Source organism: Ochlerotatus camptorhynchus, unplaced genomic scaffold, assembly GCF_037179485.1.
Source record: "Ochlerotatus camptorhynchus isolate MF236.1 unplaced genomic scaffold, CSIRO-AGI_Acam_v1.1 ptg000155l, whole genome shotgun sequence".
NCBI classification, from domain to species: domain Eukaryota; kingdom Metazoa; phylum Arthropoda; class Insecta; order Diptera; family Culicidae; genus Ochlerotatus; species Ochlerotatus camptorhynchus.
Genome location: NW_027040645.1, coordinates 690,467 through 762,555, shown reverse-complemented (window position 1 = coordinate 762,555; position 72,089 = coordinate 690,467). Strand labels below are relative to the sequence as shown.

Below are 72,089 nucleotides of genomic sequence, written 5' to 3'. Positions count from 1 at the left end.
ACATTGCTATGTTATAAGATGGATCCAATAAACGGTACATGTCGATTTGTTTCAGTGTAGTAACCCACAATGAAAACACACCAATATTTAATGTAACAACAATTTTTATTGTAATAGAGTTGTTCATTATTGTTCGTGATCGAATCATGTTAACAATAAAATAAATGAAAAATACAATAAAAATCATTGTAACAACATTTTATTATGTACTTTCATTGTACAGCTAGGTAGCAGTTTTGCCGTTTTCGGAAGGGTACAACATTATAACAATCATTTTTATTGTCGACAATAAATAATAATGTTAGAGCATTGTTTCCACTGAAAATTTCACTGTAATTTTTTTTTTTTCGGGTGGGTTTTCGGCGAACAAGCTGTTTGGATATTGATAGTTTAATAACATGCAGAACAATTATCAAACAGAATATTACCATTTGAATTGCTTTGAACATTATTCCATGAGCGGTCTCTTGCATTAAAATTACCAATAATGATGAATTTAGACCTATGTAAGTTTCTGAAGGTCACCCTTGAAAAAAATTTTTTGCTGGCCTACGCATTAGAATGGGAAATAGGCAACTATAATCGTATGTTGTCCAAAATTTGTTTCTACAGAAACTCGCAAAGTTTCAAAAACTTTGGTTTCAAATGAAGTTTATGTTTGATTCGTCTATGAACAATGATGGCAACGTCATCAAAAGGATCATTTCGATAAATGAAATAACCTTATGGTCAGGTTTAACGAACGTTTAAGTAATAACGGCAATATGCACGTTATGAACTCTCAAATAGTTTATTAGCTCGTCTTCTATCTTTAAAAGATCGAACATTCCAATTTAAAATATTTAATTGCTACTGAATTTCAAAGTCATGACGATATTGTTCGCAAATTTTACTCAAGTTTAAATAGCATCAAACATGGAGTTAGTTTTTAGCATATTAGTAATCATGTCAATTAATGATTGCTGCAAAAATTCCATTTTAGGAGCAGTAATGCTTCCAGTCAAAATTTTCAAAATTTACGTTGGCTTGGCTACGTATTTTGATTTATACCCGTTGCAATAGCAGCATAGGTAGCTCCATTTACTCGCTGAACATTGTTAGCTGCGAAGGGAGCAGGTATAGATGAACAATTTGAAGAAGGGATGATATTTGTACCTAAGAGTACAAATGTAGAATTTGTTCCTTGCTTAGCGTTGTTAACAGCAGCGGAATTTGTACGAGGAGTGTTTCGTACCTGTCGCTTAGAACGAGATTGTAGGATCGCTTTGCGAGTCTTACATTCCCAAAAACTGGATTTGTGGTTTTCACCACAATTTGAACATTTAAATTTCTTAGGATCTTCCTTCACAGGACAGCCGTCCTTTGCGTGAGAGGAATCACCGCTCACTACTTACTACGAACATAATCCTGCGCACTCCTCAGCAGATGGGACGGCAGACTACGAGAGCACGCAGCGATCGTCACTCGTCCTCTTCCTCATCGTACCGTCATTGCGAGTGGACGCCTGCAATCGGATTCCTCAATAAAAGGCAGAATTTCAAATTGGCGATCCAGCCAGGTCTGTGATAAAGGGATTCACATTTCTCATACAGTTTCGTCCGAACAAAATGTGAAATTTGGCTTGTGGCTTGCCATGTTTTGCCCTAAAGCAAACCCCACACGTATCAATATATTGAAGGGAAGGGGAATTATTGACATTAATATTGATGATGTGAATACAGAAATATTTTCAATACCGATGTATTGACGTCAATATTGAATGTATTGACAATACGATTATTATCAATAAAAGTAATCGTGTACGGTCCACATAACCGTGGTCGTGGAACTGCAACAAAGTGTAACAATGTGAGTTTTTACCGGTTTCCAGAAAACGCTGAACTTCGCAAAAAAAATATGTTGGACTGCCGTCAGAATTTTCCCTAGTGGATTATATGCGTTCGCAATATTAGATCCATAGGCCAACATAAGAGCCATTTCCCCAATATTGCTGAAAAAACAGAAATATTGCGTACAGTTTTAGTTCACACGAACTAGACAAATAAGCTAGTTTTCAGTTATTAAACAGAGTGATAAAAGTGCGAATATTCTTCTAATCGTCTTGGTGTCTTCAGTGCACTCATTCCTTATAATAAGGAAACAATAAGTGCTCCAGCGATAAGAACGGAATCTTTTAATTTTTTAATTCTTTATTTAAGAGATTTCTAGCCGTAGGCTAGTTCATCTCCGTAAAGGGTGGGAAAGCCTTAGAAAGAGGTCCCCAGCCACATTGCCTGAGTATGATGCTACTTCTACCTTTGATAATCTGAAGCGCCCATACTCCGTTGCGCATCCATGTTTCACTCCCGTGTTGAAGTGCCCAACGTAGAGCAACAACTCGCGTGGTCTTTCTTTCTCCGTAAAATGAAAGACAGTGCAATTCCATTTCTACTGTATGGAAAAAGCTCTTTGATGAATCAGTTATCCTGAGGTTGGAACTGTGCTCGTCCGCACCTAGCAAACCTCGGATAATAAACTCATCAGAACAACTGCCCCGATTCTTTATTCTTCGAAACCTTTTATACATGAATTTGTTACTTAAACTCTACACAATAGTTTTTCTCCAGTATGTACATATAAAGCGAGACAGATAGCTTTTCTCTTGGAAAGTCGGTGTCTGTTTTTTTTTAACAAGAATTAATGCTCCTCGCGGTAGGAACGGCTATGTAGGATGCTTACTCATCAATGTTTACTTTGACCTTTCGCGAAGCACCTGACGACGCGGTAGCAACTGTTTATAAACAACTGACCTTGGAAATGTGTGACATTGTCACTGCTGCTGTTAAGTTGTGTATTTTCTCGTACCGTATGGGGGTCTATTACTGGTTAATTTCTTATTCAGATTGATATTGGAATTTGAGGCTTTTGCAAATCTATTTAGCTAAAAATATAAACAGCTAGTACAATAACACAGTGAACAGCATACGAAAAAGATACAATTTAAGAAAAACAAAATATAAAATCAACAAAAAAAAAACCAATAACAAAACATAGGTCCACTGTAGGCGGTCCTTGGGAGCCCTGTCCAGCGGGGATGTCCTGATGGCTGAAAGAATCGATGGTGCTAAATCCTTCAGTATAGCTTCACCACCTTTAAAAAGCGCTTGAGTTGAGGGCACGTCTGCTAGCGTGTCCCGTACGCTGGCAGGCAGTCCGTGGAGGCAACGAAGGTGCTCGAATTGTGGACATACGCATAACACGTGCTCCACCATCGAAGGGATATGGCAGAATTCACAGGTCTTCCTGAAGGGTCCTCTACTGAAATCCTTTGAGATTAGGGAATGTCCTGTCCGGAGTCTGGAAAAAATCCTCTTATCTCGCATGTTTGCGAGGTCCGTCCACTTTCCGATGTCGCCTTTAATTTTTCTAATAAACGGAAGTCTGGCAATGGACCATTCCGTTGCCCACGCTGTCCGCACTGTGCAAGTGATCTATCTCTTCACGTCCTGCAACGGTACCTTGTGCGAGTACCGAGGACCAGATGGGCCTGACCTGGCCTGAGGCCACCTCAATGTTCCCTGGAATCCCGCAGTGTCCGGGAACCCATGTGTAGGTAGTGTTTGGTGGTGCAACTTTCAGGATACCCTGGATCCAAGGGTGGACCGGGACATCCAGCGAAAGAGCCTGAATAACACTGTGGGAGTCCGACAGGATCAGGATTTGGCAATCCGCGGGAACCGTGACGGCATGAAGAGCTTTGGCCGATAACACCGAACATTGTTTCAGCAGACTTCTACTCGTTGGGGAAATGTCACCAGCGATTCCCATTCCGACTCCAGCTCTCGATCTTGACCCGTCCGTGTAACGATGCATGTAGTTTGGGTACAATCCGGTCAGCTCTGCTACCGATCTCCTAAGAGCTATGGAATTGTCCCCGGCTCTGAACTTCTGTCGATGTTTGGTGCGGGAGATTGCCATATCTTATCTCCGTACCAGTGAATCTTGGCCACTGGGGGGAGCTTTGCGTTGGCGATTGTACGGAGAACTCTGTCCCCCTCGCTGAGGAGGCAGATTCTGCCGTTTCCGGCGGTATTTGCTGAAAAGCGGCTTTGTTGACAATGGCTGCGTAGATGCCGTACCGGAAAGGGAGAGTACCGGCTTCGACACAACTGACATCGGCTGGCGTCCAGGATAGGTGACCGGAGATTATGCACGTGTAGCTATTGTATACCGGAGCGAGTATTTGTATTGCCTTGTCAGTTGCGATGCAGGTCAGCTCGAGTCCATAAAGGGTGATACGGTCAAAATTTGGTCAATATCAACTTGACGTATTTCTTTCAATTTTGCATTTAAAAAACCTGGACACCCCTCATTTTGAAGGTGTGTGTGTGTAGAATGTTGCTCCTATTTTGATTTTGGAATTCACTCTTCAGTTGTCAAAATGCCGTCCAAGCAAGAAGAGCAGCGTATCAAAATTTTGCTCGCGCATCGCGAAAATCCGAGCTACTCGCACGCAAAGTTGGCAAAATCGCTAAAAGTTGCCAAATCAACCGTTACAAATGTAATTAAAGTGTTTGGGGAACCGCTGAGACGACAAAGAGAGTTGCCGGTAGTTTCAAGCGAAACCCTAACCTCTCTCTCCGAGATGCCGCAAATAAGCTGGGTGTATCGTCTACAACCGTGCATCGAGCCAAAAAACGAGCCGGACTATCGACTTACAAGAAGATAGTGACTCCAAATCGCGATGATAAACAAAATACGACGGCCAAAGCGCGATCCCGGAGGCTGTACACGACGATGCTGACGAAGTTTGACTGCGTGGTAATGGACGACGAAACCTACGTCAAAGCCGACTACAAGCAGCTTCCGGGACAGGAGTTTTATACGGCAAAAGGGAGGGGAAAAGGTAGCAGATGTTTTCAAGCACATGAAACTGTCAAAGTTCGCAAAGAAATATCTGGTTTGGCAAGTCATCTGTACCTGTGGCTTGAAAAGCAGCATTTTCATAGCTTCCGGGACTGTCAACCAAGAAATTTACGTGAAAGAGTGTTTGAATAAACGTCTGCTGCCTTTCCTGAAGAAACACGGTTGTTCCGTACTGTTTTGGCCGGATTTGGCATCTTGCCATTACGGTAAAAAGGCCATGGAGTGGTACGCCGCCAACAACGTGCAGGTGGTTCCCAAGGACAAGAACCCTCCCAACACGCCAGAGCTCCGCCCAATTGAGAAATACTGGGCTATTGTGAAGCGGAACCTAAAGAAGACCAAAAAAAACTGCTAAGGGCGAGCAGCAGTTCAAGGCAAACTGGCTTTCTGCGGCGAAGAAGGTGGACAAGGTGGCTGTACAAAATCTGATGGCAGGGGTCAAGCGTAAGGCCCGGCAATTCGGATTTGGAAAAGCGGAAGCCTAACTGAATATTTTTCCTGAATTTTATACTAATTGAACTTGAAAAAGAAATTTAATTTGATTTTTTAAATAAACGATTTCACCGATTTACACGCGTTTTCCCTTGACCAAATTTTGACCGTATCACCCTTTACATCAGCCGACTGTCTACGATGGCCCGGGCAACACAGAAACGTACTTCTCTGTTGTTGGACCGGTGGGGACGGGAGATTGTGCGGATGAGGTTGATCCTGCTGTGACAGCTGGCCTTGATTCTTTGAAGGTGCTGATCAAAACTCAGCGACCGGTCAATGTCAACCCCCAGCACAGCTTTCTTCTATGGGATAGCTCGATTACCGATCTTTATGAAAGGTCCGCAGACCCGATGTTGGTACTGGCAAACGTGGCACCTAGCGCTCTTTCCAGCAGACAGCTGAAAACCTTTCAAAGCGGCCCATCTGGCTACGGCGGAAACCCCTGCTTGGGCTCTAATCCTCGTTCGCCCGGAGTTTGACCTGTGGCTACGATTAGCAGGCAGATTCTTGAGCAGCGGGTAGCCGATCTCGTCTGGGCCGGCTGATTTCCCGTTGCTTCTACTACACGGACAGAAAATTGTTTGCATTGAACCAAAAAAAAACTTTAGTTGTATTTAAACAAACAATTCCGGTTGAAATTATATTGCATTTTGTTGTTTCAATAATACTTATTCACATAAATTCAAAATAGAAATCTTTTGGTTTTAATAATCCTGCAACTATTATAAAAATAACAATATCCTATTATTAAGCCAAAATAGTTAATTTTATTTTAGCATTGATTTGCTGTGTCCATTCCCCGGGCCATGAATGCAAAAATAACTACCAACCATTCCCTCGTTTTCACCCGGACAAAAATGTAAACAATAACAAAACTTGTGAATTTCGGGAAATAAGTGTAAAATTTCCAAAAATCTTGAGACTTGAGTATGCTGCAGTTTGAGCTGAAGTTGCTAAATATAATCAATTTTCTGTTTCTTTCCTTGATTTTTTTTCCGTCGATCTTGTTTTCCGTACTGAGTACCAATGCTCCCGACGTTCTTACCTTCCTGGGGTAGCTCCCACACCTGGACCCTGCATATCGACCCACCGAATGAATGAACCGGGGACCAACGGCTTTACTTCCCTTTCGAAGGAGGATCAGTGAAAAAAAACAAAACATAAAAAAATTGGCCATATTATTTCCGGAGTGATTGGAGATTTGGGCGTAATTGCATTTGTAAACAAACACGTCTATCATCGATTTCTCACGTGGAAGTCGACGGACTTCCTCGAAAGTATAAATGCCTCTCAGTCTTCGGTGGAGCACTAGGGTAAGGTCAACGCCCTCAGTGGCAAGCGCCGTACGGCCACACTGCATATACAGGTACACTGCGCTGCAGTCTCCGACCCCGCAATCGTTTGGCATCTCGGACTGGATCGTTTGGCATCTCGGAAAAATTGGCGACACTGGTTGTGCCGTTCTCGATAAGTACAGAGCACGTTTTCCCTATCTGGATCATCTATGGGAAGCCGTTTGACTCGTCGAAGGGCTTTTCGCCGGGCCTTGAATGCCTTCTTCGTTTCCTCGTTCCACCATCTGAGGGCTTTACGCCCCGGAATACTGCTGGTTTTTGGGATGGTTGCTGACGCAGCTGTGTTTATTGCTTCAGTGAGATTCTCGATGCTGTCAGGGCTACGTTGTTGAAGGAGCGACTGGAAGGTTTTACCGTAACTCTCCCAATCGGCTTCGTCATAGCGCCACCGAGGTCTCCGCGTTGCTGCCAGTATAGCGGTGGTAAAGAGTTGCACCTGAACCGGGTAATGATCGCTACCGTAGAGGTCCGGATTGACGCTCCACTCCACACATTCGTCCAGCGAGGGAACGACTAACAGCAGTTACATCGATCGTCGTTCATTGAAAAAGTTCGGCGATCCGTCATTAAGGATAATCATATACTCCCTTTCGAACTTGTCTACCAGTGTGAAGCCTCTCGAATCGAAGCGGGGGCACCCCCAGCTAGAGTGGTGCGCGTTCAAGTTACCCAAAAATATACACGGTTCAGGTAGGTATCGAAGATGCTGTCGATTTGACCGTTGAGGTTTGCTAATCTCCCACAAGGCAGGTATGCGTATGCTATTGTGATGTTGGCTGGTTCCTCCAAGCAAACTCAAAAAATGGGAAGCTCTGAGTCAAGGTCGATAAACCGAAAAGGGACCTCCTTCAGAAGCCCGATGGCGACGGAGTGTCGGAAATTGTTCCCACGTTTAACTGTCCAGCAGTATCTACCGCCCAACAAACGGTTCATCTGCTCAACTGTTACCTTGTTGGCCTCCTCGAGTGGAGGAAGTAATCGTGCAATTGATCACACTTTTTGAATTTTTCGGAATGTCCTGTTGCAGCTATGCAATCAGCAAAGGGTATAATTGTTAAGTATGCATAAAACTGTCTTATTCCATACGCATTTTACTGCTATAATACATATTTGCTATTAGTTTGAATTTATTTCCCCCCGATGACAATACTTTCCAACTCGTTTGACTCATAGTTTGACAGTTCTCGCTGCTCGATTGGCTCAAAATGGCCACTGCCGCGAATCTCTTTTTATAGGAATACTAGTCTAGAAGACCACCGGAGGTTCGATTGAAAGAATTGCGTGTTATGACATAAAGCATTGTGCAGATTTTTGGTTTGTGGTTCGAAAACGCCACAAGGTGTGTCTGGAAGACCACCGGAGCTTTGACTGGAAACCTCATATATTTGGCATAAAGCATTGATTGAAAGCATTTCATATTAATTGTTCAAATTCTGGTTTATGGCTGAGAACGATGCAAACTGCGTATCGAAGATCACCGGAGAATTGATCCAAACCGTTTCGTAGACTGGCATGACACATTGTGTGTCCGAAAGACCACTGAAGAATGTGCAGTTTGACTTAAAGATGGATGTGTCTCGAAATCCATCGGAAATCGACATACAATAGCGTGTCTAGAAGACCACCGAAATATTGGTGTCAGTGATTTAGTTTGTGCCCTGCTAAGGGGCTGTCCATTAACTACGTACACAATTTTTTCATTCTTACCCCTCCCCCTCCCCTTGCGAAGACAATTGTCCATACAAAAATAAATAATTTTGCATGGGCCGTGGATAATTGAAACCCCCCCCCCCCCAACCTGTCTTCGTTGTTTATGGACAGCCCCTAAAGGAGCGTCTTATAGACCCCGGAATGTTTATGATTTGTGATTTGCAATAATCCAAGGCGCATCTGGAAGACCGTCAGCATGTTGTTCATAAATTGTTTGCGAAAATCCTGGTCAAAGGTGAGTCTGAAAGACCACCGAAACAATGATCGAATTTGAATTATGTGGCGTCTGGAGGACCTCCGGAGATCGAAAGTAATTAATAGTGCATCTGGAAAAGTACCGGAACAATGATCGAAAGTGAATTATAGTATGGAAAATTAATCGAACATGGTTAATGGTGCATTAGGAAGACCACCGGAGCGACGCATTAGAGGTTTGGAAATCAAAACAAAAGTATATGATGCAAATGCTCTCGGGATGGTTGTAACTTGCCAGCATCAATGGACGTTACTGTTTCACCAGGCTCCAATGTAATTAACCACTTTATTCGAGCACTTAAGATGACGTTTACTACCACTCGAACTTTGAAATAAATCATTATTTTTAGATTTGTCTTCTAGAACCTCGAGAAAAGTAGCCAACATTTGTACGTTTCATAAAAAAATAGAAATTATTTGGTCCAGTTTTGTGAAATTGCTGGTAGAAAGTCACGCCAAAACTGCTTGACAAAGGGGTCAATTGTGAGATGGGGTGCTCCGTAAACAAATAAGGTCACAAAAACCTAAAAAACAATCATTGTTTTGACAGATGTTTTATTTAAACACGCTTAAAACAGTTATCCCAATTATGAGTAATGTTTTAATTTCGAACAAACCCAGAATATGGTTAAAATGCATTGCCTAAACCTCAATGAATCGCCAGGAAGATGTATAATTTTAAGAAGCTTATTTACATAAAGTACAGTCAAATTCAGTGGCGAAATAGTAAGCAGGTCTAATGTTTGACGAGGTGGGATTGATTGAGCCTTAAAAAAAGTAAGAGGTTGTATCCAAAACCCGACCGTAGATTTGACATAGGATTACATGCTCGGTATCAATATTCGGCGACTGTTTTAAGGAAACTTCTTTTTCCCATCACGGAAGGTGCGCAGTAGGCTCTGCCCGCAAACGGTCGGTTTTAATTTCGCTGTCACAAATTCCGTATTTTCCGCGTGCTTTTTGGCTTGTACTAAGGCAAAAAGTTATTCGTTTTTATTATTATCATGTGTATATAGATTCATTATGATTAATTTATCAGTGTTTCAATATTGTGAATTATTGTGAAAGTTCCCGGGCTAGAATTTTGTTTGAATAGTTGTGTTGCTGTAGCGTCGTGCTAGTGTGTTCCGGTGCTACGCCTCCACTTCCGGAAGCATTGGCGTTCTGCCCCTGGACAAAAACCAGGAAAGATGAATTTGCAGATCAGACTACGATGCTTCCACGTCGAGGACACAATACATAAGCGGTGAGATCTAACTGATTACAACTAGATATAAAAATATGAAATGCATCCTACTAAATACGTGCCATGTACAAAGCAGGAATTGCTTTGATGATGGAAGTGTACACGCAGTACCAATATACATTTTATATCGGTACTACCTGTATGCGGGGCTTGTTGTAAGTGAAAGTAACCTCGGAATGGACGTGAGTGACCAGACATTCTGAAATGGGTTACTGAATCTCAACAGAGCTATCACCTTTCAACTTCCGGGCTAAAATTGTTTGCAATGAGATCAGTATAATAATGATAGATTATATTGCAAACATTTTTCTTCCATAAAAACACTGCCGGACAGTGGAAGTTGGATTGTATATACATACATACATACATACAACTTCTTTTTCCCATCACGGAAACGCCTCGTTTTCTGATGACACGCACTTTCGTGCACAAAACGCACGGATTTTTTGGTTTATTCAATAGATAATAACAAAGCGACAATTGATTCGAGGAATTTCCATTCACTAGATATTCGCGATCAATCATATACATTCGAGTTTTTTTTTTTGCTATTTTCTAGCGCCCTGGAGAAAACCTTACCTTAATTCGAAGTGTGTTTAATTTACAAGGTCATGTGGTATTCGGTCATTGCGAGAATTTTTATGTACCAGTTCAGTACTGTTACGCATTTGGGTACATTATCAAAGAGCTTTGGGGGTGATGTGACTGGCACTGCAAGGCGAGCGAACGTTCAATGAAAATTAACTCTTAAAAATCAATTATTTATGGTGGTCCTTAATTGGACCGTTTTGTCGTGATGGTTGAGTGATGCTGAACTATTAGGGTGTTCAACACGGATGAGGCTGGCGAGCTGTATGTTGTTTGGAACGTGAGTGACGCGCTTGGCATAGGTGGCCCACGTTGTGTACTGGGGAACACCACCATTCGTGCAAATTTCAATAGACACATTTTTTTTTTTTTTTGTTTATTACTTTATTTGTACAGGCTCATTCGAATAAACTTTACAGAGCCAAGTTATCATTTTCTTTATACATTATAAATGACTTAAATCTAAAATTAAAGGATTGGAACCGATTACTCGCGGTCTTCTCGAGGTTAGTGGATGACAATTGTTTGGATCGGGAGAGGGAAAAGGAGATTTGGAATATGATTTATGATTCAAAAATTTCACTATTTCTAAAACAAATACTTAATCCTATCGACGTTATATCAACTCTGTAATTATACAATTATTACACAAACAAATCTACAAAAAAAAAATGCACACACACATACAAAACACAAACTAAACACAAGGTTAATCAAACTTACAATCTATGGTTAATATTCTTCAAGAAAACATATATGAGTTGCATAAACTCCAGATCGCGTCTAGCCAAAATATCCCGAACTGGAACATTAGGTTGTCTACCTCGAGCCCGAAGGGAATCGTACAACTCGGATCTGACTCCACGGTGCTCAGCACATGACCAAATAATGTGATCTGCGTCCTGGTAACCTTGTCCACATTCACAGAGATTACTGTCCCCCAGCTCAACACGGAACAAGTGAGCGTTTAACGAGTAGTGATTGGACATGAGGCGAGACATCATACGAATGAAGTCTCGACCCACATCCAACCCCTTGAACCAAGGACACTTCGACACCTTAGGGATGATTGAATATAACCATCGTCCCAAACTCCCTTCACTCCATTTATTTTGCCAGCTGGCGAGGGACAGTTGACGATAAATGAAGAAAAATTCATCGTAGGCGATTTGTCGATCGTAAATATCTCCTTCCATAGCGCCCACCTTTGCAAGCGAGTCCGCCTTCTCATTGCCCGGAATCGAGCAATGAGATGGGACCCATGCAAAGGTGATGACAAAAGATCGTAAAGATAAAGCATTTAGAAGCTCTCGTATTTTCATGAGAAAATACGAGGAGTGCTTTACCGGCCTCATGGAGCGAATAGCCTCGACAGAACTGAGACTATCCGTAAAAATAAAATAATGATCTGGTGCAAGTGAGGCGATCGTTTCTAGCGTACAATGTATTGCCGCCAGCTCAGCAACATATACGGAACAAGGAGCTTGAAGCATTCGAGAGGCGCTATGAAATTCGTTATAAATACCAAAACCAGCGGACGCCTCTATTAGTGATCCATCTGTGAAGAACGATCTTGCGGAATCAACTTGGCCAAACTTTGCAGCGTAAATTGACGGAGCAATCATGGAACGATGATGCTCTGGGATTCCGCGAATCTCTTGCGTCATTGATAAATCAAAATGAACAGAACTGTCGAAGTCGGAGAAGCAAACACGATAGGGATTATGCTGCGAAGGGCTGACATCCTGTGTTATGTACACGTAGTACAATGACATAAAACGAGTTTGAGGGTTTAGCTCAAGAAGCTTCTCAAAGTTTGCAATCACCAGTGGGTTCATAATTTCACAACGGGTGAGGAGCCTGAGGGATAATTCCGAAAACCGATCAGAGAGTGGCAACATGCCCGCTAACACTTCGAGACTCATCGTATGAGTCGAGTGCATGCATCCTAACGCGATACGAAGACAGCGATACTGGATCCGTTCCAATTTGATGATGTGCGTTTTAGCCGCCGACTGGAAACAAAAACTACCGTACTCTAAAACCGATAAAATCGTTGTCCGGTACAACGTTAGAAGACCTTGCGGATGGGCTCCCCACCACGTTCCGGTAATTGTTCGGAGAAAATTGATCCTTTGTTGGCATTTCCGCTTCAGATACTCAATGTGGGATCTCCAGGTGCATTTTGAATCGAACCAGACCCCAAGATATTTGAAGGACATAGAATGAGTGATCGGTTTACCCAAAAGTTGAAGCTTTGGTTGTGCTGGGCTATGCTTCCTAGAAAAAACGACCAACTCAGTTTTCTCCGTGGAGAATTCGATACCTAGCTGGATAGCCCAAGTAGACAAATTGTCTAAGGTATCCTGTAAGGGTCCTTGCAGGTCGGCCTCTCTGGGCCCTGTCATAGACACTACTCCGTCATCTGCAAGTTGTCTCAACGTGCAGTTGTCACTTAGACAATTGTCAATTTCTCTGACGTAGAAATTATACAGAAGGGGGCTTAAACATGAGCCCTGGGGGAGACCCATGTAGCTAAATCGTGAAGCTGTAGAGTTTCCATGAGAAAAGCTCATATGTTTCTCTGACAGCAAATTGTACAAAAAGTTATTAATTAATGGAGAAAGGCCACAAGCGTGGAGTTTGTCTGAAAGGACTTCAACCGATACTGAATCAAAAGCCCCCTTAATATCCAAGAAGACAGAAGCCATTTGCTCTTTATTAGCAAAAGCCAACTGAATTTCAGTGGAAAGCAACGCGAGACAGTCGTTCGTTCCCTTGCCCCTACGGAAACCAAATTGAGTATCTGAGAGTAGGTGGTTCAACTCAACCCATTTGTCCAGGCGAAAAAGGATCATTTTTTCCAACAATTTTCGAATACACGATAACATCGCAATGGGACGATACGAATTGTGATCTGACGCGGGTTTTCCAGGCTTTTTAATAGCTATAACTCTCACCCGCCTCCAATCATCCGGAACAATATTAAGCTCCAGGAACTGACCAAACAAGTTCAACATGCGCCTCTTAGCGACGTCTGGGAGGTTCTTCAACAAGTTGAACTTGATTCTATCAGCCCCCGGAGCCGAATTGCCACACGAAAGGAGCGCGAGTGAGAGCTCCAGCATTGAAAAAGGCTGGCTGATCTCGTCTACCGAATTCGTCGTTTCGCGAGGAATCATCTGTGCCGGCACAGAATCAGGACATACTTTTCGCGCGAACTTGAGAATCCAACTATCGGAGTACTCCTCGCTCTCGTTGTTTGAAGACCGGTTACGCATTCTTCGCGCCGCGTTCCAAAGCGTATTCATCGACGTTTCGCGCGATAATCCGTCCACGAATTGCCGCCAGTATCCGCGTTTCTTGGCTTTGATGAGGCTCTTGAGTTCGCGTTCAAGAGCCGAGTACGTTTCGAAATGTACGGGTGTTCCACGTTTCCGGAAAAGCTTAAACGCGTCGGACTTTTTACGATAAACCTCAGTGCATTGGTGGTCCCACCAAGGGGAAGGAGGTTTCCTACGGAAAGACGTTCCTGGAACCGGCCGAGTTTGAGCTTGAAGCGCGCTGTCCAAGATCAGATTGGAGAGGAAGTTATATTCCTCCAACGGTGGAAGCCCTTCTACCGACGTTAGGGCATCTTCTATCACATTCTTGAACTTTGTCCAATCGATATTACGGGTAAGATCGTACGCGACGTTAACGGGTTCCGACGGATTGAACCCACTGGCAACTGAAACTTTGATCGGCAAGTGATCACTACCGTGGGGATCTTGGATCACATTCCACGTGCAATCCAACGATAATGAGTTAGAGCAAAGTGTGAGGTCTAATCTACTTCCATTCGAGGATGGGCCAGCCAAACGTGTTACTTCTCCATTGTTAAGAATTGTCATATTAAAGCTGTCGCAGAGGTCATATATCAAAGTAGAACGGTTGTCATCATACAGTTCCCCCCAGCCTGTACCGTGGGAATTCAAATCTCCCATAATCAACCGTGGATCAGGAAGTACCGAACAGATATCTGAAAGTTGTTTGCGATTAACAACGGCTCTAGGAGGAATATAAACAGAAGCAATACAAAGGCTCTTACCTTTAATAATAGCCTGACATGCAACAACTTCAATACCTGGAAATTGTGGAAGATTCACTCTATAGAAGGAATGGCACTTTTTGATCCCCAAAAGTACCCCTCCTCCACGCGAATCCTCACGATCCAGTCGAATAATGTTAAAATCATAAAAAGGAAGATCGATATCTGAAGAGAGCCAAGTTTCACAAACAGTAAATGCATCACAATCATTATTGTGAATTAAAAACTTAAAAGAATCTAATTTAGGAATGAGACTTCGACAATTCCACTGTAGAACAGTGATCAAATCCCCGACCTCGTTTGGAAAATTATCCATCGAAGGAAATGATTGCTGCAATGAGGGGCCACTTCAATGTCAATTGCTTCAAGAGGGTCTTCACAGTAGGAAGCATTGCCAGAACAATGCTTTTGAGAGGATCAGAAATATTGAGGTACTTGAGAATATCGTCCACAATTTTATCAAATGAGAACAACCCGGATGAAGAAGGGGCTTCTGTTCTTAAAAATGGACCATCAGGGGTTTTTGATGTCCCCGGGAGAGATGGAAAATTCTGGTTATAGTCAGTTCTGCGGAAACCAGGAGGAGTTGAAACTTCCTTTTTTCCATCACTCCTTGATTTGGGCAAGCTGATTTGGGGTTCCTTATCTGCAACTTTCCGCGAACGGATGCGTTTTCGTTTCCGTGCAGAACCTTCCGGAAAACTGAAAGAAACTCCCTCCTCAGCCAAGTCAGAGTCAGACTCGTCATCAGACAAAACAGCAAAGGGATTTTTGTCGTTGGTTGATGGTGTGGCTGTTTTTAGCATTGCTGCAAAAGACTGCCTGGAACGCTCCTTAAGAGAGCGTTCTAGTTTCTCCCCGCATTGTTTGTATGCCGGGCACGATGAGAGACCATGAGGAGTTCCCTTACAGTACACGCATTTTGGTGCAGTGACTGTGCAGGCGCCATCCTCGTGCTTCTCCCCGCATTTGGAACAGCGTGCCTTGCTGCCACAGTGAGAGGCCGTATGTCCCAACTGTTTGCAGTTTTGGCAGTTCATGACCCGAGGAACAAACAAACGCACAGGTAGCCGAAGTTTTCCCAACTCGATGTAGTGAGGAAGGGCTGAACCAGAAAAGGTCACCCGAAACGAGTCTGTGGGGGTAAAGCTCTTTTTACCCTCGCTGAAAGATACTGAGTTCAGCTTCTGGACTTCCAGTATCTCAACCGTGGGAAGCAAGGGGTTCTTGAAACGGCCAACCGCTTGCTTCGCCAGGATCTCGGGGGTCAGACTCGCTTCGGTGACCACACCTTCGATCTCCACATTACGAGCTGGGATGTACACTCTATACTCGAGTGTAAAGAGCTGGGAGGCAGCAATCTCGTTAGCTTGTTTCAGGTTAGAGACGACAACGCGAAGTTTATTGTACCTCACCTTCGAGATTTCGGTCACGGCCGAGAACCGCTTCGTCAGATCATGAGTAATTTGCATTACATTCAAAGGTTTCTTTTTGGGCTGAAAGTAAACAACCCATGGGCCAGTCGAGTCTTCTGGGTAGGCTCGCGATCGGGGGCTTATCTGTCCCTGTCCATTACCAGACTGAGATGACGAACCAGGGATGGCATCATCTGATTTCTGGGATGACAGACGTTTTCGACCCTTCTTGCTATCGCGTGGCAAAGTGGGGTCATCTTCCGACAAAACGTCCATTTCGTCTTCCGACAAAATGTCCATTTTGCCGTACTAGTGGGAGCGAAAAACGCTCTACCACTGCAACGATAATCAAAATTACTCGGACACAATACACGAGAAAAAAAAAATACAAACACAGAAACACAAACTTAAAATTTAACTGATGGGAGAAAGAAAGAAACAAGAACAAAAACTTATCTGATAATCCTATACTACTACCACCGAGCGTTTACACAGCAGCAGCGGAGCGACGCGCAGCTTTGATGATCTTCGATCCGCGTGTGCGGGCGGTCTTCGTTGGTGTGTGCTTGTATGAAGCTCGGCACTCAGCTGAACACACGAGATGGATGAGCGGTTTGAATGTGGAGGCAGATGCTGACACTCGATGAAGATGATCCGTGTGCACAGGTATGCGTGACCACGCACCGATGGTGCGCAAAACGGTTGGCGAATTGGCAATTGCAAAACAATTTTCCTTCCGATGATGCCGAAAACACACTTTCTTCTCAGAAAAAAACTCACTTTTTGATAAATTTATCGGGAATTATGCCAGGAATCACTAAGCGAGAAAAAACTGATTATTTACGTCAGATAATAGCGAGAATAGAGACATTTTGAAAAATGATAAAGTTTTAATTTTAACAGATTCATATGAAATTTTCCTATCGATCGGTGTAATGATAATAAGAATTAAAATCCATCATCTCTGGATCAGACTCAGACCACCTGCATGCCGCAAACGACTTTGGTTTTTGAAATTGCACCTCCAATGTTGCCTTTAAAATACATCTTTAACAAATTTATCGTGGTCCTGAAAAGGACCGTTTTTCGTAATGCTGAGGGTGTTCAACACAGATGACACAGATGAGGCTGGTGAGCTGTATGTTGTTTGGAACGAGGGTGACGCGCTTGGCATAGATGGCCCTCAGCGACTCACGAAGAACTACTGATTCCGATCAGAGCGATGCTTCTTCGTCCTTCTTCGGTGAATGGACGCTCATGTGGGCTGCAGCTCGCTTCTTGCGGTCAGCATTTCGTTGTGTACTGGAGAACAATGTTCAACGCCACGCACCGAAAGCACTGCTGCTGCTTCTGCTGATGATGACCAACCAGATACCACCACATACGGGGATTGAATAAGTACTGTTCAGTGAGACAGGATGAAATTCGATTTAAAATCTGTGTTAGGGAAAGCGCGTTTTGCAGGTAATCGGTGATAATTTTGATCGCCATTGCAACAGTTGGACATTTGTGTAATTTTTAATATTGACCTATCACTATATACGACACACAACAAATTGGCAACTAAAAAAACATGCACACGACCTGTGTCACCATAGTGATAAATAAACCGCATTTGACAAAAAATAAAGTTCTTTGATTTTGTATCGCAAAACCTCAAACATATAAAACCTCAACCCATGAGACCTGAGATATAAATCGATCAAATATCTTCGTATAGTTTCAGTATAGTTCTGAAGATTATGAATTTATTAAAGCCTAATAAACGGTCACATAAAGAATGAAAAACCATACGTTAATGTGAAATTACCAATAAACCTGCTTGCTCATAAGCAATAAGCTATTAAAAATTAGCAATATGCTAGTGGAAAGTAGCAATTGAAAATTAAAAAGTTGCAAAAGATTTTTTTTCACCGGTTAAAAAAATAAAAAGTGAGCAATAACAAAATGAATCGTTGCCAATTATTTTGGCTCTATTTTGTATTGTTCAATTTTAAATGTGTTTAGTACTCATTTATGTATATTGCTCATTTTCAATATTTTTTTGTTCCTCACCAACCTGCCTGCAATTGGTAATTATGACCATTTGAAATGGGAGGCGTAAATTATTTAGGTGTTTATATTTTTGCCATATTGAAATGCATTCTCATTTTTTACCTCAGAATTAAAGACATTTTATTAATTATCTTACACTTATTTATCCAACGAAATACTGTTACAATCAGTTACAATAAATAGTGTAGTTCTCTTAATTGCCTGTCAATAAATTTAATATGTTTAGTGGTAGTTCAAATTGTATCTATGACGATTTTTTATTCATTCATGATGTCACGTTTTATAATCAATTTGGACTTCTTTTTGAAGACGTGGTGGCAACTCTTTGTAAATTGCCTCAGGAACATTATCTAAAATAATGAATATGTAAGATTTAGTATTCTAAGAATATTATTCAGAAATATATGCATAACTCACCATTACATCTGTAAACCAGATCGGACCAAATGATCATTTCTTGAGAGAAACAAAATACACCTAGACGTCCCCCCTTCAGAGTTGAATCATAAATGTTTCCAGAATCAGCAACCATTTTTTCACCATCAAACACTCTCAGGCGAATCAAACCTATTTTAGGACGATGCAAAAGTAACCAACGGTAAGCAGTGCGTTCTTTCCAGCCAACATTTCTAGGGTCTTTCCAAAGCAGTTTCACTTGATCTTTAGTATCTCCTGTATGCCACAAACTATTGCGAAGCATCTGACCAGGACCAGTATTGCTGTCTATCAGCTTCAGTTGTATGCCGGGTTCAGCTGAAGCCCGGAACGGCGTTGCTTGCCAATAGGTCTGTATATTCTTTTTCCACATAACCGCATAGAATTTGTGATTATCTTGGTAGCTAAATATGAATCCAACATAATCATCATCAATTTCCGTATCGATAAAGAATGTTCCTTCAAAATCAACTCCGCCGAATGCATCATATCTACAAAAAAGGAGACATTACAATTAAGTCTGCAAATCGAATAAAATATTATTACCCCACTGCAAGGCCTGGGTCACTGTTCTGAGTTTGTACAATTTCAGCTCCTTTGTTATAAATGACCCAATTTGGATCAATTTGCGAATCACCCTCAGGATCTAACACAACGGTCTGGTATGTTCTAAAATCTGTTGAAAAAATTTTAGAATTATTTGGGCAATTGTCCAAATAATTGGGGATTTTGTCCAGATCAAAATCTTCTTCACAAATATCGCCTACTCCGTCATCTGAAAAATACAAATTTAAGTTAATGTAATGTACAAAGTATTATGTATTTTCAAGCTATTTTTAACATACTGTTAGCATCTGTTTGATCTGGGTTGAATACTATTGGGCAATTGTCTTCGATATTCAGGATTCCATCGTTATCTGCATCTGGATCACATAAATCACCCCTGCCATCTCCATCAGTATCCAATTGGTCAGAGTTAGCTAGCTTCGGGCAGTTATCCCTACTATCCTGAACACCATCCCGGTCTCTATCGATATCGCTGTCACAAGCATCTCCAATTAAATCATTATCAGAGTCCACCTACAAAAAATTTAATTTATCAGCCCACGATCTATTTTCATTAGATTTAATATCTTTTTCGCCATCTTAATACTACGTTCAGACTATATGAGATAGTACGTAATATAAGCTGTCTTGACATCAAAATTTATACGTATAAGTGGTCAGTTTATGTTACGGCTGAACGTAATAAAAGAATCCCCAATACTGGCCCATACACAAATGGAGATTCACCTAAGAACCCATAGGGTAAAGCTAGCTTCGTCAATACCTTTACCTATTATCATTTGGAGGATAAATGAAATCCTTGAACGCTCAATTTTTGCCAAACGATTCTCTGGAACATATGTATGTAATACATCATCATGCAAAAAATAAGCACTCAGAGACTTCATTTACCAACATACAAACCACCAGGGTAAATGGTAATTTGAGTATGTATAGGTTGTTCTATAATCAGGTTATTTTTTTTTAAACAATTACCTGGTTAACATTAGCAACTGCTGGACAATTGTCACATACATCTCCAATTCCATCTATATCACTATCAAGCTGATTAGCGTTGGCTTTCTTTGGACAGTTATCTCGCTCATTCAAAATTCCATCGTTATCTATATCAGGGTCACAAGCATCGCCAATTCCATCTCCGTCTACGTCGTGCTGGTCGATATTCGCTACGGTGGGACAGTTGTCACAAGCATCTCCTTGTTTATCTCCTCCTTCCTTGTCAGAATCTAGCTGATCAGGGTTGTGTACCAGTGGACAGTTATCCTATTGATAAAACATGATTCATTTAACAACTTTACAAAATAGTATACTGAGCCTTTTGCAACCCAAGCTCGCCTTCCAATGGATTTCACGAGAAGGTATTGACACAAATGATTGGTATGGTTGCAGGCTAGGGTAGTAACCGAGGCTGCACCTGAAAGTTTGTTTCGCGATTCACTTAAATGTATAGTTTTTTTTTCATGAAACCGATCTTTACTTGACTGGAAAATGTTCAAGAACCAGCGCACAGTGGTCCAGAATGCAGATTTAGGTGGAAGGATATGTTTTGAGCCTCAAATTAAAACATTACACTAAAAGTTTCTTCTACAAAGTTGTCCCTTATAGTTAGGCTCTCATTTTTATGACAATGAATTCTAGGGTGGTTCTTATTATCATTAAAGTCAAAAATAAAACGTTTTGTTTGTAGAAATTAATATATACATGTTTCGGCAAAGTAATAGCTGAGCTAATTTCAAGCAACTTTGTTAAAAAAAATTTATTGACCGATTTAGAGCTATTTTCTTGAATTAAGTTAGGGTGTCTCTAAAAAAAAGCAGTTGTTTTGCTCTAGTTTTCTTATTTCAAATTTCTCAGCAAAGGTGTATTCAAATAACTATTAGGTCTGTAGAAGGCGCAAATTTTTGCTGAACAAAGCTATTGACGAGAGTTATTGACGTTTTTCTACTAAAAATATGCCCTTTTCAAATGTTAATACACTCAGGTCTTTTTATACACGGGGGATATGTACCGTGTAAAATAAACCGTGTTGAAAAAACCTAAGGGATTTTGATTTTTCACATGCTTAAATGTTTTTTAAAAAAATCGGATTTTGATGCCATTTGTATTTATGCTATGGTCCATAAAGCCGTATTTTAAAAATTTCTGTATTTACACCAAAAATTGTGACAAGCTCTGTTCAGCGAATATTTGCGCCTTCTACAGATCTAATCATTTGAATACACCTTTGCTGAGAAAATTGAAATAAGAAAACTAGAGCAAAACAACTGCTTTTTTTTTAAAGACACCCTAACTCAATTCAAGAAAATAGCTCTAAATCGGTCAATTTAAGAGATATAAAAAAGTTTGTCTAACAAAGTTGCTTGAGAGCTCCACCCTAGAATTCATTGTCATAAAAATGAGAGCCTAACTATAAGGGACAACTTTGTAGAAGAAACTTTTAGTGTTAATTTTCAATTTAAGACTCAAAACATATCCTTGCACCTAAATCTGCATTCTTGACCACTGTGCAGCGTGACGAAGAAATTAGAACATTTAACGTAAATTGTGTTTTAAAAAACCTTGGTGAACCACGTGGTTCCGTGAGCCGGTGTTGTTCACCACAATTTTGATGAATGTTTCGTGTAAGTAGGACTAACACAGACAAACAGACGCGTCTAGACGTAACTCTTTTCACAAATATCGTCACGAAACTCACTAACTACATCTCAAGTGCTGTTTGCGTGAAAAAATAAAACTTGTTAGCCAAGTCTCAAACAATGGTGCAATATAGAGATTGCTAAAGTATGATTGAGTCAGTGATTTGTTTTCATCGGTAAAAATTACCGCTATGAAGTTTTTGTTCGCGATGAAAACATTTTGCGTATACGTATACGTGATGTAGTGTGCGTACGATAAACGTCAGCAATCTCTTTAATAGAAGACGTCAAAGTAATGCGATGCCAGCGCTGTGCTGGGCAAAACTAATAATATTTATATTGATCGTTATATGCGTTTACGACGATTAAGGAGAAGAAGTTACATATGGTTATCCGTGGTTCGAATTTCTTCGTTCTTGAACATTTATTCACATAATGCTTTAAAGAAAATATTAATTTCAGTGAACCGTGACAAATTTATGGTAGGCCATAATTAACCACTTCATTCGAGCACTTAAAATGACGTTTACTATCACTCGAACTTCGAAATAAAACATTATTTTGGGATTTTTTCTTCTAGAACCTCGAGAAAATTAGCCAACATTTGTGCGTTTCATAAAAAAACTGGAAATTAGTTGGTCCAGTTTTGTGAAATCGCTGGTAGAAAGTCACGCCAAAACTGCTTGACAAAGTGGTCAATTGGAACACATCATAATAGAAACGTAAAACCATGACCCATTATATTACTTAAGGCAAAGACATTTGCGAAAAATTGTGTCAGATATAAATTGTATCAAATTAAGAGCTAAATAAATTTTGTTGAAATCACTAACGTGGCCATCTCATAAAAGTTACAATCGAATTCTTGTCATGGATGTATTGTTAACTCGATGATTGCATAATTTTATTAAAAAGGTTGACGTGTCGTCTCATTTTACAATCTGACCTTTCTTTTGTCTAGAACCTAAGCATTTTTACTAAAAAAAATGCACCTATTATTATATTTTTGTTCGAAATTTAAATTAAAGAAAGCCTCAATATTCTAGGTTCCTACATCTAAAATTTATTGATTTGTTTTTACAAAAAAAAATGCGATCGATAAGCTGATTTTATTAAGATTAATCCCAACCTTTGTATCAATCCATGCTATATGAATGGAATCCTATTGAAATTAATAATCTTAAAAAGAGTAAATAAATTGAGTTGTACAGGGATAAAATATCATACCGGACTATTCAGAACACCATCGTTGTCCGCATCTGGATCACAAGCATCCCCTATCCCGTCTTTATCAGCATCCTCTTGTCCGGAATTTGGAACGTAAACGCAGTTATCCTGGCGGCATCTGCTATCTGCACATCCCAAATCAAAGTCCGCCCATCCATCTAGATCTCTATCTGGACCACAGTGAAAACCATCGCCAGCCCATCCAACTTTACATTTGCATCTTGAAAAAAAAAAGAACAAAGTTTGAGTTATTAAACTATTTGATCATAGTATTGCATTTTGTGCACATTATAAGTGCGACGAAAAGTGCGGAAACGCTCATAAGAGTGCGCTTAATGGTTTTGGTGTCTTAAACGCACTTATTCCTTTGCTCATAACGAAAAAGTGCGCAGAAGACACCAATTGCCCTTTTATTAGAGATTCCGAATTTTTAACGAGTCCATTTAGAAACGTAAAATATAATACATCTGATCTAAACCTCAGCTTATACTCCTATTTCATTTTCTATTTTCCTTTTTTTACTAAAGACTCATGTAAATTAAATGTATTCTGGAAAAGAGATAGCGCAACCCTTTAGATCACATTATATGTGGCGGAACGATCAATATGTGTATAAGACAAGAATTTTTAATAGAGGAAATAGTCATTGGCGTTACCACGGGGGAGCTAGGGGGCTGCAGCCCCCCCTTAAAATTGTTACTACAGCTACTTTTTGTACGCTAATTGCCTAATTGAAAAAAAAGAAAAATAAATCTATCCGAGTAGCATAATAAACGACTGAGTTTAACATTATATGTAAACATACGACCATGAACAATAAATCCATTATATGTGACGTTAAAAATTTGTTTTTGACAGTTTTTGTACTGTATCTGAAAAATGGGGTGACTTCCTTTTTCAGATACAGTACAACAACTGTCAATATCATTTCAGATTTGAAAAGTGTGATAAATTTCCCAGAGAAATTGATCAAAAGTTTCTATTTGAGTAGCTCACGTTCACTCGTGATTAATTATTAAATTTATCACACTTTCCAAATCTTCAAAAGGATTTTTTTTTTCAGTTACTGTACAAAATCTGAAAAAAATTCAAACAAAAACATACATCCTGGTAGAGTGTGGGCATGCTATTCTAAAAAAAAAAAACAAATCGCACTGTGCAACACGGCTTTCTTGTGGTCTCCTGAGTTTAAGTGTAAAATAAACTTATACCCTAACACGTCACGTTTTATAATAACTAACCTCTTTATGAATTATGGTATGCTTGCAGGATTTCGTTCCTACACTGCCAAACCGAAGAATGTGACGTTACAGAGTTTGTTGTTTGAAATGACTGAGGACACATATTTCTAGAATAATTAAAATTGCTATCTTGAGGTTTCACCCCTCGATTTGATAATTTTTCACATTGGATACCTTCTCAAAAGTCTAAAATCACTTAATTCAATTGAAAAATACCGTAGTTAGCCGAAGTATGTATCTACGATCTATATAACTTAAAACATATAGACGATTGAATCCTCCGAGGCCTCCTGAGGGAATCCACAGGCTCTTAAAAAACTATTTAATTTGTTAACACTCCGAATACGGTGGGTAAAAAACTTTACGCCGACTACGAAGCCTCCGAAAAACGTGTAACGGCAAGTTTGCAATGCCACAACTTAGCCATTTCTTAATGAATTTCAAAAATTGTGGTACCTTTAGAATTCCTAGGGTTTCTAGATGATTTTGATTGCAAAAAACTTGAAAATAGAGTCGTCTACTTTTTTAAAAAGCGAAAAGAGTTGTTACACGTTTTTTTGAAATGTGTGTTTGTAGGGTTTTGCAAGTGGCGCAAGATCTGTAATTTAGATTAATGGGCACCAATGTTCACAATTAGCCAGAATACAGTCATGGTTCCTATATATGGATCCTGGAGACAACGGAACGGTCCTCGAAAAATTCGGAACATCCGTAAAAATGGTCAATCCATGATCCTGATCCTAGACCTCTGCGGTTTTTTTGAAAACATTAGGAACTGTGATACAAAAAAATATTTGGGGTCGTGACATAAACATGCACCTGGATGGCCATGGGACCGTCCTCCGGAAGATCCGGAACATCCGTAAAAGTGGACCATCGATGAAACTGATCCTAGAGCTCCGTGTTTTTAAACATTAGGATCTGTGATATAAGAATGAATTTGTGTCATGGACCCAGATGGGCATAGGACCGTCCTCCGGAAGATCCGGAACATCCGTAAAAGTAGTAAATCCACTCTTCTGATCCTAGAGCTCCGCGTTTTTTTTTTTATAAACATTAGGAACTGTGATGATAGAAAGAATTTGGGCTTGTGACATAAACATGAACCTGGATGTCCATAGGACCGTCCTCCGGAAGATCCGGAACATCCGTAAAAGTGACAAATCCATGAAACTGATCCTAGAGCTACGCGTTTTTTTAACGTTAGGATCTGTGATATAAGAATGAATTTGGGCCATGGACCTTGATGGCCATGGGACCGTCCTCCGGAAGATCCGGAACATCCGTAAAAGTGGTCAATCCACTCTCCTGATTCTAGAGCTCCGCGTTTTTTTTTAAACATTAGGAACTGTGATGATAGAAATAATTTGGGGTTGTGACATAAACATGAACCTGGATGTCCATAGGACCATCCTCCGGAAGGTCCGGAACATCCTCCGGAAGATCCGGAACATCCGTGAAAGTGGTCAATCAATGAAAATGATTCTAGAGCTCCGCAGTTTTTGAAAAAACACTAAGAACTGAGATGATAGAATGAATTTGGGGTCGTGACATAAACATGGATCTTGATGGGTATGGGACCATCCTCCGAAAGATCCGGAACATCCGTGAAAGTGGAAAATTAACGAAACTGATCCTAGAGCTCCGTGGTTTTCTTGAAAATGTTAGGAACTGCGATATTAGAATGAATTTGGGATCGTGACATAAACATGGACCCAGATGGCCATCGGACCGTCGTCCGCAAGATCCGAAAATTCCGTAAAAGTGGTTATTGTATGAAACTGACCCTAGAGCTCCACAGTTTTTTCGAAATCACATGGAACTGTCATATATAAATTAATTTGCAGTCGTGACATAAACATGTACCTAGAAGGCCAAGGGACCGTCCTCCGCAAGATCTAGAACATCTTTAAAAATGGTCAATCCTTGAAACTGATCCTAGAGTTCTACGGTTTTTTCGAAAGCATGTGGAACTGCGATATAAGAAAGAATTCGGAGTCATGACATAAACACGTACCGGAGACGAACCAGCCCAGGGCTGAAAGTCTCCTTAATAAAGATAAAAACACGGACCTGGATGGCCATAGGATAAATTTACGGATGTTCCGGATCTTTTGGAGGACCATGGCCATCTGGATCCATGTTTATGTCACGACCCTAAATTCTATCTTAAATCGCAGTTCCAAGAGTTTTCGAAAAAAACCCACGGTTTTTTCAGTTTCATCGATGATCCACTTTTACGGATGATCAGGATCTTCTGGAGGACGTTCCAATGGCCATCCAGGTTCATGTTGATGTCTCGACCCTAAATTCTTTCATATATCACAGTTAGAAGTGTTTTCGACAAAACTACGGAGCTCTAGAAACAGTATCATGGATGGACCATTTTTACGGATCTTCCGGAGGACTGTCTCATGGTCATTCGGTTCCATGTTTATGTTAAGACTTCAAATTCATTCTAATATCACAGTTCCACGGTTTTTCGTTCTTGGATCAATTTTATGGCTTGCAATCGGGCTAAGGCCTTGTTGTCCTCTGCTGTCCGAAGAAGTCGTATCCACTCTACTCGATCCATGGCCAGACTTCACCAGCCTCGTAGTCTGCGTAGGGTTCCCAGGTCGCCTTCTACTTGGTCAATCCACCTTGCGCGCCTATTCTTCTTGTTCCTGTTGGGGCGCTTTCGAGAACCATTTTCACTGCGTCGTCGTGCGACATTCTTACGACATGCCCAGCCTACCGTAGTCGCTCAATTTTTGCAATGTGAACGATGGATGGTTCTTCCAACAGCTGGTGCAATTCTTGGTTCATTCGCTTCCTTCACGTTCCGTCATCCAAGGGCACGTTTGTGCTCCACGAGCATAGTCACGGTCTCTTGGCTGTAGACGACCACCGGTCTAATCAGCTTCATTTAGATAGTCAACTTCGTGGCGAATTTTATTCGACCGGAGTGTCCTCCGGAGTCCAAAGTAGGCACGATTCCCTGCCATAATGTGTCTTTGAAATTCTCTGCTGGTATCATTTTCGACGATCACCAGTGAGCCCAAATACACGAACTCATCGACCACCTCGATTTCGTCACCGTCAATCTGAACTCGGGGTGGGAGGCTAACATTGTCTTCCCTAGAACCTCTTCCTTTCATGTATTTTGTGTTTAATGCGTTGATGGCAAGTCCAATCCACCTAGCTTCAGCCTTCAGTCTGATGTACGTTTCCGCCTTCGTCTCAAAGTTCCGTGCCATGATGTCGATGTCATCGGCGAAGCCAAGAAGCTGGATGGACTTCCTGAAAATCGTGCCACTCGTGTTTATCCCTGCTTTTCTGATCACACATTCTAACGCAATGTTGTATAGCAGACACGAAAGTCCATCACCTTGCCGTAACCCCCTTCGAGATTCAAAGGGACTCGAGAGTGTCCCCGATACTCGTACAACGCACATCACTCGATCTATCGTCGCCTTGACCAATCGCGTCAGTTTGTCTGGAAATCCGTACTCGTGCATAATCTGCCATAGCTGATCTCGATCGATTGTGTCGTATGCGGATTTGAAATCGATGAACAAATTATGTGTAAGCAAGTTGTATTTGTGGCATTTCTGTAGAACCTGCCGAATCGCGAATATGAACCCATGAATCCCTGCTGGTATTGCCCAAGAAATCTCTTGCAAATGGTTACAGGCGGCAGCGTATAATTTGGGAGACTACCTTGTAAGCGGCGCTCAGCAGTGTGATCGCGCGGTAGTTGCAGTAATCCAACTTGTCGCCCTTTTTGTAGATTGGGCATACAACACTTTGCTTCACTCCTCCGGTAATATCCCCTCCTCCCAAATCTTGGCAATTACCCAATGCAGCGCTCTAGCCAGTGCTTCACCACCGTATTTTAATAGCTCTCTTGGTTGTTGATCTACACCAGTTGCTTTGTTGTTCTTCAGTCGACCGATCTCCTCGTAAACTTCTTGGAGATCAGTAGCCTGTCGTCTTCTGCACGTGTTCCAAGGTCTGTTGCCGTGCCACCTTCGTTTTCTGCTGCATCACCGTTGAGGTGCTCGTCATAGTAAAGCTTCCACCTCTCAATTTTATGGAGTGACCATTTTACGGATGTTGTTGATCTTCCGGACGACGGTCCCATGGCTATCTATCATGTTTAAGTCACGATCACAAATTCATTCTTATATCACAGTTCCTAATGTTTTTGGAAAAAAGCTGCGGAGCTCTAGGATCAGATTCATTGATTAATCTCTTTTACGCATGTTTTGGACTTACCAGAGGATGGCCCCATGGCCATTTGGGTCCATGTTTCTGTCATGACCCCAAAATATTTCTTATATCGCAGTTCCACATGCTTTCGAAAAAACCGTAGAACTCTAGGATCAGTTTCGAGGATTGACCATTTTTAAAGATGTTCTAGATCTTGCGGAGGACGGTCTCATGGCCTTCTGGGTACATGTTTATGTCACGACTGCAAATTAATTTATATATGACAGCTCCAAGTGTTTTCGAAAAAAAAAACTGTGCAGCTGTAGGATCAGTTCCATACATTGACCACTTTTACAGATTTTTCGGATCTTGCGGAGGACGTTCCGATGGCCATCTGGGTCCATGTTTATGTCACGATCCCAAAGTCATTCAAATATCACAGTTCCTAACGTTTTCAAGAAAACCTCGGAATTTTAGGATCAGTTTCGTTAATTTTCCACTTTCACGGATGTTCCGGATCTTCCGCTGGACGGTCCGATGGTCATCTTGGTCCATGACCCAAATTCATTCTTATATCACAGATCCTAATGTTAAAAAAAAAACGCGTAGCTCTAGGATCAGTTTCATGGATTGATCACTTTTACGGATGTTCCGGATCATCCGGAGGACGGTCCTATGGACATCCAGGTTCATTCATGTAAGCCCAAATTCTTTCGATCATCACAGTTCCTAATTTTTATAAAAAAAAAACGTGGAGCTCTAGGATCAGGATCGTGGATTTACTACTTTTACGGATGTTCCGGATCTTCCGGAGGACGGTCCCATGGCCTTCTGGGTCCATGACCCAAATTCATTCTTATATCACAGATCCTAATGTTAAAAAAAAACACGGAGCTCTAGGATCAGGATCATGGATTGACCATTTTTACGGATGTTCCGGATTTTTCGAGGACCGTTCCGTTGTCTCCAGGATCCATATATAGGAACCATGACTGTATTCTGGCTAATTGTGAACATTGGTGCCCATTAATCTAAATTACAGATCTTGCGCCACTTGCAAAACCCTACAAACACACATTTCAAAAAAACGTGTAACAACTCTTTTCGCTTTTTAAAAAAGTAGACGACTCTATTTTCAAGTTTTTTGCAATCAAAATCATCTAGAAACCCAATGAATTCTAGAAGTACCACAATTTTTGAAATTCATTAAGAAATGGCTAAGTTGTGGCATTGCAAACTTGCCGTTACACGTTTTTCGGAGGCATCGTATTCGGAGTGTTAATAAACAGCCATTGCTTAAAGATACATTGTTTATACTAAATGGCCAATGTCTTAATCTGCTGCTAGTTGTCAGATACTCACTTGTACGTATTGCTACCAGCATGTCGGCATACGGCGTTTTTGTCACAAACAGTTCCATCTAGACACATTCCTTCGACAGCAAAACAACCATACGTGGAGTTGCGCACGAAACCTCTGTTGCACTGACATTCAAATGATCCTTCAGTGTTAATGCAAATTGAATTAGGTCCACAACGCGCCGAACCGTCGGCGCATTCGTCGATGTCATTACACCGTTGCCTCTGCAAAGCGTATTCAAACGTTGCGGCGTGTAATCCACCACTATGTAGTCCTGTAAAACCTGGTGGACAAGGCTCGCATCGGAATCCCGGGACTAAATTAGTACAGCGCACCCTCACGTCACATGGTTCGATGAGATCACACTACGGACATAACAAGTTTCCAAAAAACATAATACAATATTGTTAGAGACATACGATGCGACTCAAGAGCACCCTATAAACACACTTGTTGGAGGGTAGATGCAGTAACTTATTGGAAAGTCAATACTTATTTGCAATAACTCGTTGTGTATGAAGTGTGCTTCTGGGGTGATGGTTAAGGTGCTTCATTTTGAAAAAAAGTGATGAATTTTTGATAGGCCACCCTCCAGTTCGTATCATTGCCGCAAACTATGAACCTGTGTTAAAATCCGTAAAGATTGATGAAGATTTAGAGGACGCGCTAATGATTTGAATTTTGTATGGGAATTACTATGGAAGAATTAAAAAAAAAATCACTTAGGGTAGAGAACTGCTTCGGCCTAATCACCCATTTTGGGCCTATCGAGCAGAAAATTTCAAATAAATCCATGATTTCAGAGTTAACAAGTCAATTATGCGTTTGGTACGATACTTTAGTTAATAAGCTACCGAACGAAGTCAATGCGAACGCGTGATATGAAGGTTTGCACCCATTATTCCCGAAAACAAAAGAAGCGCTCCGACCGAATCAATTTGTATCTTCATCCGATGGGCCGAAGTGAATTCAATTGCGTTTCAAATGCGTTTCATTGCGTTAGGACGAGTTTAGAATCCGTAGATTTTTGACAATATCTCAACGATTGGTTTCTTTTTATCAAATCTTACGGTACGTACGGAGAGGTAAATAAATTTGGAAGCCATCAGTAATAATGACATTTCATTTGGTTCTAAACTGCGGAAGATTAAGAAAGACTAAGTGCGGGTTGTGCTTAATAGGCCGGAAATGGGGTAGTTAAACCTATATCACTCTAACTTTGCTTTTACATGTTCAAATGTTGAAAAAATAATATATTGTTGCTAGGGGCCATTCCATAATTACGTAAGGAATTAGGGGGGAGAGGTTTTCAAATTTCTTAGGATTTCTTATGATGGAGGGAGGGGGGTACATAAAAATCTTACCCAAGAAAAATATTGTTAGTGCAGCTCTCCAAATAACTATTTTAGTTTTTGGCAGCTCCCACACCTGGACCTTACCTATCGACCCATCAACTCATGAACCGGGAACCAACGGCTTTACTTCCCTTCCGAAGGAAGACGTGATCAGAGATGTTATGTCTCAGAACAGCCCGACTGCTGGGGTGAGAGGTAATCACTACACCGCCGGCGCCGCTGATAGTTGACTTTAGAATGTGGGTATAGCAAAATTTACTTTTAATTAAAATAAAACAATAAAAGTGTTAAACAGGGGAAATGGCTCTAATGTTGGCCTACGGATATAAGATTGGGCCCATCGCTAAAAATCTGCTATTTATCCATTTTATCTAGATGAACGATACTAATAGATATTTTTGATCGCAATTGACAATTTAGTCGATTGCTGAATTTATGTATGGGCCCAAATTAGGGGCATTAAGGCAGACAGTACATCCATTTCCTCTATATCAATTATATTATTTAGGCAGAACGTCGATGTTCGTTTCTAAGAAAAAAAACAAAATATATTAATTTTCTCGCCGCAAGAAGCAATATTTCAAGACAAATCGAAGATACCTATGTAAAATTTGAATATGTGAGACAACCGAATTTCCTAAAGGATTAGGTGATGCTGAAATTCATCCAGAACGCGTGTCGGCGAAGAAGGAATTGACTGTCGATGACGAGTAATAATCAATTTATTTTTGATTGGTTTTAACTTGATACTATTAAGTTTTAACCTGTTGTTCTGTGGAGTTCTTTTAGTTTTGTTTGCCTCTTCAAATGGTTTTTTAAATAAAAAAAAGTGTTGTTTTCATCATTAAAAAAGACGATTCTTTCGAAATATCGATTTAAGAAAAAAAAAGTTCATACGGGGCTATTAACTACGTAGACAGTTTTTTTTTGGAATTCTTGACCCCCTGCGTAGTCAATTGTCCATTCAAAATGTTTAAATTTTGTATGGGCCATGGAATTGTCAAACCTCTCCCCCCTCCCAAAACTGTCTTGAACAGCCCCTAAGATCTTACAGGAGGGAAGGGGGTATCAAAAAACCTTACTATGTCTTACAAGGGGGGAGGGAGGTCTGAATAATGGAAATCATGCTTACGTAATTATTGAATGGCCCCTTATGGTAATGCCCAAAAAATATTTTGCTGTTACGATCACATTATTTCAAGAAAGATAGAAATGCGAAAAAAAATACGAAATGGGGACAATTTACAGATGCATATGTGCATGACAAATACGCCAATTTACAACAACAGGATTGTTGATCATTGTCATTACAACCAAATAGGGTTAACTACCCCATTTCTGGCCTATTAAGCACAACCCGCATTTAGTTCTTCTTAATATAGTGTAGTTTACTGCCGTTATAAGCATAGCTAGCCCATGTTCTATGCAATCCTTATGCACCGTGCGTATAACGGCAGTTTAGCACCACACGGAATTTTATTATTATCGATGGTTTCCAAATTTATTTAGTTCTGATAAGGCTTCACGAAATATTCGTTTATTTTTGAAAATGAAAAACTGCTTCTCGCGGCTCAACTTGGCATAATTTTTTTGGGCCTATTAGCCATTGAAACGCCATTGGGATTCACTTTGGCCTATCGAACGGAAAGAAAAGTTAATTCGCGTGCACCTTTTGTACACTTCAAGTGCGCCTTTTGTTTTCTAGATCTTATTTTGCGTTCTTCAACACATTCACTTGCAGCTATTGAACAGAAATATCGTACCAAACGTTTGTTTGACACGCCGAAATCATAGATATCAAGCTGAACATTGAGTAGATTCTCTTCGTCGACTTTCTCTTTGCATCCCCACGGCCATGTGAAGATATTCCCATGTATTTTTAGCACACAGATCGATAAAAGAAGCTTTTATCTAGCATCTCATTGATGAATTTACGCGAAACTGCACCAGTGCATGCGACACCTAGGTTTGAAATCCAAAACCACAAAAGTGATGATGTTCTAAAAAATATTCTATACGATTTGACAGGTAGCAAAACGTCATTATCTTTTTTAAAACATTATCATCTACTGGTCAACCGTAACGTAATTTCATCAATACGACAAAAACATCAAGAAACAGTTCTACACCGAAAATAGTTTTCATGTAGCTTCCATTGGAAACGCAAATAATTTTCATCCATAAACAAAATTAATGGAATTCATCTGAATTTCATATAAAATTTTCGCGATCACGTTAATTTTATATGATTTTCCATATGAATTTCATCATAATATTCATGTGATTTTGTGGTGGGATTTTTAGCTATGTGATCACATGAAAGCTATGTGAAATTCACATGTTTTTCATCCATTAGATATGTGATAAATTTTTTGAGTGTATGCTCAAGTTATTAACGAAAGAGAAAGTCGACGAAGAGAATCGATCAATGGACCTACACTGAAAAAAGTTTTCACTTAGTTTCTATTAGGAACGCACATAGTATTTTTCCAAAAACAAAAACAATGATTTTTACCTGAATATCACATAGCATTAGAAATTCTATATGAGAAATCATATAGATTTCATTGGACACATAACGTTCATGTGATTTAGTGGTGCAATTTCCAATTATTGGATCAGATGAAATTTATGTGAAATTCACATGGATATTTTCCACTGGTTGTGTGATTTATTTTATGAGTGTAATGCAATGTTCAGTTATATATATCAGATGTTTTCTGCTCGATAGGCCGGGAATGGGTGATTAGGCTGGAGTAGATTTTTCCCCTATTATTTTTTTTTCAACATTTGGACAACTACAACCAAAATTACAGCAATGTAAGTGAAAATAAATAATGTCACATACTAATTCACCGAAATCTCCATACATACTTGAAATCATTTGCGCGACCTCTAATCCTCCATCAATTTTTACCAATTTTTTCACTGGCTCATATTACGGGGTTATAAATCGAACTAAAGGGTGATTTATCAGAAATGAACTCAAATTTTGGAAAAATTAACAGGACCTGCTTTAGAATCAGGTGAACTTGCTGATAAAAATATTATATTTTGAACCACCCTTGTATTAAACTATTACTTAAATCAGAAGCAAATTATACCTCATCTATGTCCTGACACACTGTACCATTTCCTTTAAATCCTACCGGACAGGCTCCGCATTTATAGAACGGGGGATGTTCGGTCATCGTACATTGAACGCCTGAAATTAAAATGTGTACCGTGAAAAGGGAGAAAGTTGATCTTTTAGGGGAAGTAGATCACACGAATGTTTAATTTTCTTATCATGGCGGACATTGCTTGTGATTATGATATGAGAGAACATTCGTGATATTGCAAAAAATATCACTCACCACCGTACTAACATATCACCAAAGTGGAGTTTTTTAGTCTCAACACCAATTAAAATTAAAATTTAATGTAAGTCAATGAGAGCACAACTGCTTATTAAACACGTAGCTAACCTGCAGCACATAGGTGTTCATCACATGGGTTCCTTAAATGACAAGTTCTGCCATCTCCATCATAACGTTCCGGGCAAGAACCGCATTGGGCACCCTCAGTTGTATCATAGCACTGCACACCACTAGAAAATTAAAATAATACATATAATAGTTGTATATCATATCGAAAAAGTGATTAATGATAGCACAAACGAAGTGACAGACGACTAACTGGCGAAGAAATCCATTTAAATAATGTGGTTCACTGTACTAGAATTTTCTTGGAAGCTTGTGCCATCATCCACCAGATGGGTTAGTTTTTTTGTTTTGATTTGAACAAAGTTGATTTTGTGTACAATGATTCTTTGACAGTGTGCAAAGAGTGCGTATCATTTTGTCATTTTTTTATGCATTTCAGTTTTGAGTAGAGTGAAAGAGATAGAACCAACACATTCTAGTACATTTGGTGAAAATGCTAGTTCAATCTAGTAGTAGTGTTGCCATGTGGTACAATCCAGTAATAGTGGTGTTGCCATGTGGTACACTGAAAAATTGCAATAGCAGGTTAGTCACCAAAGTTTTCGAGCCGCTCCGTCTGTCACTTCGTTTGTGATGATAGTATCTATAGAATAATAAGTTGTTTAATTTCGAAAAGTTTGGCTTTTCAGTTTCTAATTAGTTAATTTATTTTCTAATTACACATTCAGAGGGTTTCTCAAAATTGCAAATGATCTTTGGACACATTTATACGATATTTTAGAATTTTTGAAATCCATTGAAACTGTGAATTTCCGATTTATTTATTTGTTTGAAACTAGCGCTCTGACGTTTGGCCGAAAAATAATTGTGAAAATCAGTTTTAAAAGGAAATATGAATTATGCCTTCCATGTATGAGCTAATAATGCATGATAATGAATACATCAGACTTTTCAGAAATTATTATCGCTTGCTTGCGAGGTTCATAAGATGATTATATGATATGATTATCATGTGTTTTTGTATTCGGTTTTATGAGAGGGTTTTTTTTACTATGGCTGAATTGTATCGCTGCCTCTCAAAACTGAAGGCGTATGTTATATTTTGGTGAAAATGTGAATACTCGAACCTAACCCGTACTCGAAATTTAAATTTATATGATATCGTAGTGCTTCGAATGTTGCACATCTGGTTAGTAAAATAAATTGATTTTATTAAATATTACATTCACTCTGCAACATAATAAATACGTGTGGTGAACAGCACAGCTACAAAACATGACCAAGCTGGAGACGGCTGGATTCGATTTACGGAGTCTAAGATTTTTTCAGATTGGTAAATTTCTCGACTTATTTGGGAATATTTTGACACTTGCCATACAATATACAAATGCAAAAAGGTGCTATCATAGAAAGCTCAACATGAATTGTTGTGGAAGTATTAGAAAAATACTAAGCTGGGGGCAGGTGTGAAGTTCCAGTTAAGACTTAATAACTAAAGATGAATAAAAGAAGCTGATATGGTAAATTCTTTTGACGTAGACTACGTCTTACGGGAAAGTACTGGGGGTAAATAGAAAATCTAAAATTGCGACCGTCACGAAAAGGTGTAAGGTTTTGAACCCTTATAGCTTTGTCATTTATAGATGAAATTAAAATCCAAATACACCAGTCGGTAGGAAATAACTATCATAATCTCCTACAGTAAACGCTTTTTCCATTTTCCATAAAAACTTGAAAGATGTACAAATAAAAAGGGATGATTTTATCAATGTTTTCATGAAATAAACGTTTTCCCCAAACCCAGTCGTCATAATTGAGTACCATTTGGTTGCACATCGTGCTGCTTGAATCTGAGAAGTTATATAACAGCGCTGCTTAACCTAATTTAACTTAACCTTAATTCTTTGCTTAACCGTCAATCCCAACATGGGAAAACCGCCGCGTGATGATGCGGTCGCAAGCTCGTCCGGAAAGCGTCCCCGACAGGAAACCACCAACGCTCAGTCAGCATCAAAAAAGTTGCAACCGTTATGCCATTCATGGCAACGGCGACGAGCCGAAAATTGAAGGGATTCCCGCCCGGGCTTAGGGAGAGCACTGAAGGTATCAAGCTGATGGTTCCAGCAAAGAACCACTACAAGGCCGTCTAAGAGCTGTTGAAGCAGAAAAAAGTGAAGTTTCTCCCACGATATCGAGGTGGACAAGCCGTTCAAAGTAGTCCTGCGTGGTTTTTCCGACATGGAAACCGCTGCGCTGTCGGAGGAACTGAAGGAGAATGGTATAAAACCGCACCAAGTATTTAAAATGAATCGGCACGACACCTCCCGTAAGTACCGTGACCAGCTGTAATTGGTCCACCTCGAGCGAAACATTGCACTCAGGCCCTTTTCCACATCGTGGTTAATTGGGAACACTATTAACCTAGCCACCATAACGTTACCCAATGCTCAAACTGCCTCATGTTTGGGCACGGCACCAAAAATTGTCACATGGCTCATCGCTGCAACGATTGTGGCAAGCAACACGCACCCGAAGCATGCCAGAGGATGGATGACGCTGATCCACAATGCGGCAATTGTGGTGCAGCTCATCGGGTTACCAGTAAGTATTGTCCAAAACGTTCTGAATTCATGGTCATCCGCAAAAAGGCCTCCACGCCGAACCAGCCAGGTCGGAAGAAAGTTCCGACTCGCAACAAGCAGAATTTCCCCGCCATTAACCAACGGCGTCCGATTCCGGTTCTTCCACCGCTTCCACTCAACAACCGTTTGACTGCTGCTGCTGCATTGGTTCCACCAACTGCTGAGGTGCCAAACCCTTCGGCTAATCCGCATCGACAATCGTATGCGGCAACGACTGCTTATCCTCCCCCGGGACTATCCTTACGTCGCGATGATGTTCCAGGAACTCATTACCATTATGGCAGAAGCAGTCATCATCAAGCGCTCCTGCAGGACCAGAACTGAGCTGATTCTTGCTGCATCTTGTTTCATCGACAATCATGGACCATGAAGCCTTCAAGATCGCCAACTGGAATGCTTGCTCAGTCAATAGCAAGATCATTGAGTTCGTTAATTTCACCGAGAATTAGCACATATTGCACTTAATGCAGAAGCAAACTTAGATGATTACAAAACTGACGATTTTAATGAAATTATTGAACAGCTAACAGAAATTTTTTCGAAATAAGATACAACGAAAACTGAAAATTTCAGCTCTTGACGGTATTACCTAGATCATGGACAGTTCAAAAAATTATGGACACATATAACACAACCAGGTATATGGCAACACAATCTAAACAACTTTTAAACGATAAAGGTGTACTAATAAGTAATAGTGGAGTTACTTCGAGGTTAGGCTGTGCATTGAGTGATGATATGAAGGAACTGGTTCTGCAGTTTTTTGAAGACGATGAAACCAGCAAAGCAATGCCTGGCCAGCGTGATTGCGTAACAATAAAAAAAGATGGTAAGCGTCAGTCAGTTCAAAAAAGGTTATTGACGACCACATTACGGGAGTCCTACAACCGATTCAAAGAATTAAATAGTGAAGTATAAGTTGGGTTTTCAACCTTTGCGAATCTCAGGCCTAAGAACTGTAATATCCTAACTAGTTCAGGGACACATAATGTGTGTGTATGTACTATTCATAAAACTGTTAATTTGATTATTTACAAATTAAAGAAATTTGATTTGTCCATTGATTTGACGTCGATTACAGATAGTTTGATATGTGAAAGAAAAGCAATAGATTTCTGCCTACGACGATGTGAAAACTGCATGGATTCATCTTTTTTCGAACAAAAGTTATTGGAAGAAATCGTGGAAAAAGGCATTAATGAAATACAATTTGAACAATGGGTCACAACCGACAGATGTGATATAGAAACATTAGTTAAAGAGCCAGATGAATTTGTTCCCTATTGAATTGGAAAATTAGAGAAATTAATACCTCATGATTTTATGAAACAACAGCAGTCTTTGTTTTTGCAGAATACAAAACAAAATTTACAGGAGGACCCCATAAAGTCGGGCCACGCGGAGAGGAAATCAGTGGCCCATTTTTCTACGATTTTTCTTTCACTCGGTTTTTGGGATTCCAAAGTGAAAGCACAGGTGTGTGTTAGTGGCGATTTTTTTTCTTTCTTTTGACAGCGCCGTGTGGCCGCTGAACATATTCAATAATAATAATAATATAATCTCACAATCTCCGTCGTCGTCGTCGTCGTCGTCGCCGTCGCCTTCGTCACGCAGAAAAAGAAGCAATCGAATAGTATATAGGAGTCTAATAGCACACATAACACACGGGTGAGAGATCCGAACATCTAACAAGTGGAGGCGAAAAAGAAGCTCCGTTTTTCCGGATATTATTTTTCTTCGCTTTACGCATTCCAAAATGGCTCCGTCTCCGGAGCTCGGGGGTCAACCAAAGGCCCCCGATAAAGCTGGAGAGGACCAAGCAATCAATCTGACGGCGGAAACGTCCCCGTCGTCCTCGTCAAACAGTAACAGTACTAATTCCCAATCGTCAGGAACGAAACATTCAGCATCTGCGGCGGCTGCTGCTGCAGGACCAGTAGCAACGTCAAATTCGGTCTTCGGCGTTTCCAATAGCTCATCGGGTGGAGCCGCTGCCATAGGCACATCGGCTCCAGCACCTCCTCAGCAGGACAGCAGTAAGTTAAGTGTCCGCCGTAAGCAAGTTCGGTCATAAAATACCAAAAAAAAAAAACGCCCCTTTTTACCGAACCTTCTATGTGAAGTGGATTTATTGAACGGCAACGAAAAAACCGATAAAAATTAAGCCAACAATGTGCCGCAGCAGCAGTATTCGGCTTTCGGTTGGTTGAGTGGTTGTTCTTCTTTGTGCCGGGCAAGAGTTCAATGGTCGTTTTTTTTGCCTGTGTCTTGCTGTCTATCTACGCCACCATGCTAGGTCTTAACTGGCAGCGCAGATTGGTGCACTCACACACACATTCTACGGTTCATACCTCTAACATAGTAGTAGTTACAGTGTCGCATGATTGAAAAACCACTGCCTGCAACTAGTGTTGGAGAGGCTGGCAGGGTTGACTACGGATCAAAACGATCATAACTCTAACACTAAAATGATCCCGAAACTAACGCTCATTCATTGCACTTTTAGTTATAAAGTAGTTCTGTTTTCCTAGTAATTGATCTATGCTTCTTTCTATTGTTTTTATACTTTTTCAATAATCTGCCTACGTTTCTTTTTCTTTGTTTTCTATTTTATCTTTATTCTCTTTTTATTGTTCTGCTCTTCTTTTGTTTTGTTTGTTTAGATATAACTGATACTAATACCTTTTTGTTTCCTCCCTAATGTTTCGTTTCTGATTTGTCTGCTATATCCCACCATCACGACGAGATATGAGCTACCCTACATAGTACACGCCTATATGGGCGCCCAAAATAGTATGCCACAAGTAAGTATATCACCAAAACAACTCAAGATCCAGAAAAAAAAACCGATGGCGCTGCCGAATAATGAGGTAACTTCTACAATGTACTGCAGTTTGTACAATAATAACATATTACTCATATTACTTTAAACAATCGTCACGTTGGTCATAGCTTGTTATGGTTGCCTGAACAATGCGTAAAGAGCAAATCGAAACATTGAACGTCGCGTGATAGTGGAATTTAATCAAGGCTTAAATACTTTTTCGTAGCCTTTTGTTTTTGGATTTCAAAGATCGTCGGTTGCAGTGGCTTGCTTACTGAGCAGAAAAACGCGGTATGGTAAGATCGTTTGTTTATGTTGTATTTTGCTAAACCTTTCGTTGTCGTCGGTGCCGGGTTTGAATAGTTATAACAACTTGAGTAACGGTATGATGTGATATGAGGGGCTCGGTGGCCTTAGAGCAACCTTTTTGCTTACTGAGCAGAACATCCTGAGTCTAATCTCAAGCCCATCCACATCAAGATTCTTCAATCGTTTTATTTGTTAATATTACTACATGGTAATAACAGCAACTCGATGATTAAAAAGAAGCTCGTTTGCCTAGTAGCAAACGTTTTTGCTTACTGAGCAGAAGACCGTGGGTTCAATCCCTTCGCGTTATACGATCGTTAGGACATCATTTCAGCTTATAGTTTACCAAAACGAACCCTGCTGCAAACCCAACCCTCTTACCCAACATCCCTGTGATTCCTCGTGGAAGTGCAGAGGACTCCTCGGCTTCCATCAAAGCGAGTGTCACGTCAACACATTCCTACCCATTCCTTTCTTGACCTACGTTCAGGCGCGGCTGGTGCTGGTATTGCCTAATTCGAGATCACCAGGTTTTACACATTGAGGATGATTGCTAGTCCCAAGCATCGTCTATTGGTGCTCTGTGTAATTACAGCTGGTCTGGCAATAACAGAGTAGCAACCGTGGGCGGTCAATCATGCTCATGCTCATGCTCATGCTCATGCCCATGCTTATACTCAATACAAAACAAAATTTAAAGGAAGGTGAATTTGTATTTGTATTTTCAGTAAAACTACGCATTTGTATTACAAGACGAAGTACAAAGTCATCACTGGAATAATCAGCAAGCAACTATTCATCCAAATTACTACATAACTCCAATTAATCATTGGAGTTATGTAGTAATTTCAGAAGATTTGCGCCATGATTCTGTATCTGCAGACTTATGTATCTCAAAAATGATTGCTTTTCTACGTACAGAACAGCAGTTAACTATTATTAAAACTTATTTCATTTCTGACAAAGCTGCATCCGAGTATAAAAATCGAAAAAAAAATTCTAGTCTTTGCCAATTTAAGAAAAAATATGGAATAGCAGTTGAATGGCATTTCTTCGCAACATCGCATGAAAAAGGTCCATGTGATGCTATAGGAGGAACACTGAACCGTATAGATACCAGAGCTAATCTAGCTAGAGAACGGGAACATCCGATCCGATTGGGCTCAGAAGCGAAACGAAGATCAGCTGACTCAAATTTTCTTTTGTTATGAAACTACTGAAGAATATGAAACTCATAAGCACGAGCTCAACGAACAATACATAAGGGCTATAACCATTCAAGGAACTCAAAAATACCATTCATTTATTCCTATTTCTGAAAGACAAATAGAAGTCAGACACTTTTCAAACAGTAATAATGATAAGAAAATTGTTGATATTACTTAGAATTAAAGTATGAATTTCTATTACAACTATATCAATCTAACAATGTAAAAATAACTAAAATCATTCTCGAAAAATCGCAATTAAAATTCTTTGCATATGGTAACGAGCGAAATATGTGTTTGCAAAAAAATAAATTGTTTTAAGGTGAATTGCTGTACCACTTCGAAACTTTAAGTGCACAAATATCAGCATCTACGACACGTGCAACATTCAAATTGCTACTCTACGTTTGCTGCACTGCAGCATACATGAAGTAGCAATTTCAGGAGAAATGGGATACCGATTTCCGAGATTTGTGTAATTGAAAATTCGAAGTGGAAGTGCATTTATAGCCTACGTGGCGGCCATTTGTGGACTCTTCAAGGAATCACCTTAAAACATACACATTCCGGCTAATTTAGATCATATCGATGAGCCACCAAAATCATTATAATTGTAAAATTTTCTGATCTTTCCGAAAAAAAAAAATTTTGGAATTGGAAAACCGCGAAATACATTTAAAAGTGGCCAAAAACTACCAACATTTTAAAAATATCTACTTTCAAACTCGAATACGGTGTGACTTAGAAGAAAATTACATGAGTGCTTTTTTATTGTAAATATTGTGTACTTTCATTACATAAAGTCGAAAAAGAAATTGAACCAAGTTTTGGTTATTTTTCCAAAAACTTGAGTTTTAAAACAAATCAGAACTTTTTTCTCCATCATTTCTCCATCTTGACCTAGAGTGCAATTGATGGCATTTTTCATCCCCTAAAACATATTAACAAAGAAAAAAAAATACAAAAAACCTTTTTTTGAGAAAAATTCTATATAGGACTTTATTTGAAATTTAAAAAAAAGTTGGGTAATTTTTTTTAGAGTGCATTTTTTTTTAAATAGTCTCATTTATTACCTGAAATATTGCCCAAGACTTGAAACCAATCGGACAGACAGTTTTCAAGTAAAAATTTTCTGAAGATAAGCTTGATATTTTTCCATATGCCCTTTCAAAATAAGGCTGGCAAAATGGCGATATGATGATGCAAAATGGAATTGTTTCCGCAATTTTATAAACCAAATAAAAAATATACAAAAATAAAACGATTTGTGAATTTGTAGGAAATTGCTCACGAGTTAAATTTAAACTGGCCAATTGTGTCACATCCTTGGAAGTAAAATAAGGCACCATCCATATATGACGTAGATTTTTTTTGGACCAATCACCCCCTTCCCCTCGTAGCGTGTTTTGATATACTTTATTCATGGCCGGTCACAACTTCTGAAACCCCTCTCACCCCTTAACTACTACGTTATATATGAAAGTTCCCTAAGCATTGGGCAACACGAAAATCAGTGCCATGTCTCAATAATGTTCCTATTTTAATATTCAGGTAGGGCTTCCTCAGAATGATATAAAAAGCACACAAAAACGGGATTGACATTCATGCGGAATTTCGGTATTGATCGTGAATATCTCGCGATCAGAACATTTTAGCTTGAATTCCCTCCATTTAATTCTCGGTACATCTTTTATCTACCGATTGAATTGAAAAATAAAACTTAATATTGTTTTTGACGTAGACTACGTACTGGGGGTAAATCGAAAATCTAAAATGGCGACCGTCACGAAAAGGTGTAGGGTTTTTTTTTTTTTCCTTTATTTGTTTTCCGTCGAATGTTTTCCGTGCTGAGCACTAATGCTACCGACGCCAGGGAGACAGCTCCCACACTTGGATACTACCTATCGACCCATCAACTCATGAACCGGGGACCAACGGCTTTACTTTCTCCGAAGGAAGGCGTGATCAGAGATGATCTGCCGGTGGCACCGACTGGAATTGACCGCAGGCCTGCTGGGTTGAGAGAAAATCACGCTTACCACTATACCACCGGCGCTGCTAGGGTGTAAGCTTTGAACGCTTATAACTGTGTCATGTATAGATGAAATTAAAAACCAAATACACCAATCGATAGGAAATAACGCTCATAGTCTGCTACAAGAAACGCTTTTAAAAAATTTCATAAAAAAACTGTTGAAAACATATACAAATAAAAAGTGAAATGTTATCACTGTTTTCATGAAATAAACGTTCTCCCCAAACCCAGTCGTCATAATCGAGTACCATTTGGTTTCTTGAATCTGGAAAGGTGATATTCCGTGCCAGAAAGCAACACGTACCAGCATCCAGACCGGTGAGTCATACTCTGAACTTTGACAGCCCAACCAAAGATCTTATCAGGCTCCGTAACACCATTCGTAGGCAGTTCCAGCGTTCTGAATACCAATGCCAATAGGCTAACCAAAATTATACAGGCCAGGATGGTGGAACTCAGAAACAACGATTTTGCCAACAAGATTCGCTCTCTCTCAGATTGTGCAAAACCATTTTGGAAGATGACCAAAATTTTGAAAAATAATTCGAGACAGATCCCTCCACTTTCCTATGTTGACCAGAACTCGGACCCCTTACTCATAACCTCAGTTGAAAAGGTCAATGCTCTTGGCCAACATTTTGTGATTTCAAATAATCTTGGCCAAACCATGGTGAGCCCCCATGAGCCTGACGTACTGGATGCAATGTCTAGAGTCACTGACACCCCCGTAGTAGTGCATGATGATAGTAGAATATCGTCTGATGAAGTGATAGCAGCTATTAGAAGCACTAAAAACATGAAGGCCGCGGGTATGGATGGTGTAGTCAACCTCGAGTTGAATAACTTGAGTATTGACTTCTTCAACCATCTTACCGTTAACTCTATCCGTTCAACAAAAGTTTGGAGCTTGGCTACTTCCCTGCATGCTGGAAGTTTGCCAAAGTGATTCCAATACACAGGCCTGGCAAAGATCCTACCAGTGCCAAAAGCTATCGCCCCCTCAGCCTATTGTCCCTCCATCTCGAAGCTATTCGAAAAGTTGATATTAAGCCGTCTGCTGGTGTTTTCAAATGATAATAACATCTTTCTCAAAGAGCAATTCGGGTTTAGGAGGTCACTCTACCATCCACCAACCTCGCACGGGCTACTAACATCATCAAGCGGAACAAGTCCGTTTCCAATACATCTGCCATGGCATTGTTGGACGTCGAGAAGGCGAAATTTCGATTACTTTTTCGAAAGGTCGCGTAACTGATAGCTCGTCCACACATACTAACATCACTATATCAGGTAGGGGAAAATTTCACGGTAGTGTTAGCATGCGTGGGTGAGCTGCCAGTTGCGCCAAATCGACGATCAAATGCATTTACAAAAGCTCACTCACTACTACGTTATCAGGGAAATCAGGGCCATGTCTCAACAATGTCCCATTGATGTTTAAACATGTATCAATGTATGTATGTAGGAGGTCAACTGTATTTCCTCGGCCATCTTACACAGCTCGATGTATGCTGATATCCAAACATTAAAAGAGCGTCGTGAATTTGCTACGATTTCATTCGTAAACGATTACATTTGTGCTTTCTTTCATACACGTTTTAAATAGTTATTTTCGATATTAATCTGAAGCCACAGCGAAAGACAAACAAGGACAAGTGGAGTATTTTACATTCCATTCACGACTGTTGTTACTGTTTAGGTGCATTGAACAAGTAGATTATTGTAGGTTTTTAATTATTAATAAAAGACAGTTATTAACATAACCCATTTCTGTATTCGCAATATTCACAGTCACAAAATGTTTAAATTAATTTTGTAATTTGCTATGATCAACAATGTTTTTGGTCAGCACTATCATTCATTTTCCGAAGGTAAGTTTATTGAATAAATTATAATTGAATGATCATTGACGTCACCAGTAAACCATAATACTGCACAGGAACAAAAATTCTGAATTTTAACTGTTCCGTAAAATCTCCCTTCGTTTAATTTTGAACTATACTTGGCATAAACAGCAAAATAATGTACAAGCTTGCATACAATATTGCCAATTTATGCGATATTGCGCTTAAATTTACACGAAATAATGCCAAATCTAACGTTCATTTTATGTGTGCAGAAATTTACATGAATTTTTTGAACGGTGAGCAGGATTTTTTTTTACCACAATATCGTTGTTAGCGTTATTGAAAGGAAGCAACATAAAACAAAAATAGCTTCCCTTGGATGAAATAAGGATGTTTTCCAAAAATTATTGAAATCAAATTAAGGTGGATGATATAGTCCATGAACATCGTAGAAATGACCATTTATCGCAAGTTCTACGTCAATATGGTGAAAAACAATGGATTTCAACCTTTTCCGTTCCATTTCCAAATGTACCCATTATTAATGCCTGAAAAAAAAACATTTCCTGCATCATTTCGATTCTGGCGTTTACGTCAAATTACTGTCAAACGGCAGCATTGCCAAAGCAATACATGCAAGTTATAGTATGACCCTCTTAGAAAGCTTGCTGCTTTTTGCAGACATTACAGATGATAGTTTCGCTACATGGTAATTGGTCATGGTAATTTCATGTAATCAAGCAATTGAGAACGTCTCCGTTGTAGTTGATGATGAGGCTATTGATCACGTTCGAGATATTACACATTTTGGCTTCAGTATTGATGACAAACTTAAGTTCAACTCTCACGTTGGCAATGTTATCAACAAGTATGGAATTTTATGCCGATTGAAAAACGCTTTTACAATTACCAGTAAAATACATCTCTCGTCATCTCGATTTTATTGTTTTCCAATGCAACACAAATATCGAGATTACAGCACTTGCAGAAAAAATAATGTGTTTGATTTTGAGATGTAATAGATTTACTTCTACAACTTTGATGCTAGACGCTTTACAATGGTAGTCGGTTCATTTTTAAAGCAGTTAACTATTTGCTGCCTCGATATTTTTATGATTGAATTGAAAGTTGATGTGATTTTCAAAGACAGAAAACTACTTTCCTTGACCAGTGTGCAACAAAATGAATTGTATTTAAAAGAACATTTACTCAATTCGATGCCTAGACACATTAAACAAGGAACTACACTTACGGAATGTAAGAGACATTGCATTTCACACGTTAAAGCTGTCTTTTGAACAGTTATCTAATGAATTTATTTTATTAATTGACAAACTATGTATTTTGACGAAGTTTGTAACGGATTATTTTGAACGGATAGCTGTCATAACGACATTTTAATAATCATTGTAGCCCTGCAACAGCTATTTTGTTCACCACGATGGTGATGATGGATTTTTAATATTTGATTTAATAGTAGTAGTTATGAAATAAGTAATTTTGAGTAGTCTTCAAAGGTGTGAGCCTCAGGAGAGTATTACGGATATATAGGACTGAATTTAAGATGTATATACAAAAAAATGGAAAATTGAAGCTTATTTGGAAGATGCCATAAATTAGTAATATACTCCCTGACTGTATGTTGGGGGTTCGTGAGCATTCTTGACGATTGTGAAAATTACAATAACATCAGATTGCGGGGATGCTAGTGTATTAGAAGTATTTGTTAATTATAAACGAACTCAGCGATCAAATAATGTTTGTCAATATTTGAGGTGGGTAAAAAGGTGAACAACGAAGTGAACTAATAAGTTTTTTTTTCACATTTACACTGAAATCGCTTTTACGTGGATGATACGTCCCGCGTAAAAAAAATCGCGTAAATTCCGGAATCCGCGTAAAAAAAATCGCGTAAATTCCGAAATCCGCGTAAAAAAAACCGCGTAAAAAAAGACCGTGTAAAAAAAACCGCGTAAAAAGCGACTCTAGTGTATAACGATATACCGCGTTAATTCTGAAATCCGCGTAAAAAAAAACCAAAATCCGCGTAAAAAAAAACCGCGTAAATTCCGAAATCCGCTTAAAAAAAAACCGTGTAAATTCCGAAATCCGCGTAAAAAAAAACCGCGTAAAAAAAACCGTGTGAAAAAAAACCGCGTAAAAAGCGACTCCAGTGTATATCGCTGAGAAGCAACTGAGAAGTTTAGACGGAATTTATACCGGAAACAGTAACCAGTTCGTTTTTGTTTACTAATCTGATTAAATGTTATACTTAATTATCTTAAATATAGCCTTAAGGGAAACTCACCGCTCCGAAAAAAAAATAATTGGGTTTTGATTTTTCCAAAAGTATTGAAAAATGGAACCCAAAACTAAAAAAAATTTACATTTTTTCTACTTTTTAAAAGAAAATTCACGTGCAAAAACATTTTTTATAAGTCATTATGGCATAAAGTTGGACTCAAAAAACCACAAAACATCGACTTATGGGTTTTTCTGAGAGTTTTACTGTTTTTCATGATAGAAAAATTATGTTTACATGTAATATTGTAACATGTTATTTTTCTCAATATTTTTAGAAAAATAAAAAGGTACCAAAAATATGTTTTTTTTTTATTTTTGGGCCGGTAAACTTCCCCAAAGAAACTTTTGTATGAGTAAGCGGTGGGACCACCATCATCACCCTAATTATTAAAGTAAAATTAAAATCTTCTTTATTTATTTTTTAATCATCCTCCATGATTACAAAGTTTTATCCATTAGGATTTTTTTTAATATAGCGGCTATTTGGCCAAGCATCTTTATGCTAAACATCTATTCGGCAAAAGGTACATGTATCAAAAATCCGTATGCCAAAAGTCCATATGCCAAACAAAGTTAAAGTAAAGGCCAGAAGAGCATTAAATTGTAATTCGTATGGTCTTACAGGTAGACATAAATCAAATTTCCCATTGGGGCAAAATTCCCCATCTTTGCGCCCATACATAAATTGAGCAATAGACTAAATTTTCAATAGCGACCAAAATATCCATTAGTACCGTCCCAATGACGCGTTCATCTAGATAAAATTGTTAATTTTTAGCGATGGGCCCAATCTTAGATCCATAGGCCAACATTAGAGCCATTTTCCCATAATGGAATCGAATTGACCTTTATTTATTTTGTAAAACAAACTAAGCGAATATTGCTCACAGGATTTTTAAATTTTTCGATGTATGGTTTTATCATGACATAGTTCTGAATGGTAATTTTTATCCTTTTCCTAACTTCTGAATAGTATAAAATGTATGGAAAATTGTAACTTTCTTCATAAAAATACCATACATAAATGAGTCACTTCAATAGCCGGAATCTGTATTAATCTTGTGATTTAACTTTTTAGTACGTTGATGATTTCTCATAAAGTAAATTAATTCAAAATTTTCAGAGAATTTGATTTTCGTAGAAGCGCTGAGATTCATATTTCAATGAAATACTAGATTAGAAATATTTTACAGAATCGTACATACAATGTATGAAATCGCACGATACTATTTTTATATTTAACTGATTTTAATCAGCTAGTTAAGTGTTTCAATTGCAATGCTATGTGAATAATTAATGCTAGCTTTGTTTTAAATGAAATTGAGGTAGCTAGATATCATGCAAACTACTTACCTTTATTAACCGAAGCTCACGAGCCGCCCGTTACTACATGGGATTTTTTGGCACAAGTCTAATCTGGTATAGTTTGTGAGCTTGTGAATTTATTCGTGGTTGTCATGCACAAGCAGTAGATCAGCAGTAGTTTGAGCAAATTTCTTTCTTATCTGAAATCTTTAGCTTTCTTCGTTTTTTCATATATTATTATTATTATTTAGTGGTTTAGTAATTCATTAATGTTACATGAAAATTTTTCTCAACCTTTGTTGATAGCTGATGATGATTTTTATTAGTATGACTGAGGCCAGAAGAATAGGACATGAATATTGATAGTATAATATTTGTGAAAGCAAGGTAATGTTAGTCTAACGAGTAATATAATAAGATATAAAATAAGAAATGCTTTCAATCATTGCAATTTAATTTCACATACAATATTTTAAAACTATGTAATTAAATTAGAATATGGATCCATGGTCATCAGAAACATATAAAACTTCAACAAAAGGGTGGCTGGTAAAAACACCACAGCTTGCTCATGGCGTTATTATTCTCGGTGATCCGCACACTAGACGAGCAGCTCTACAATAGGGTTAACTGACATCTCAGCAAAAGTAATGTTTGATTGCTGAATTTTGGAAACTGTTTCGCTGAATCTAACTAAAAAAACACTTTTCGGGTTTGTTCAGAGTTCAACTTTTTTCATTATGTGATAGAAAACATATAGGGGAAATGAATGTAATGTCGGTCTAAATGCCTCTTATTTGGGCCCATACATACATTCAGCAATCGACTAAATTTTCAATAGCGACCAAAATATAAATTAGTACCGTCCCAATGACGCGTTCATTTAGATAAAATTGATGAATGGCAGATTTTTAGCGATGGGCCCAATCTTAGAGCCATAGGCCAACATTATTGCCATTTCCCCTATTTAGATTTTCTCAGGAATATAAGGTAGAAACTGGATTTTTTACATCATTTTTCAATATTTTTAGAATAATTTAAACGTGTCAGATTGTTCTTTTTTGGGATAGCTTCACGTTCACGTTTTAATAATGCATACTTTATGCCCTAATGCATAACATCGAGCAATTAATTTCCAATTTTGTCAGGGTCAACATTCAATAGGTGCGAGAATAGGATTTAACCCCCATCGAAGACAGATGGCGAGGTGCTGAGGTAGTACGGGATGTGAAGCGTGTCATCCGGGGAAATTCCCTACAGAGTTGGGTTGGGTGAAAAAGAAGATTTCCTCCTTACTACATCTCCTCAATTGGAAGGGGGATATATTTTATGACTGAAATATGGACAAATACTTCCCATTTAAGACGCAGGGGCACCGGATACATTCCTGCCAGGACGAAGACAGTGTAGTAGCTAAAGGTGCATCGTTGGACAACACCAGTCAGGAAATGGAGGACGAGGTAGAGGTGCTTGAGCAAAATATAAACAAAATGGACGCAATGACCACGATGTCCAAGGCAAGTAAGTGAACCGTTGTGTGAGTGAAAACGAGAAAAAGCAGTAAAACTCCGGTTCAAGTAGGTTACACGACATTTTCGAGGGAGACTGGGACTACCCATTGAATGAGTAAATATATTACCTATTTATGAGTATTTGCTACTCAAAAATTAATACTTACTACTTGTTTTTGTAGTTGTAATTACTCATAAATGGGTAAAATTTTACTAATTTAATGGGTAGTCCCAGTTTCCCTCGAAAATGCTTACTTTGTAGTCATTATTGGGTATTTTGCGGTTACCGTGTAATGATGAGGTCAATGAAAAGGCTCTAGAATTATGGACGAAACAAAGTAGGAAGAAGGACGAATAGAGTATGATGCAGGAGAGGTAGTAATGAGCATGTACTAAAACCGTACTAAGAAGAATTCAAAATAATATGTATCCTGATTTTTTTTTATTGATTGCCCTCCGACTCCGTTGAGTTGTTTTTACGACATTTGAAGGAAGATAGAAAAATATAATAATAAAATATCAAAGCAACCTGTTCACTTTCCTACTGACTCTAAACCAAAGCGTAAAATCCCATAGAGCTAGAACGTCAAAATGGAAGACATGTTGGGCTCAACTTGAATTGGCGTTGACGGCAATTCTGTAGCTCTTTACTCCTATGGTAAAATCCGTAAGCAAACGTCAGAATGTGCGTGAAACATAGCGGACTTTGTACTATCCTTTCACTCCACCGAAAAATCCCATAAGAAACTGTCAATCTTTTCTATAAGAGACAATTTTTCGACGATGCCGTCAACGCCAATGTGCGGGGTTTTACCGAGGAAGTGCCCATATCTTATCTGTCCCATGTATTTTGACAGATTCCATCATCGAATTTTTACCTTTTTGATTTTGGTGCAGTTTATCATTTGACACTACTTGAAATGTATTTGTTTTGTTTGTCGATTTTCAGGACATTCTTGATTCCGAATCGTTTTAATGAAAGTCAAAGCAATGCAATCGAGTTCCGACAAAGTTCCGAGTTGTCTGCATTTGGGAGGATAGGAAGAGTAGATGGCAACAAAAAGCAGTGAAGAACTTATCTCACAGCCTAAGTTGACCTATCGCCCACAGTAAGTAGAGGGAGCCATCAGCTTTCCGTCCCTATGAAGGATACAAGGACGCCGGAACTTTCCGAGGCACAACGTTGGGTCGTTTTCTGAAACTCTGTCGACATCTTATGGGAGATCGACTAAGGGGAGAATGCAATTCGTAAACCCAGTATTGCAGCCGAATAATTTATTTAAAAAAATCTTGTTCAATAATGCCACTATTTCCTTGAAGCGGTTCCAAATAATTGTTGTGTGTGATTAATGAAGTCATCGACAAATGTTTGACAACTTCAATGTTGTACTCCCACAAAATTACGTTTTGAGTATTCCCTTGGATTTGACAGGGACGGTAAACTAAGATTAGTTGAATGAAAGATTTATGAAAGATCTTCAATTTCTCACGAATTAGACGCCAGTCTTGCAAACAAACTATACATGTCGGTAAAATTTACATTCTCGTACCTGGATGCTATTGGTAGTTTGCGTTTGTAAGCTTTTATTCGCAAGAAATCGACTACAAAAGGCTTTGTTTACTAAAGCTGGTTCGTTTTTTTGAAATGTTGATTAAGAAATAGAGGGGAAAATCGAACAATTTCGTATTGGTCTTTATTCGTCAAACTTGAGCATTTTGCATATTATGGTAAAAGTATCACCAAATAAATTGCTCTGTTTGTTCAGCAGAGAAAGCACTCATTTTAAATTGTGCCCTGATTCATAACCCGGAGGTCTTAAACTCTTTATTATGGTAATGGAAATAGCCAGAAATAGCAAAAACAGGCAGATGACAGAGTGGGGAAATGAATCACTTCTTCAAGCTAATTCAGTGTGGAGGTACCAATGTCGCTTAATACGCGCGAGTGTTCGACCTTAAACCATTGGTACCAGATAATAATCTAACGTTGCTGCTGGGATAATACGGGAAAGTGAAGTGCGTCATCCGAGTGAAATTCTATGCGGAGTTGTGCGCAACACGTACACAGGTGTGCGAGGTGTATACATAGATGTGAATGAGAGGATTCCCTCCTCACTGCATTTCCTCAATTGGAGTATATTTTATGACGAAAATAAGGATGAATGCTGCCTTTCTCATATGGAGGGGCACCGGATGAATTGCTGCCACCAGGACGAGAAAAAGCAGCAGCAGTACGTGCGCTGATGTAGTGAGCAAAACGTGGTCAAAATGGACGTGACGACCCTGATGATCGAGGTGAGTAAGGGAGATCTTGTTTTCCGTGCTGAGCACCAATGCTACCGACGCCAGGGAGACAGCTCCCACACCTGGACTCCACGTATCGACCCATCAGCTCTTGAACCGGGGACCAACGGCTTTACTTCCCTTCCGAAGAAGGCGTGATCAGAGATGTTATGCCTCAAAACATCCTGGCGGCGCCGACTGGGATTGAACCCAGGCCTGCTGGGGTGAGAGATAATCAAGCTTACCACTACACCACCGGCGCCGCTATATTCACTTCTTTCAGTGTACTAAACTGATAAAATTTTAAAGATTGTTTCTATGTGTCCCACACATGAATTTTTGCAATGTGATCAACAAATGATATCTATGACACATATATAGCCGACACGGACCGATACTTAATATGTGTACACATTAAAGCCATGTGTAACCACACATACTATTCATTTGACTCATAAATTTCATGTATATTCCTGGGTGGATTCTGTTTATGTGTGGTCACATGAAAATCATGTGGAATTTGTCATGGAAATTCGTCAATAAAAAAATGTGTGGAATTCTATATATAATCGAATTAGCGTAATAAGCACACTCAAATTTAGTGAAGTTTACTGGACCATTAATAATTTAAAAATGTAGCTGAATAGTTAATCCGCTAACTTAAGTTTAGCTTCGCTATTTAACGATTAGCGAATTAGTGAAAATGAGCCTACCGCTGATTACAACATAGCTTATATGATGTGATGTCAACTATATCCTGAACATATAATTTGAACTTCAAGCTATTGATCTATACATTTCAACCAAAATCCCATTTTAAATTTAAACTAAATATACCAGCTCGTTTTACAATCATCGCTGTACATTTTGGAAGCTTAAAAATGCACTCCATTTCCCTTAGAGATGAACCAGCCTAAGGCTAAAAGTCTCGTTAATAAAGAGAAAAAAAAAGAACTCAATTTTTTTATGTTTTCTTAAATGCAACGTGTCAACCCATCATTTCAATGACGCATAGTTAGCCTATCAGTGCGAAACGAAAATGAAAAAGAGGCACGCTTAGAACGGTTGTGGATTTTCTCGTCTCACCCCTTTCAATGAATGTTATGTCGATTTTCGAGTTGAAATGCAGCCTAATTTAGGCCGTTCGCAATGCTGTTGTATTTTACAAGGACTGTTTCAATTTGAAACTAGAACAGAAACGCACCTCTCGCAGTGCTGAGTTGCAGTTTCATTTTTCGAGCACTATTTTGCACCAGATTTGCAACTGCTCGACTATTCTGTTTTATTTCTGAGCGAGTTTGGAACACGAATGGAACTCTGTTTCAAATTTCTTTGGATGTGTTAGAGATGTTTCGAGAGCTTCACAAATAAAAACGGAGAATTTCATAGAGAACAGTAAAGTTTATGGAACTTGATGATTACAAACATCTTTTAGAACTGTGCGTTGCGCTGATCGTGTTGCAGTTTTATTTTTGACAGTTTCAAATTATAGAATTGACGAGTAGTTAAAAACAATTTTGTAACTCAGCATTGCGAACGGCCTTAGGCAATCAATTTGCCATCTCATTCGAGCAGTTGAAAATTACGTTTCTTACCACTCGAACTTGAAAGTAAAACAAGTGGTGCAAAATAGTAATTTGTTGGTCCTGTTTTGTGAATAGTGGTAGAAATTCACACTGAAACTGCTTGAAGAAGTGGTTCGTTTCCCCTCTCTGTCATCTGCCCTTTCAATTAGTCTAATATACGTTATGTCCCGTATTCGTAACTTTTTGTAGGTAATTTTGTGGATGGACGATAAATTAAACACATTACTTGTAATCTTGGGCCTCCCTTTGATCAGTCGACAACGTGCAGTTACAAAGCAAAACCATGCTGATGGCTGGGTTCGATTCCCGGTCCGAGCTAGGCATTTTTCAGGTTGGATAATTTTTCGACTTCCCTGGGCATAGAGTATGATTGTACTTGCCACGCAATTACTAATGCAAAAATGACACATGTTTCCACGTGAGAAATGCTTTAAAATAAATTTTCATTTTTCATTATTTACGTCTTGAAACATCGGTTGATGAGCTTCATGAAAGACGAACAGATCAAATTCAAGTGCTCTTTCACACGTCCGCTTCACTGAAGCTTGAAAAATCACGAATGAAGCGACGGGAGAATGAGAGAAAAACGATTGAAAATGTGTTTATAGACGCCGACTGATGTGCTAAAATGCTGCGAAGCTGCTCGACTTCAACAGAAAAAGAAAGCTAGCAGTCTCTTCGTCACATCGATTTTGTCTATTGAAGCTGATATTGTTTCAACCAATTAATGTTTATTTGATTTTGGTTATCTCACCCAAATTAGGCCCGCTGATAAAGTTGAAACATTTCCTCCCATAGATATTTGGACCAGCATACGATTCAGAAACAATTATGCTCTGCGATGCCAGCCTTAGTGCCATTGTTTATTGAAGGAATTAATGTGAATTAATGTGAGGAATTAATTGTTTAATTAATTTACCGTTTTGTTAGTTAGCATCAACACCAGGAAGCATTATGTTTTGTTTGGATTTATATTTATGAGGTTTCAATGTTTTATGTATCAAAAAGTCAGTTCATGGAGATAGTTTTGTGAATATTTGCTTTGAATGTGCGAACTTAGAATATCAATGAAAAGTGTTAGTTTCTCCGAATTATTTTAATGATTCACATTGCAAATCAATTTAATTACACTGTCTTTTTACGGTAAACTCATTCGTGTTTTCAGCTCTGACATCGTGAAGTATGTTCATTATGTTTGTGATGCATTTTGTAATAGTATAAAATAAACGGAGTTTCAAAGTGCAATATTTCCCAAATGGTTCCGGGTACCTTCAATAACATAACTACTTAATCGTGCTAAACATACAACATACTACAAAACTATTACTATTGAACATCATGTGTATATTAGCGACAATCAAAATAACGTAAACTTTTGGTTATCTTTTGGCTACGCTAAATAAACCTCACCTGTAATTTGGATAAATTGGTAGAATGGACGTAGTCAATATATTTTGAAAATGTATCTAAATCCTTGCAGTAATGAGTTCAATTTGAACTTTAAAATTTTTAAAAAGGTCTAGGACTATATCAGTCAGCGAACGTTTAGTGTATTGGTTTTGAAGTTTTATTTGAAGTAGACATTTATCTCAATTTAAAAAAAAATGGAAATTGCTGGTTTCCCGGCAAAGTTCCCAAAATTTACAATTTATGCTTTTCAATTGCAGAAAAAAATATCTTTGTGAGGGTTCACATTTCTGTAAAATCTGTTATGGTTTCTATGTTATTTAGTCATACGGATGATTTACCATTCAAATACAAATTCTTGACATAAGCAAATAAAATTCAACTTGTTAAAGTGGGCGTTGATGGGTTGAAGTTCAGGTCGAAAATAAAACAAAAACAGGCTGTATTTGAAGTTAAAATTTATCCCACTTTAATAAAAAAAACAATGGGTTTTGCTGGTTTCCAGGGTAGGTTCCTTTCATTTCTAATTTATGATCTTCAAAAGCAAAATACAAAATTCGTGCGGAAATTTTGCAAACAACTTTGTTTTTAAATATTTGTTCGAAATAACACTAACCGTGTCAATGTGTAAGTTTGATTATTAAATTTGTATTCGTGATTGAAAGTGTTGCCAAATATTATGAAAATTTCTATTATAAAAATACTAATACTTCGACTACTGATTGATAGAACTGCGAATCTCCTCGTATAAGTTTCATCTAAATATCTAAGGATGTGAATATTGTCTCTATGGTGATCTCGAGAGGAGGTTATATTTCACACTATTGTTGGTTTTGATTTCTATTTTATAATCCCGATCCGAAACACCATTGTTATGTTTGTGCTTTATATTTTCGTCTACGTTACCTTAAGTTAAACTTATTGGGGTTTCAAATATAGTTTAAAACAAAGTTTGAATTAACATAGTTCGTTTTATTAAATCTTTAATTATTGATAATTTAATCATTGATTTGAATTTTTGAAATAAGACCACTCAAATATGTAAAAACTTTTAAGTAGGTCGTGCTGTTGAAACAGTTGATATTCAATACTATAAATTCCATAGAGCTGAAATAAATACTCCATGTTTTAATCTCATTGAGGTTATTGTCAGCCTGTTGTACATTTTTGAGCTAACTTATGTTCGTTGACATTTAATACTTGTGACATTTGATCGTTATGACACAAAAGTGTAAATATACAAGTCAAAAACCTCGATCATTGAATCTCAAATGATCAGTATAACAATGTTAACTACAATATATGGATAGTTACGAGAAACATGGTCTTTCAGCACAAGTAACTCCTGGTTTGCAGTTTATGCCGTCACCAATGTAACCTCGAGGGCAATGTCCACATCTCATTCCGTTCTGTGTATCATAGCAATGTACACCTAGAAATTAAATATGGTAATACGATAAAATATGGTCGATGATATTATGTTACCACTACGGCTTACCTGGAAAGCATGGATTATTGTTCTGACAACTTTCTCGCAATTGCTCTGGTGCCTTTTGGCACCCTGCACAATTTTCAATCAAACTTCTGAGTTGTTGTATCTCGTCCCGTTGTCTTCTTACATCTTCACGCAATTCTCTGACCATCGTAATTAGCTCATTTAGTGATCTTGCGAGATTTTCTGTAAAATAGTCATACGCTTCAATTAATTCATTTTATCATGGATCTAAACTGATACTAACCATCACAATCTCCATGTAAGATCGGGATATCACCTCTAGTATTGGTATTTCTGAGTTCAAATCTTTCCTCGCGATATTTGTCGTTCCCTCGATACCAATTACGAACATCTCGTTTCTTGTTTCTTTCGTAGGATGTTCCGTCCTCAACTGAAATTAAATCATTAATTTGAAATATGGATTGTATTCTATAGTTTATCATTGCTATAGCTTATTTTTCCAATTTCAATATAATGAAGAATAGACGAACCAACCAAAAGTCTCGATAGTAAAAAAAAAATTAGACTACAATGCATTAAGGATTAAAAGCACACGTAGCTACGAATGCCCTACAAAACGCAGATAAAAATATATGTTTAAATGTTAGATACATTCATTAAATGTTGCTAACGCTGATATGTGTAGCTTTGATGATAACTGCTTATAATAAACAAAACGAACCATTTACATAAGACCCTGTGATAAAATCCAGGGATATTTTTTTTTCATTGCCCACACACTAAATACGACAAAATGTGCGTAAAATCTATTTGGTGCCTTGGGTGCACTTATTCCTTAGTTCATAACAGCAAGTTCGCAGAAGGCCTTAAGACGATACAACGTAAAAGATCTCTTTAATTATATTCTGCAGTTTTGAGCAAGGTTGCAAAGACTCATTTCAGCTAAAATAATGTTTTTCGGAATAATAAAACCAAAAGATGGTATGATGGCATGTTTTACTTGTAACTTACAAGAAGAGGTTACAAAGTATGCGTTGGAAACATAAAACCTGTAAATTTTGCTTTCTATGAGTCACAATCAGCGATTTGCTGATCGCTGAGTGAGTGAGTGAGTGAGTGAGTGAGTGAGTTTGGGAAAAATCGCTGATTGTGACTCTCATGAAGTGAAATAAACAGGTTTAATATGTCAAACACATTCTTTGCAACCTCTTCTTGTATCCTACCAATTCAAAATTTGATCATGGCATCTAATTATTTCATAATTTAGAAAAACATTGTTTTAGCTGAAATGAGTCTTTGCAACCTTGGTTTTGAGGAGTTCAGTTAGAAATGCAAAATACAATTCCTATATGCTGTGATTTTTTTCTTCAAATTTTTGGATATATAAACTATGGTTATTGTTGCAGTATATCAACTTTTTTTTTGCTGTCATTATATTTAGTCTCTCCGGTATTCCGGTAATTTGGTCTGAATAAAATTGTTTAGTTGTAGCGTAAACGAAAAATAGTTAATTATTATCTAACAGGTATGTCTGTGGACGCCGTGGCCCCCGTTGTTGCAATTTTTTCCATATTGGGTATTTTTTTGAATGTCATGCATCCACTCAAAAATGTCCATGTCATGTAACATTTTTCATGACACGCAACACTTTCCTTGTTACGCTACATTGTTCACACTATTTTGATTTTTACACTTCAGCTGATCTGTGATCGGTGGTCGTCGCTTCTGCATCTGGTTGTCTTGGTGCGTTACACACTGATGGTGGTAAGCTCCAACTCGGAAAAACTTAGAGCCGTTTTGATTTAATAAACGGGATTTAATCTGATGATAATACTGAGATTGACCATGAGATTGGGCTTTTATTACAATTAATATAGGGTAGCTGTACCAGTTATGGTGTGTTCCAATTATGGCATTTGGGAATTCCATAGGCCATAATTGGAATGCACCATAAAAAGAACGTATAGCTATGGTATGGCACATCTACCCTATCAAACAAATTATTAAAAGAAAATCTATCACATTAAAAAATAATATAAAATGTTATAAAAACCGTTTTAAAAATACTAAAAAATTGAAACAAAACTTAGTACCTATATATGTATTATTGGTTGAAGACGTTAAAGGCAGTTTGTTTTCCTTACCTTGTTCATAAACGGATTTTTTGTTCTTGAGGAGCTTTTCCGCCGAACCAGCTTTCTTAACATGTTTTCGTTTCAGAAGATTTTGACAACTTGTCCTAGAAAGAGCATTTTCAACAGATGAATCCAAATGAAGTGGATACTTGCGTTCTCTGAACTAGAAGAGGTAGATTTACTTTATTTTGTATGTCTTAATAAGGAATCAAGAAGAATCTTACTAATTTAACACTCGGATCGTCAAGGCTTAGGTACAGTTTTGATAAATCAATGTCTAAATCTAACTTAGCTCCTTCCTTACAGTCTATGTAGAGTACCAGTGAATTGTGGCTAAATAGTATAGCCAATGACCGAATAGTGGTTGTTTCATTCATTCCGGGAATCTCAAGGTACTTTGAATACAGCTTCGTATTTGAGTTTACATCAACGGTTACTACAAAAAATAAGGATAAATAGATAAAGCGTAACATTTTTAGTTGCTGTGACTTACCTTTTTTTCCTTTACGATCTAAATAAAAAGAAAATTTATTCTTTGCCGCAGGAAAATCAATCATAAACAGCGCCTCTATCGATAGGCGAAATTTTCTACGTGGTCTACAAAGTAAGATGAATACATTTATTATGCTATCGATTAAAAATCAACACTTTCAGAAATATAAAAAAGGTTATATCCTATGTAAATAGAAAAGTACTTAACCTACTAAATACATTATATAATTTAAACTACTTACCGAATATGCCTCAGTGAAATGATGAAGTCGTTCTTGATGTATTGTTCCAGTTCATTTGAAGCAACTTTGAAATGAATTATTACATTAAATGCTCCCCACAACAACAGTTATTCCAATTATTTATCTCACCTGGATCAAGCGATAATGATAAACCTTCATTTGAGAGCCACGCTATGCAAAATAAAAGCAATATTTTCCTCATTGTTCTCCAAGTACTGAAATTGAATTACAAAACAAAGGCACTATAAAATTGTATCAACAGAGAGTCAAATACATTAATATTACATAAGCTTTATTTCAACTCCCCCTTTGGAGAGGGATGGTGAGGAGTTCGGTAAAGAGAGTGCAATTCTATACTTTCATCTCCTCATCTATCTATAGAAATTACGACAGAAAGTCTGTTATGACTCAAATTTATGTCAAAATTGACGCTCGTTTACATGATTTTTTCTAAGTGTGTAGGAAATACGGCTGGAGTAGATAATGTTAATGCTAGAGTCATTTAAGATTGCTATCGTGCCATTCGACACACTCTGCTGGACCTTATTAATCAACATTGCAATCTGGGCACGTGCCAAAAATTTGGAAAGAATCTCTATAGTTGAAGATGCTAATTTTAAATAACAGACTAAAGTGGTAATTTTAATACGATAGATGAGGAGATGAAAGTATTGTATACCCCTCACCATCCCTATCCAACGGGAGAGTTTGGTAAAGAGAGATGATCAACCCGACTTGTACCTTTCTCAAAGTTGTCCTTGCTCGCTTCTACTCTCTATATACAATTTTTACACTGCCGTACTCTAACGGAACTATCAACTCTATACTTTCATCTCCTCATCTATCGTATGAAAATTACCACTTTAGTCTGTTATTTGAAATTAGCATTTTCAACTATGTAAATCGTTAACTTCACGCAGAAGTAATACAAACAAATAGTTAAAGAATCTTTAGTTGTTCCTATACAACATGTTGCTGGGACGATTAAAGTCGATGAGTTTCGTCCCATCAACATGGTGCATACATTAGAGATAATTTTAGAACTTGTTGTAAGAGGCCAGCTATTAGAATATTTGAATAGTAACTGTTTGTTGATACCGGAACAATCGGGTTACCGGGAAGGTCATTCTTGTGAAACCGTGTTAAACTTAGTGTTAGCTAAATGGAAAGAAAACTTGGAGCGTAAATATATGATTGTTACTGTGTTTTGGATCTAAAACGCGCTTTATAAACAATTGCTATGCCTTTATTGTTAAGAACAATCAAGGGCTTTGAAATTTCGGGTTCTGCACACAGTATCATCTGCAAAAAGATTATTGTTGCAAAATCGTAAAACACGTCTCATGTCATTAATATATATATATAATAAATAACAGGGGCCCTAATACACTTCCCTGGGGCACCCAAGGTTATTCCCAACGGGACTGGAAACAGAATCATTAAAAACAGTTCGTAGAGTTCTGTCAGACAAATAGCTTTCAAAACATTTATATGCAGTACTCGTAATTCCAAAGCGCTTGATTGATCTTAACAATAAAGGGCCTAGAAATTGTTTCAAAAGCACGTTTTAAATCCAAAAAAACAGCAACAAACGTATCCTTACACTCCACTTCGCTAATACCACATTCAAGAATCCCAAAATGCTCTCCACGTAGCTAATGAACAGCTCCTAATGACTTTTTTATATTCTTCTTCTTTTCTTCTTCTTCTAGGCTATTTACGCTTCTGTAGCGAGTGTTTTTTCGGCTTGAGTTCTAGATGCACTCCACAGTTATAAATTGGGAGCTTTCTACGCCAACCAACGCATGAATTTTAATAATGTTTGGCAAGTACAACCCGAGCAGGAACGAATATCTCGATACATTAAATTGGTATGGATGAACCTGACATAAGAAGTGAAATACCAAAAAATAAATGTACCACAATACCATTCCAATACCAAATTATGATAAAGCAATACCAAAGCAATATTCTTTTGGTTTCCAAGTATCAATTTTTGTTATTTGCAAAGTATTTTGCATGCAATTTTTTGGTATTATTCTTTGGTATTTTACCTTTTATGTCATGCTGATCAATACCAAATTTTGGTATCATGTCAGAATTAGGTATTCATTAGTTATTTTCTCCTGCTCGGGTAGGGAAGTCAAGAAAATTTCCAACCTGAAAGATTTCCTCGACAAGACCAGAAATCAAACCCGCTGCTCTTCATGCTTGGTAATACCGTGCCATTAACGCTCATTTACTGCAAAATTATGCTTCATTACATTTAAGAGCATTTATATTTTCTTGAAAAACAAAACTGAGTTAAGTTCATAAAGTTATGGAAAACTAAAGCATAAATATTGCATATAATGCTTAAAGCTAATTTTTTTTATTGAATCTTCGAATAAAACATGTGTTTTTGTTATTATAATCATTCTCTGAAGCTGAAATGCAGAAAAAATCAAACTCCTAAAGTAATCTGTAAAATACTCAAATATATATGAAAATATGCATACATTTAAGGTTTGCGTTATCAATTGGTAGAAGGTTGTCGCGACAGAACCTTCGTTACTTAAAAGTACTTGACCTTTGCTTCAAAGGTGCAAAAAATATGATAATTAATGAAAATAATGTTTCAACAAAGTTGTTTTCCTTGTTTGTTTTCATTCAACTTTGTTGATGCCATCATTTCTGTAGTTAGGGTGCAACTGTACTGCAACTATATGTACACCACTATTACTGGCACACCTACCCTATGTATTCATAGCAAAATGCTAGTTTAGCCATTTTATCATAGTAATTATGGGATTATGGAGACAATCCCACGGTCCCAACAATACATATTATGGAGAAAATTTTAGTTAAAAAAAAGTTACTGCTTTCTGCGACATCTTTTTAAGTTAACAAAAAAATAAGGCAACATTTAAAAAATGGGTTTTTTTTTTTCTTTTTGCGAGGTTTTATCTCTAATTCCCTACTTTCATATACATATCCTACTGGGGCAAAACGTTCGATGTCACAGCTTTTTCATGCTTAATGGGACTTTGTGTGCAGTGTAAATACAGACCTAGCAATGTTGATTGTCAAATTCATGAAATAAAAATGTGAAAGCAATGAAAAAGCGCATAGTGTATTTTGCCCCGGGATGCATTTTGGACTGTTTTTCCCTACTTCTCTGTGCAACGATAAATAGCTGGTAGCGAAAATTTATCAAAGTAATTCATTTTGACAGCTAACGATAACGTGTATAATTTTGAATGATCAGTTTCATTAACAGTTTATGCTATTTTTGAGAAACTGTGCTTATAGTTTATAGCTTATAACTTAGCTTATAATATAGCTTATAATATAGCTATATATAGCTATATTATATAATATATTATAATATAGCTTATAATATAGCTTATAACTGTGCTTATAGTGCTACCGATGCGCTGGCTTCAATTATGTTATTCCATTGGTCTTGATAGGTGTATGTGTTTAAATATTGGGTATTTGAATCTTTGTCGCAACTTCAATGGTTTTTTAAAACTGTTCGATTTTTTTTCAATTTGGTCATGTGATTGGCATTAAGTCAGAGAGGACTAAGTAGCTAAATTAAAAACATTGAGGTCATTGAGATTTCCATTCAAGCAGGGGACCGGGAACAATCCGGTAATTTCAAAATCGGGATCAATCTATCTCCAGAAACAAATGAATCGTTGCGAGCGAAAGTGGTACCTAAGCCATTTTTATCAAGATGGATTTTTTTTTTCATAAACGACATTAGAATCAGTGCTATCAAATGTCATTTTCAATGAAAGATCTCAAGCGATATTTACAGATACAGATATTTTTCTTCAAAATCTCATCGATTTTTTTTGTCATGACAGAACGTGACAGTGTTGTGATCATCGTAATTTAATGCCAATAAAGTTACTTGTTCCGAGGAAATCTTAATAATATATTCACTCTACCGATTACATACGGTTGTTTGCTTACATTCATCTAAATCAGTTAGAAATGTTGATGTCAAAACCGCATAAGAATTGTTCTCATGAGTGCTTGATCATTGAAAAATGACAAGAAAGCTAATGATAGGTAGTTTCGTCTCGTGATAGTGAGAAGACCGGTTTTCTCATCGTCACATGACGGCCGTGATATTTACCAGCTCTGATCAGAATGCAAATGTAATGGCAAAAATGGTAATTTGAACACATGTTATTAACAATTTAATTATTGGTCAAAATCACCATTGGTTGCGAGGTAAAGTGGTACATGTCCATTTAGAATTTGAGTTAATTGGTTCTAACATGAAATATATCGTGATCCAGGTCATATAGAATTCTATATGACCTGGATCACGATATATTTCATGTTAGAACGTAGTAACCTTAAGGTCACTATCTTCGCAAATGTTATTCATTAGATCAAGACCTGCCGGATGTTGGGCAGATTGGTTCAGAATTTTCTCACTACGTGGCGTTAGTGTGCATTTTAATTTCTTGTATAAGCTGTGTCTCGAGATCCTGGCCATCTAGGAAGTTGGCGTCTTCGTCAAAGATGTTATAGAAGCCAACCCGAATAAAAATTTACCATACAAAAACAATAGAACCTATTGTTACAATACAATAATACCTATTGTCAAAAACAATAAAAATACAACAGAACTTATTGTTATGCACAATATAATCTATTGTTATTGAGACATTTACTATGGAAAAGGGGGGTTGTTAGTTACCGAAGCCATAAAAAAATCAATTTTTTCTCGAACAAATTTGATCTCATTACAATAAATTTTATGGTTTTTTTATTGTGCCAAATTTTGGTTTCATAGAATTTGTTGTAAACCTATTGTGGTGACTATTTGATTATTTGACCAATGCAATAGAATTACAATAATAATAATAGTCAACAATAGAATCTATTGTATTTTATTGATATTTTATTGTAATTTAATGATTATTTTTATCCGGAAAGACTTTTCGATGAACAGATCTGCTGTCTTCTAGCATGTTATTCAGGTGTCTACACTAATAAAACTCCACACATTTTTATTGGCGAATTTCCATGTAAAATTCCACATGATTTTCATGTGACCACACATAAACAGAATCCACATAGAAGAACATATGAAATTTATGAGTCAAATGAATACTATTTGTGGTTACACATGGCTTTTATGTGTACACATATTAAGTATGTGTCCGACACATAGATATTATTTGTTGATCACATTGCAAAAATTCATGTGTGGGACACATAAAAACAATCTTTGAAATTTTATCAGTGTAATGCCTTTCGGATGGTAGACATAAAGATTCTGAATTTCTCACAGCACTTGTTTCCATGTTTACTAGATGTACCAATAAGCTGTATCTTGAAAACAAAACCACAGTGAAACAGTGTCAACTACCCTACAGTATGTATGTTTTCAGGACTATGACAACATATAGAGGCCAACAATGGATGATGATGCCATTTTGTAATCCAAGATGGCAACTTCCGGTTTTTTTTGTAATTCTGAAATGACATCAATAATTTATTTCCGGCCTCATCCACGTTCTGAAAATACCCATAAGTATGGCAGTTAACAGTGAGGGTATTTAACACTTTTCATTTGGCGGAAGTTGCCATCTTGGATTCCAATAAAATCGTCTACCATCTATTTCCGGCCCCTACACTTCGTCTGCAATCCACAAATATCCATACTATGGGGTATTTGACAGTGGTCCACAAACTGGAAGTCGACATCTTGAATTCCAAAAGGTTGCCAATTATCTATTTCCGACCTCTATACGTTGTTCTCGTTTAAAAAATATCAATATTATGGGATATTTGACAGTTTTTAATTTCCATAAGTCGCCATCTTGGATTCCAAAATGTCATCAACCATCTATTTCCGGCCTCTACACTTCGTCTCCGGTCCGAAAATATCCATATTGTGGGGTATTGGGCACTTCTACAGCTCCTAAAGCTTAAGCAAGAAGTTTATGTGCACACAAGTGCCGCGTAAAGGGAAAGTTTTGAATTAATATGGCCACCATCCAAAAGGACATGGTCATCAGAATAACTTTTCTGAAGAAAGTAACCTTATATATGGCAAGGATCCCGAGTTATAGCTTATACAGGAGGAAGTAAATGTGCACACTAGCAGCACGTAGTGAGAAAGTTCTGAACTAATTTGACCACCATCCGCAGGAGCTTGGTGACTTGAACAACTTTGCTGAAGGCAGTAACCTTCTATATGGCAAGGATCTCAAGATACATCTTGTACAGGAAGTTCAAGTGCACACAAATTCTGATCTTCCCAAGTAACCAACAAGTCCGCTAATTCACCCTTTTGCAACATAAGGCTGATATGCGGCTAATGTAAAGCTTAGCATGCCCTTTGTTAGTCGTGTTTCAACCATATATCAAGAGCCACATGTGAAAAGGGCACAAGCTTTTTGTAAACAAACATTTGTAGGCCCTTTTCTCGCCAACCGAGGTTCGCCCACGCAAACCAGCAATATCATCGGGAAGGGGAAAGTGTCCCATACCCGGTGAAGTTAAAGGTTTGCGTTGGTGTCATATGGGTGGCGAGAAAAGGACATAAGAAGGTTTGTTTACAAAAAGCTTGTTAGCCCTTTTCACATGTTGTTCTGGATATTGCAAAAAGGCGAATTAGCGGGCTTGTTGGTTACTTGAGTACTGTCTTCCAATCATAAGGTCTTAATTCACTGAACAACTTTGCCCAAAACAGATAGTCTAGGGTCTCTAGATATTCCATGTTCGAACCAATTAAGCCAAATCTAGGTTTCCTTATATGTAGTCCGTATTATGCGCATATATGTAGAAATAGCTGTACTCCAGACAACCAGAAGTCGTATAAAAATGCATAATACAGACAGTATCGTAAATTGCTACAGTTTAAGGCAACGTCGCATATAAGAATGACATACATCGCATTATGTTTAAGTTAAATTGTATAGAATGCAAATTTCCAACTCAAATGCGATGAATCATTTTTCCATCGTACTGTGTAACAAATTAAATCGGATTACATGGTAAGAATTTTCAGATTGAATTTTTATTACAAATTAAATCGTATATGATGTCAAATTAACTCGTTTAAAGAGAAATTAAAATTTGCACGTATATGGCCTCCACTTGTGTACGTATAAGCCTTATTTTAGTATTATTTACGATTTGTTTGTTTCTATATTTGTTTGTTTAACACAAAAACAACTTTGCATATACGTGCATTCTGGTTGTCTGGGTACATTAGCATGCGCACAAGCTTTAAGCTAGTTCAGAGTCTGATCACCTGAAACACTCGAAGATAGCATCTTCTTACACAGTCAGGATATTAAGATATAGTAGCATATGCAGGAAGATCCTATGGCCGCTAGCGCTACGAGTGACGGCTGGCGCACAATAGATAAGTTTTCAGGTTTTTTGACAGCTAGCCCATGCATTATTTGTCAAAAAACCCAAAACCGTATGCATTGTGCGCTGGCCTTGAGTATATCATCCGGAAGACCTTGGTCACCTGAAAAACTTTGCATTCTTTATGGTCAAGTTTACAAGATATCCCGTTCTAGAAATATCATGAACATGCACCACATTCACTCGCAACGTTTTTGGGCTTACGGTAAATTTTGTTCGCATTTAAAGTGGTAGGGGGAAATCTACTTCGGCCTGATCGCCCATTTCCAGCGTATCGAGCACAAAACATCAAAATTTGAAAAATCATAGATATATTTAATATATCTATGATTTCGGCATGAACGTGTCAAACAAACGTTTGGTACGATGCTTCTATTCAATAGCTGCAAGACGAAGTGTTGAAGAACGCAAAATGAGATCTAGAAAACAAAAGGCGCACGCAAATTCACGTTTCTTTCCGTTTAATAGGCCAAAGAGAAGCCCAATGGCGTTTCAATGGCTAATAGGCCCAAGAAAACCCGTAGGCCAAGTTGAGCCGCCAGAAGCAGTTTTGCATTTTCAACACTATACGAATATTTCGCGACCCCTTATCAAAACTAACGGTACCTACATATGGAAAGGTAAATAAATTTGGAAGCCGTCTGTGATAATACCATTCCGTTTGGTGCTAAACTGCGCTAGAATAAGAAAGACTAAGAACGGGTTGTGCTTAATAGGCCGGGAATGGGCTAGTTAACCCTACATGTTCATCAGACAGAAGTTTTTTTTTCCAGTTTTTCATCCAAATTTTGGCATTTTTGCATGATCAAATTTATTCAAGTTCAGAAAATTTGATCGTTTTTTCGTAAATTTTACCGAAATCAGAACAGCTGAACGTTCGGTAAAACTTTAACCTTAATTTTAAAGGCTATTGAATTTTAAAATAATTTCAAAACATATTCAACCTTGTTTAAATGATCAAATCTAGTCATTTTAGTGGAGATTTAGTTTCAAAGTAGCTGAAAAGCAATTGTTGCATAAATTTTACCGAACAGTTCAGTTGTTCAGATTTCGTAAAAATTACCGAAGTCGGCGATAATTTTAAGTGTGTAGTTTTTGAATAAACATCGACCATGCATTTTTCAGTATTATGCCTAATCTACCATTCGATTTTTCAAAACTTTTGGTAGTAATCAAGATCGACGAGTATTGAAATAAATTGATTGCTGAAGGTTGTGCTTTATGAAGTGAAAAAAAAACTAAATAAATTTTCAAAATTCATTCTTATCTATTGCACTGATGCGTTGTATTTATATCCTGGAAAACGTCGGATGAACTGCTACAAAATTAATGTACCGTAAGACAAGGTAACGTTGGGTCTAGGGGGCGACATTGGACCAAAATTGAAAAATGTTTATTGATGCAAATGTCTTGAATATACAGAAAATGATGACTAGAATATGTTTATTGAACTCTTGGAGTAAAGAATAGATAACATTAACCAGTTGTTTTTTTTTTAATAGTGCTGTAAAGTTATATGAAGTACCAAAAACACGTTTTTAAAAATGTCCACAGGCAAACAAAAGTTTGAACGCACTTTTATATATGTAGATAGACGAGGATTACATGCGATCTTTAGCCAGACAAACAAAGTACATTGTGATCATATCCAAGTATACTCCTAATAGTTACGTTACATTTATATATTTTAAGATATTTTAACAAAATTTATATTTTGTTGCAATGTCACCCCACGTAAGGTTTTATATTTGTCTATTTTATTTTATTTTAGTAACATGAGGTATCAGTTTTAATCAACCATTTCCATGACAGTCGTAAATATATCATTGATCAACATGTTTGAAATTGTTTTCCTTTCTAAAAGGAGAATGTTGTAAGGGAAAAGACCAAAAAATTTTGATTTTTTGACCAATTGTCACCGCTATTTATGGTGCGTATTAAACTTTTTCTGAACATATTCTTTGCATGACTACTGTCACCTTGTATTAGTTGACGATTATGAACTATGGCAAACATCGAATATTTCTTGACTCCAAGATTCTGATCACGTAAGCGCCATTTTGATATTGTATAAACCGCGTCAAATAAAACAATCTACTCTAAGCTGAAATATTACAACAACACTGATTTTAAGCGTCAAATACATTCTTCACAACCTCTTCTTGGAACATAAATGTTCGAAATGTCATTCTATCATTATAGCAAATTGAATTTCAATTCAAAGCCTTTTTAATTTTAAGAATATTAAAAATAGTTGTAAGGGGATTGTGATTTTAGACCTAACAAGAGTTGCTTCCACTCACTTCGCTATTAAAATAGTTTTTCGAAATTATTAAATCGTTAGATAATATAATGTTATTCTGTACTTGTAAGTGACAAGAAAAGGGTATGACATATATGTTTGATACATAAAACCTATCAATTTTTTGGCACATAAAACCTATCTATGCTTAACTTGTAAGTTTGATAACGAAGAACACAGTACTTACACAACAATTATTGCATCACATTTGCTCAACATGAGATTATTCTGCTCTTGAAACTTTTTGAGCGATTCAAATTTTAGCGACATTATAGGGCAATGGACTTCTACCAACATAGCAGCTTTGCACGTAAACCCCTTCGTGAAAATTATACTGTTACTTTTTTTTTCCTACAATAATTTTGCAATTCTATGAAAGGTTTTTTGCAAATCTTTCGTAATAGAAAGCACTATTTCTGTAGCACACAAGTTAAACTAAAGCAAAAAAACCACCTCATACGCAAATTTAAATATCCAAAACAGGTGACCTCTCCCAAAAAATCCAACTGGATCTGTGCTTTTCAGACAATCGACAAATTAAAAAGAGCGTGGCATAATTTTACATTTTTGTCAGACGTCACCGTATATCACAATGGATAACCCAGGATATATTTTAAAGCACTATGCGCCCGCAGGTACATAAAACTCCAGAAGAAACTCCAGTTTTTATCTTTGTATATTTTCTCACATATAAACCGAATAAAAAAACCAATGTCGGTATCACGATATTGAAGAAAGAAGTCGTACAGGTATGAAACGCGTGGGCGCTCAGTTATTTATGTGGGTATTAAAGAATCACGTTGAAAACGGTTTTGATTTTGTTCTCCTTATGCCCCAACACTTTGGGCTCGGCGCGTCTGTAACCGGTTGAACATCTGAAACTTTTTTTATGTTATACTCACTGTACTGATGGTATTTTCGTGTTAAATTTTCAGTTTGATAAAAAGCGATGATTAATAACACAATGACTGGTGTTGACAGGCGAAAACTACAATGGTATAGATTTAATAGCACCGTTGCCAATAATGCACGAACTACAAACCACTTCGTTTTGTTTCTTCCAAGTCACTTCCACCTAAACTGCTTGTTTAAAAAGTCACCGACATGCAGCCCTTCACAAGAAGGCGCGCGAATGTACATTACGAAAATATTGTAAGAAACGCCATGGATTATGATTTTTAACAGATTTTTATGTTTTGCAAATGTCATACTTAATACATATATATTTATTAATATATCCTACTTTAAGTTCACAAATGTATACTGTAGAAAAAGCACTATGTTTTGTAATTGCCACTTACTTTATGCACTAGACAATTATTTAAAAAAAAACCATCCACTGCCAACGTTAACGAGCTATTAAATAATGAATTTCACAACTTTTAAATTCGTTCAGGCTTTTGTCTGAGCAACATGAATCAATTAGGCTGACTTGACGCTTTGAAACACTGAGACGCACTGAATTCTCATTTTTTTCTCATCTCTTTTCATCTCGGCTTCATCCCGTCGCGACGCATCGTGGGCAGTTTCCATATAGACGAAATGTGTCGCGTGGTCGGAAGTGTGTGGTTGTGCTTTAGTTTGAATATTTACGATAGTTTCTGCCATTATATCGATACTGGTCGATTTGTATATTTTTGCTAGTGTTTTCAGTAGTATGCATGGGGAGCAACTATTCGTATTCCAACATGTTTTAAAACGACGCATGATATGATAGTAGGGATCGATAAATGGATTAACATAACATAAAAAAACAATGATTATGGATCAAATTTTATCATCTCAAATTTTGGATTTAATTCAAAGCATTTTTCTCGAGATATTTGTACAACAAACGGTCAGCTCCATTGCTTTTAAATCATATTACATTGGAATTCTGTTTCAGCACAACGGGAAAAAATCCCTTCTTCGTATTCTGCAAAATTTATCGAGCCCTTTATTTAAAACCTGAATCCATTTTTCCTTTTTCAGAACACAAACTACTACTAATAATAAATCAAAGTGCAATGGAATACTAGATCAGATGGTGCTAGTAAATAAAAGTTAAAGGGATATATGTTGCATGTAGAAAGCAGGACATATGTGTTAACTCTTTATATGTTTCAAATTCAAATCGATTTATATTCATGTTTTAACCTAAGTGCAACTAGTTGTAACCTTCCAGCCTTTTATCTAGGTGTAACTTACCAACCTTATTTATATGGATCGAGCATAATGAGGATTTTATAAAATTTAGGTGGAGGAAATATTTGAAAC

The 72,089-nt window shown here is 38.0% G+C and overlaps 1 protein-coding gene across 2 annotated transcripts; it reads right to left on the bottom strand.

Annotated features, from left to right (window-relative positions):
- Positions 1–18,322: 18,322 nt before the first annotated feature.
- On the bottom strand, positions 18,323–71,278 carry Tsp (Thrombospondin). 2 transcript variants are annotated; one of them, XM_065222055.1, is made up of 18 exons: positions 71,135–71,278; positions 60,269–60,354; positions 60,140–60,203; positions 59,899–60,002; positions 59,630–59,841; positions 59,415–59,568; positions 57,554–57,700; positions 57,313–57,492; positions 57,129–57,246; positions 34,596–34,717; positions 34,233–34,333; positions 29,777–30,138; positions 22,980–23,199; positions 20,092–20,379; positions 19,395–19,629; positions 19,096–19,324; positions 18,532–19,040; positions 18,327–18,464 (listed from the first exon to the last, which is right to left on the bottom strand). In XM_065222055.1, the coding sequence occupies exons 2-18, from the start codon at positions 60,339–60,341 to the stop codon at positions 18,388–18,390; spliced, it is 3,195 nt and encodes a 1,064-aa protein (XP_065078127.1). In that variant the 5' UTR covers positions 60,342–60,354; positions 71,135–71,278; the 3' UTR covers positions 18,327–18,387. The 2 variants fall into 2 exon arrangements, with proteins under 2 accessions (XP_065078128.1, XP_065078127.1); XM_065222056.1 differs by lacking the exons at positions 57,129–57,246; positions 57,313–57,492; positions 57,554–57,700; ... (4 more) ...; positions 60,269–60,354; positions 71,135–71,278 and adding an exon at positions 49,076–49,212 and having other exon boundaries at positions 18,323–18,464.
- Between the last annotated feature and the right edge of the window lie 811 nt (positions 71,279–72,089).

Bases quoted from the DNA above. Each gene is read 5' to 3' on its own strand.
- Tsp (XM_065222055.1), bottom strand. From the start codon at position 60,341: ATGAGGAAAATATTGCTTTTATTTTGCATAGCGTGGCTCTCAAATGAA. The intron at 59,842-59,898 runs GTAAGTCACAGC...TATTTTTTGTAG, and splicing joins AGATCGTAAAGGAAAAAAAG to TAACCGTTGATGTAAACTCA. The intron at 23,200-29,776 runs GTGAGTATCTGA...TTTTTTTTCAAG, and splicing joins GCTGGTAGCAATACGTACAA to ATGCAAATGTAAAGTTGGAT.